This window comes from Hyperoodon ampullatus (genome assembly GCF_949752795.1).
Source record: "Hyperoodon ampullatus genome assembly, chromosome: 16".
In the NCBI taxonomy this organism is placed as follows: domain Eukaryota; kingdom Metazoa; phylum Chordata; class Mammalia; order Artiodactyla; family Ziphiidae; genus Hyperoodon; species Hyperoodon ampullatus.
The window spans coordinates 9,019,263-9,091,351 of record NC_136929.1 but is presented as its reverse complement, the minus strand read 5'-3'; the positions used below and the strand labels follow the sequence as shown (position 1 = coordinate 9,091,351).

General features: G+C 40.4%; 3 protein-coding genes across 4 annotated transcripts in view; all 3 read left to right on the top strand.

The window, feature by feature from the left end:
- The window catches only part of BIVM (basic, immunoglobulin-like variable motif containing), a gene marked incomplete at both ends in the record, with an annotated part of 22,037 nt that extends 12,202 nt beyond the window's left edge, over nt 1–9,835 (top strand). Inside the window, 4 exons of one of the 2 annotated variants that reach the window (XM_079722092.1) lie at nt 5,705–5,837; nt 7,538–7,624; nt 8,595–8,691; nt 9,542–9,835. In XM_079722092.1, the coding sequence (XP_079578218.1) occupies nt 5,705–5,837; nt 7,538–7,624; nt 8,595–8,691; nt 9,542–9,835 (611 nt within the window). Of the gene's footprint in view, nt 1–5,704; nt 5,838–7,537; nt 7,625–8,594; nt 8,692–9,520 lie in introns of both variants that reach the window. The other variant, XM_079722093.1, reaches the window with a different exon arrangement.
- A 4,779-nt stretch (nt 9,836–14,614) lies between these two features.
- On the top strand, nt 14,615–42,826 carry LOC307065261 (DNA excision repair protein ERCC-5-like; the record flags this gene model as incomplete). Its single annotated transcript, XM_079722091.1, has 15 exons — nt 14,615–14,702; nt 21,311–21,486; nt 22,401–22,516; nt 23,255–23,341; nt 24,412–24,472; nt 26,576–26,719; nt 28,678–28,885; nt 29,225–30,343; nt 31,931–32,178; nt 32,535–32,654; nt 32,825–33,038; nt 34,775–34,919; nt 38,789–38,991; nt 40,132–40,232; nt 42,144–42,826. 15 exons carry the CDS (start codon nt 14,615–14,617, stop codon nt 42,732–42,734), a joined length of 3,621 nt encoding a protein of 1,206 aa, XP_079578217.1. The 3' UTR covers nt 42,735–42,826.
- Nucleotides 42,827–47,409: 4,583 nt separating this feature from the next.
- LOC307065187 (protein-lysine methyltransferase METTL21E-like) lies at nt 47,410–62,742 on the top strand (the record flags this gene model as incomplete). Its single annotated transcript, XM_079722010.1, has 5 exons — nt 47,410–47,479; nt 48,326–48,349; nt 58,225–58,391; nt 59,465–59,582; nt 62,339–62,742. The coding sequence occupies 5 exons, from the start codon at nt 47,410–47,412 to the stop codon at nt 62,740–62,742; spliced, it is 783 nt and encodes a 260-aa protein (XP_079578136.1).
- Between the last annotated feature and the right edge of the window lie 9,347 nt (nt 62,743–72,089).

Sequence of the window (72,089 nt, the reverse complement as noted above, 5' to 3'; positions counted from 1 at the left end):
ACAGGATTCTTGTAACAGGCAGGCCAAGGGTGAAGGGTGAGGACCTTGATCCGGTATTCAGGGTAGGGGGATTCTCTCTAAACTGATTTCAGCAGGAATTTTGCTAAAACTGGATTCAGCAAGGATGGACACAGAAGCCCAAGATCCAAGCCTAGTGAGGAGAGGGCTCAGAGATGCCTAACTGCAGTGTGGTCAAGCAGGGAGTCTGTCAGCAGAGAGGGTACATGGTTTATCAAAACCAAGGAGTGAACAAAGAATAGGGTATATTTCTGTTGACCTTTAGCGGGTCTGTCAAGTTGGTTGTGAGTCAGGCAAACTTGGAGTTCATATGTTGGTTTCTGCACATACTCGTTTTGTGACCTTGAACAAGGCACTTAAACACTCATTTACTGAGCCACCCCATGGGGTCACTGTGAAGATAAAAGGAGACATATTTGTAATACACTTGACACCTTGCTTGACACAGAGTAAGGACTCAATAAATGTTAGCTTTTATTCTTCCTAACTGAACTCTGTGCATTTGCAGGGGGGCCTGTCCTCGTGGGAAGGGCGGCTTTATATGGTATGTAATTTTTTTGGTTTGTTTCCAGTGAGGCTGTCAACACAATCTCTCTCAGTAATTGCTCAGGCAATTAGAAACTAAGAAACAATATACTTTCCAACATACCTCAGGGTTTTTCCTTCGAGTGATAGGATAAACAAGCTCTTCTCTCCCTCCCCCCTCTTTTTTGGGAGGGGAAAGGAATGGTTGCTGTAATTTCTTTAAATAAATTTCAATACTACATTTTCCCAGTTTGATTCCTGTGTTCACTGTCCCCATTACAACCCTTCACTCCTCGCTGTCTCTTTGTCTATGTGTGTTTCCTGAAGGATATTTGATCTGCTTCCCCCTTGGAATATTCTTGTCTTCCGCTTCAAGAATCAGTGGTCCCTTGCACTGCCTTATCTCTGATGCTCGGATTTCTCTTAACTCCTGTAGTTCTGATTGTTTGCATCTGTTGTTTAGCATTTGGAGTGTGCAACCATATATTACATTGCATCTTTTTAACGTGTCTGCCCATCTCCTTGACCATAGGGAGTGCCCTCAATAGCCCTTTGATGCCCCCTGACCTTGCATGCGTGACCCTGGGACTCCTGATTGTGTTCAGAGTTGGGAGAGTATTACCTGTGTCAAGCAGAAATCTTTTCTGTTCCCTCTCATTGAAGAAGAAAGAGTTGCAGAGATAGGCTTTTCTCATTTGTCTCTGGGATATTCAGTAGAGAAAACCATTGCTAGTTCTTAGTGTGCATTTAAAAAAATACTTTGTATCTTTTGTTGTTGTTGTTTAGATTATTTTTAAGGAATATCAAGCCTGTTTCCCACAACAGGCTTTAGGTTTTCCTGGGGACTACGCTTCTTTCGTAACTCCCTATTTGCTGATTGACATGCTTATTTCCAGTGGGCCTTCAGGAAATGTAAACTGAGCTCACTCATGGAATAAAGACAAAATTAACAGATTTGACTATGAATATGAGTTGAAGTATTTTTTTTAGAGATATAATTACTCGTAATAAAAATTTGTGCCAGAAGTTGCCAATGTTAGCTTCAAACTATTGGTTCACTTATTATTCACTTCCTATTATTGTATTATTATTATTTTATTAATATTATTATTTGAGTAACTTCAAACTGTTGGTACACTTAGCTACCAAGGATGTCTAGATTCATTTGTTTTTAATACCTAGCTTGAAAATTACACTAATATCCATGTATTTCATTTTTATTCTTCCGGTAGATATTGTAAATTCTTATATTTGCTTAGCCAGGAATATCTACCTCTTCCCTATCCTGACATAACTCACGTATACCCTCACCCTGGCCATTGCTACCAGTTAACTACAGTGTCTTAATGCATCTTGGATGGACTGTGCATTCATATTCTGTTTTCCTCGTCCTCTGGTTTTCTCCAGTTCATATTAGACACAAGGCTGGATAAAGTTTTTCGATGTGTGGTGCTAATATATCCCTTTTCACTTTGGGAGCTCTCTAGTGCTTGCTTAAAGCATAAACTCCTTAGCATCATTCCAGGCAAGAAAAGATTGGTCTTTCCCTGCTGTCCTCCACGTATCAGTTGGATTTAAAAGATGTCAAGGGAGTAGGAGCCTTGCAGGATGATACTATGTTGCTGGGTTACAGAATCTGGTCCTTGTCTTTGAGGGTATAAAAATACATCCTAATAAGTTCTTTTAGAGTTCTCTGGAGTTCTTCTATAGATGATAAGGCTTTACAAAACTGACTTGTACTAAACAAGCTCAAAAAATGTTAGAATGTTAATATATTAACTGAGAGCGAGAAATACACTATAAAAAGCACCAGGATTCTCTCGGCCGCTCAGGACATATACTGTTCTTCACAGTACAGCAGGCTGGCTAATTCTAGTTTGTTCTGCTTTCTCTACACCATGCACATCATGGCTCTGTGTTTGGTAGTGGTTGCTTTGTCTCTGAAGTTTCAGATTTTTTGATATACTCTGGTCTAGACTCAACGTCGTTCTGAATTTAGTTTCCATCTGTAACACATTTATATGTCTTCTCCTAAATAGAATCACTTTCTTGGATGACTAGCTTAATGTATTTAATATTGTCTTTACTGTCTTTTATTTCAGAGGGTGATCTTCTTCTGACCTTATCCTGAAATTCTGGGGGTGCCCTACCATAGGCCTCTCCACACTAACTATCGTGCCCTACATTCTGAACTGGGCTACACGCTGTTCCCTGATTCCATCCCTCCCCTGCAGTGGTTTTGTTTTCTCCTCATGCTCTTTCCTCTGTCTGGATTGTTGAAATGCTGCCACTTGATTATGTTCTGTCTTGGATGCCACCCCCTTCTTGGTTTCTCAAACCTGGTGTGCTCTTTCTCCTTTGAATTCCTTTGAATTACACCCTTTTTTCGTGGCACTGTCCTTTTCCACCCTATATCAAAGTTACTTGTTTTATGAGGGCAGCTTGAGGTACTGTGCATTCCTTATCTTTTGTTTCCCTGTGGTTGCTTTTGTAGTTAGTAGATGCTCATAATTTACTTCCTGAGTTGAGTTAAACAAAAATTTCCTCTTAATCTTAGACCAGTGACTCTCAAAATGTGGCCCCTGGATGAATATCAGCATCACCTGGTAACTTGTTAGACACGCAAATTCTTGGTCCCCACCCCAGACCTACTGTGTCAGTTACCGAGGGGGTAGGTACCAGCAGTCTGTTATTTAACAAGCCCTTTGTGCTCTAGTTTGAGAACTACTGCTGTAGTCTTTCTAAAGAGATGCTATTCAGCTTCTTTATAAAGAGTGTGGTCTTCCATTGATAGGAAATTCAGATAGGAATTTCCTTCCATTGATAAGAAATTCAGTGCGCAAATTTCAATCTCTGCTCAGTTGAGTTTGCCTCGGGCTGGTGGGGGGCAAGGGGTGGGCACCTAGATTCCCTATACCTCCTCTTTGGCCACAGCAACTCTGCTTTGATCCCTGTTATGGACTGGGCTGGCATGTAAACTGCCCTTGCAGAAGGGATTCCATGTCAAAATATGTTTGAAAATTATTGATCTAAATTAGAGGTCTGCAAACAACAGCCCATGAGCCAGCAGCCCATTTTGTGAATAAAGTTTTATTGGCACAAAGACATATCCATTTGCTTACACATGGCCTTTGGCTGCTTGTGTCTGTGGCTGCTTTCAGCTACAGTGGCAGAGTTGAGTAGTATGCATAGTACCCATGATCCACAAACCTCCAACATTTGCTAACTGGCCCTTTAGGAAAAAGTTCGCTGATTCCTAATCTAAATCCATCAGCATGTTGGCATGTACCTTGAAGTAAGAAGAAGAAACATTCTTGAGGAGCATGATAATTACTCCAAAGAAGAAAAACCACTTCTGTCCTCTAGAAAACTAGGACTTGGTCATAGAGTATTTGTAGCAGATGAAATACTGTGAATATTAATGAGAGCAAATGTTCATACCTATTTCATTTGCCCCTGAATATATTCTAGTATATTTATGTGACTACTATTCATAATCACAGTAATCAGCTGTTTTGTGTTACATTTGACTTAAGGAGGAAAGTGTGAAATACTTAAACATTTCCATTGGGAGGTTACAGTAAAGTTCTTTCATTAAAACATTTTAGTTGTTTCGGATAACTTTTTACTTGGCATTTTCACAATTTTAAAAAGATTTCAAGAGTTCTTTCTAAACCACTTATGTGTATAAACATCTTTAGTATTTACTGAATTTATGAGGAGTCTAAATCTGTCTATTTACATTCACGTACTATCCTGAAACATCTCTACAATCAAGTTCAACTATGGAAATGAAATATTGACCATCTTCTGAATTTTAGGTCTTATCATTCTTCATTTAGAGCTGCCCTTGGATGTCAGTTTTTAACTCGTCTGGGGAAATCAACCCAAAGCAGGAGAAAGACTTATTTATCCTTATGAAATAGAGATTTTAGTAAAACAGATTGCCTTGTGTGCAGGTATGCTTTGGCGGTACGCCATGAAGTAAAAATCTGTGGGGAGGGCCGAGCTGAAACCTTGGAGAAAGAGTTTAAGACAGAAATATTACTGTCTCCTTGGAACTCACAAATTGTGTGTATCTGCAGAAGTCGGGGCGGGGTCCCGCCTCCTTGGCTCTTCTACAGCCGTTGACCTGCCATTTTTGGTCTTCAGCTATTTCAGTGGCCAGAAAGTCAATCAGAAAAACCATAACTTGCAAGCTTTCATCGACTTCAACCATTTTTAGGATTTCCAGTTTTAATGGGCTATTTGTTCATGAATAATTTAGTGTCTTCCAGGAGATGCAAGTTAATGAAACCTCAGTTAATGGCTTTAAGTATTTAGTGCTGGTGAAAACTCGTTTCTTATGGTAATACTTTTGAAATTACTTCATAAGTAATATATGCAGCCATGGGAAATATACAAGGAGAAGCAGTTATTAAGAGGATGCTGTGGTTCTACCAGCCTGTCTCTTAAGATGTTCTTAACACTTGGCTTGTGAAAGTCTTTCCTCTGGTTTGTGTGACTTTTGTAGAAAGGATTGACGTGTGTGTTAGTGGGGAAAAGTTTTCATTTTTGGAACTTGTTTGGAGTTTATATTTATCCATATACCTCAGTGGTCTTCGAATTGGGATGTCCGCATTATGGCAGCTGCAAGGTGATCATTGTGGTATGGGAAGAATGTATTAGAATGTTTATATTTTAATCTAATTAAAAATTTCTACTTTTTGTGTATCTTTTATACAGACATATTAGCACAGTAGTATATGTACAAAGCTTATAAACAAACATGCTTATAATGGGCATGCTTACTCAGAAATTTCACGTGACAGATGTGTACAACCAGAGGAGTTGAGACCATTGCTATATACACTAGGTATTATGTTTTACATGGTAATAAAATTTTGTAGACAAGCATGTATGCTATTTGAAGGTTTGGGTAAGCAAGGACTTTCAGTTTTTTAGTTTGCTATTCAGTTTGCCTGAATTTCAGTCTAAAGGGTAAAACTGAAATCCATTAATTATTTTTTAACCTTTCGATAGCTTTTCATTGTTTTTCCCCAGCAACGTCCATGTGTTCCAAGTAATGTCTTTTCTGTCTTTGAGTCCTTAACTAGTTGTTTGTATAAAGGATAGGTAGTGCCTTATGGTCCCTCAGTTGGTTTGTTTTTGTTTTTTGTAGCTTCCGGGGCCTTGTCGAAATTAACTCACGGATTGAAAGATGAATCGTTAGCTTATATCTACCATTGCCAAAATCATTATTTTTGTCCAATTGGCTTTGAAGCAACCCCCGTTAAAGCTAATAAAGCATTCAGGTAAGCATTTCTGTATTTTATGTGGATACTCCACCAGGAAAATATGTTGCAGAAAGCATTTAAGAAATATTTGGTTGATTAGACATTGGAAGACTTGGTGATTTGCTTTCCTTACATCAACTGAGACTAGTCTTTTAAACATAGTAGCTTAATCTTCTGCAGAATTGTGTTTGGTTAGTTGTGCTTTTACATTATCCACTTAGATACTATTGTTAGAGTCATGATAAGAGAAAGTCATTTGAAAAATCACTTTTATGTTTAAAAAGGCCACAAAGGACTTTACATATTATGTCTCAGTGATCTCATCCAGGATCCCACAGGGAAAATGTACTGTGGAATCTAGTGTCAAGAAGACTGCCGCAACTGAGTACATTAAAAAGCATTTCCTTTCTTATGGTGAATAACATGAAATTTATCAGGGCTCCCCTTTTGTCCTGGCTACCAGGAAGCCTGCAGCCAATTTTTATTTCTAATATCAGGAACCATATTACCCTAATGGTTATATTTGTTCCTTTGTTGATCCAAAGTTTCTATTTTATTAACTATGTATGTCTACTTCCAGGTAAAGTTGTATTGTTTTAGAAGAGACAGCCTGTAAATAAGAGAGGGTGACTGAATGTTAATACTTTTTTTCCTCCTTAGCAAGTTTTCTTATTGATGGGTTGAGATAATGCCAGGGTAGTTGAAAGCAGAGGAAGAAGTGTCCTATTTGAGAATGTTGAAAACAGAAGCCATGAGTACTCTGAGTAGAAGCGTTGATTGATAGGCACAGTTATCCTCACCCAGCTGAGTTCTGGTTTGTTCTATCTGGGTGGGTGGCATTGGTGAATGAGAAGGAGGAACAGGCAGCACTGCTTTCTCAGCAAGGGCTGAAGGTCAGGCTGGGAGGACGTGGCTTGGTCATCTGGGGTAGGATGGGTTCTTTGAGGCTGGAGGCCATGCGGCCTTTGGGTGGTGAAGCTGGACGTTGTATCTTTGTGAACGGGGAGCAAGAGGAAAACCACGGTGTCTCTCCAGACGCTGAAGTGTTCTATTCATCTCTCTGGCTGTGGGGTGTATTGTGGTTTTTTTCTATAGTTTGATCCTGCAACTTCACCTTACTCCAGACACCTGTCGAATGTAAAACGTGAAGAAGTAGGTACTCCTACTTGGCCCCCCTTAGAGGAGAGCTCTTCACCTCTGCCTGAACCTAAGAACCACCTGAGATGCTTTTACAGCTGCGTAAATACTTCCCTGTGCTCCACCCTACACCTACTTGAATTAGAGTTTCCAGGGGTGGGGTTAGGGCGTCAGTATGTTTAAAAGTTCTACAGGTGTATTGCTGCTTTAGGGTTTTATTTTTAGGATGCCTTTTGAAAGTTTTTGAATGCAAAGTGAAAGAAGAAGTGTAGCTTAAGGGCACTGGTGGGTAGCATGCTAGGATTTTTTTTTTTCCTCCTAAATGCTGAGAGGTGGTATATTTCAACATTTTTAGCCCTATATTTTGTAAGAGGGGATCTAAACCTAAATTTAATTTATGCTTTCTCTTTAATGGCCTTCAGATATTTGTTCAAGCCTAAACTCCAATATCTATTCTAGTGTTGGTGACTGCTATCTATGCATAAACTTCAGTGTATCTTTTATCGGTGTATAATTGAAGCAATATTTTCAAGGGGGTGAATGACTTTATGAAGGTTACTGTGAATGTATTTTATATTTAGCAGGGGCCCCCTCTCACCACAAGAAGTAGAATATTGGATCTTAATTGGAGAATCAAGTAGAAAACATCCTGCTATTCACTGCAAAAAGTATGTTAACTCCTACCCTCTCCCCCTTTTTTCAATTTCTGCTAAAAAGCCTGTTGGAATTTTGATTAGAGTAGAATCCATAGAATCCATAGTTTAGTTTGGGGAGAATTACATCTGAACACTATGGAGTCTTCCCATTATGAACATAGACTATATCTGCACTTAATTAGAGCTTTAATTTCTTTCAGCAATGTTTTGTATTTTTAGCATAGAGTTTTATATGTATTTTGTTAAAATTTTCCCTAAGTGTGTATATTTTTGATGCTATTGTAAATTTATTTAATTGAAGTATAGTTGATTTACAATGTTGTGTTAGTTTCGGGTGTACTGCAAAATGATCCAGTTATATATATATATATATTTTTTTTTTTCAGATTATTTTCCATTATAGGTTATTACAAGATGTTGAATATTGTTCTTGCAAATTGATTTTTAAAACATTTCATTTCCCAGTTATTTTCTGTTAGTGTACAATGGATTTTGTACAAAAATCCATACAATGGATTTTTCTATATAGGCCTTAAATCTTGCATCTTTACCAAATTCACTTATTGGTTTTAGTAATAGTTTTGCAATCCAAAGCAGTTACAAATTGCTTTGGATTTTCTATACAATCAATCATGTTGTTTGTGAGTAAAGACATATTAACTTATAAATCTTTTGAAAATGTACTTGACTCCAATTAAAAAGGAAATATGGAATGTTTCTATGTTACCCTGCAGGATGTCATCTAACAGGCTGATATGTAGTTATTTCATATGCAGGGTAACCATTTGTAACCTTGGCAATAGTTGGATAAACAGAATTGTCATAAAAACAAGGATTTAGGAAAGCTTATTGGATGCAACAATCCTGTGATAAGAGAATTATTGCCATGGTGCTTTTGTAGCAAACTGCTCATGTGAAAAGTTCCATTACAATAGTATTTTGAACTTAAAGAAAACTGTGCTTTATCCTTCCTTAACAATAGGTGGGCGGATATTGTTACTGATCTAAACACCCAAAATCCAGAATATCTAGATATCCGCCACTTAGAGAGGGGGCTGCAGTATCGAAAAACAAAGAAGGTAAGAACACCATTGTATTTCAAAGTATTTCTCAGCTGGCCAAAAGGCAGTTATTTTACCCAGCACTCTAAGTTGTAAATAACAGAAACCCAGTTCAGACCATTTTAGACAGAAAAGTGAAAATTACTTTAAGGACACAGGGGTATCTTTAAAAGGAAAGGGCAAGAAGTCTAGCCTGGATTCAGTGGGGACTGGTACCACGCAAGAGAATGTTAGCAGGGGCCAGGGAGCTAGTCTGTCTTATTCTCTTGGGAGTTGTGTTGTTCTTAGCTGTCTATTTGTCTATTTACTTCCCAAAGATCGTCTTTCAACTTAGATCTCCCTTTCAGATGAACGGTCGAGACTAAGACTGGCATGCCTTCAGTTCAGTTCTGTAGTCTTGGCCCAGCTTGGGTCAGGTGTTCACTCCCAGGGTGATTAACTGTGGCCATGGGGCAGAACCATGTGTACCAACAGGGCTGCTGGGGGCGGTTCTCAGGGAATGGTATGTTCTGTGGATTGAGTAGACGTCCCATCCACATTATCCTACTATCATATGAAGAATGCGTAGGAGGGAGAGGAAGAGGAATGATCTTGGTGTTTGGATTAGTCAGCTTGGGTGGGTACAGCATGTGTGAGTGGTAGACAGGTATATGGGGGGAAGGGGTTTTGCCTCCTGTGGGCATTGTTATATTTTTGTAAAGGCAGCTGGTCAGGTAAGATGCAGGATAAAGTGATCTGATTATGTCTCAAAGGGTCAGCACTGTTTTGATGCAGGTGAAGGGGGAAAATAAGGGAATTCATGGGAACCCACATATTAGTATAATTAATTTCCTATCATTTTCTGAACCCAACATTTTTTTTTTCTCAGGTTGGAGGAAATTTGCATTGCATCATAGCATTCCAGAGACTTAGCTGGCAAAGATTTGGCCTTTGGAACTTTCCATTTGGAACCATTAGGCAAGAATCACAACCTTCAACCCATGCCCAGGGAATTGCCAAATCTGAGAGTGAGGACAATATCTCCAAGAAGCAGCATGGGCGTCTGGGCCGGTCTTTTAGTGCTAGTTTCCATCAGGACTTGACATGGAAAAAGATGTCAAGTATCCATGAGAGAAGGAACAGTGGTTACCAGGGTTACAGTGATTACGATGGGAATGACTGACCATGCTGCGTACTGACGACTTGTGTTATTCACGCAGCTGGTCTATACAGGACTGCATTAAGGCAGTACAAGATTTTAAGTCTGTATTAAATAGGAACATATCTTGTGGTACAACACATAACCTTGTAGTTTCTGCAGTAAACAAGCTTGTATATGATTATGATGGGTGATTTCCGATATATAAACAGATAAGCACAGATTTTTTTTTGTCCTTTTAAAAGTTAAGAGTATGTAAACATTCTGGACAGTTTCACAAAGTCCAATAAAATTACACATAAACAAATCAAACATAATTTCACTCAATAGCATCACAATTTGAAATACTTAAGCATGAAGTGATTTCTTATGACTTGACCCCCAGATATTTGTTGCAGTTTTGTTCCCAAGCTCAAAATGTAAGGTACTAAGTATCTGCCCCCCAAAATTGGGGCTGTTGATTTCTAGTTTTTCTCTAGTGGTTAAAGCTCATTTAAAATGACTTAGTGAGTCTAGAAATTCTTTTACTTGTAGTGGTATCTTGCCTGCCTCATTTTTTTCCTGATCAACTTTCTCAGGATTCTCAATAAAGAGGCAAAAGAGAAAAGGCTCAAGATACTGATCTTTTCTATTGGTGCAGATGGGTGACTTAGTGCATTGATTCAGGTACTCTTGACTTTCTTGGTATGTTACTGTCAAATACAAGAACTTTAGGTCTTGAAAGACTCATAAGTCTACAATAAACCTTGCTTTAGGGATAGAGTAAAAGAAAAAGTGGCATCTGAAGTTTCTATACCCAAGGTAACCTGTGAGATGAGATCTGATATTTGACTGGTCCCCCAGTATGGAGTCATATGTTGATAACAGAGTTAAGGATGTGTTAGGAATGCCCCATCACTCGGAGGGCAGCTATCCGTATTCCAGACTCTGAGCTCTTTACTTTTTAAAAACATGTAGACAATTAGCTGCTTGAAGTGAGTGTGAAATAGTTCAGAAAGTGTGGATTTCATGTATTTAAGCTCCTCTCCAGTTGCTGTCAGTTTTTCTGCTGCTGCCAACCTGTGACTCACAAACAACTAGGGTCTCTTGTTCTTTCATTTCAGGGGCTGTTCTGGGACTCAAATCAGTAACTTGATTATTACAAGGTGCTGAATATGTTGGTAGCCACATCGTAATACACCTCAAGGAAAAGGTCCAGATTTTTATTTTTAAAATATTTTCATTTTCTTCTCTTTTGAATTTTATATCCATCTATCCACTCAGACATGCCTAGCCTACAGAAGGGGATATATATTATGAAATGGGCATTTTTCTGAAGAGAATATTTTGCTTGAAATGCAAAGGACTGAAAGATTTGTAGGTTGTTGATTTTGTTACTTCATACTGGAACTTTTAAGAAGTTTTCATCAATAAAGTTTTGTTTTCTACTTTTAATCATGAGAACGTTTTGAATCTTTGTTTTAAGAAAGGGGTACCCTTATAATCTTGTTTGAAGTACATGACAATTTGTCAATTCTGTGTAAGTAGTATAAGAAACATCTTCTGACTTTTATAATCAGTGAGACAATATGCATATGTCTATAATTTTAGATTTTTGTTAAGACTTTATAAGAGGAAATAGAAAACTTAATTCTTTAGCTTGAACCAAATTAAACTGTAATTTTTGTAGGTCAAATATGGCTGAATATCAGCAATTGCATATAGTTCAGCCAAATATTTCAGAGAAGAGATTGGTAAAGAAAGGAGATGAATGCAACATAAAATAGAGAATATAGTGACATCTAGGAAAAGAGGATGAGTTTATACGTATTGCTTATTGGCATAATCAACTTTTATAAATGTCTTAATATATCCAATCACTTAATAACTTGGCTTACAAGTTTGGCAGTTATCAAGAGCACACCAAGACTTACAGGGACTGCTTTTCTAGAATGTGTAAGCAAGTGACTGCACCTTTCTCTTTCAAGATTAGTTAACAGTCCTGTCATATTTAATTTCTTGGTCAATTTTTCTTAGAAGTCTCCATAGAAGCAATGAAAGTTCATATTACTGGCTCTCTACTAACTAGCTGTATCACCTTGGGCGAGTTAAGATTATTTTTCCTGTGCATATTTCCTCATTGGTAAAAGGGGGATAATAGTATCTATTTTATGAATTGTTTTGAAGAATAAATAAGTTAATACATGTAAAGTGTTTAGAACAGTGCTTTGTAGATAGGAATTTCTCTTTAAGTGCTTGCTATTATTATTGGCCTAAACGATGTGTATTTTCCTGTCAGAATCTTGAGAGCCCTTTAAACAGCATCTAAAGGAATCAATTTCTTACAAGTCAAATGTACACTCCTTAGTGGCTGTTCCTTAAAAAATATTTTGTATTCAAGAAATGTTGCTCTGGTTTTACAAGCACTTGTAGTACTGAAATGTTCACATTGGCTATTTGTTTTTACCCAGCTCTCATGTAGTAAAAAATGATCAAATCCTGAAACTGTTACCTTTCCCTCTACTAAGCCCCATCATCAGGCCAAGCTGGTGCAGCAGCTATAATACTTCCCAACTTGCCTTCTCCCAGACACTGGAGGGGCTCAGGCAAGGTGACCTGCAATCCAGTCACACTCTGTATTTCAGTTTTACCCACAGAGTTCTCCCTCTCATTCACTCAACAAACTAATTTGAGCACCATTACCCACTAGGTGTTTCATGTTAAGTCACTGATCTCAGAGCAACCACAAAAGAAGTGGCATCTCCATTTTATTCAGATTTTCAATGGTGAAGAAACTTGCCTAGGATCCTAGGATGTCTCAGTTTGCTAGGGCTGCCATAACAAAATACCAGACTGGTGGTTTAAACAACACATTTTTCTCATAGCTCCAGAGGATAGAAGTCCAAGATCAAGGTTTTGACAGGTTTGGTTTCTCTTGAATTCTCCTTGGCTTGCAGGTGGCCCCCTTCTCTCTGTGTCCTCACATGGTTTTTCCTCTGTGCAATTATCCTTAGTGTCTGGGTATCCAAATTCCCTCTTATAAGGACATCAGTCAGACTGATTAACTCACCCTAATGGCCTCCTTTTAACTTAACTTTGAAATGGCCCTATCTCCAAACAGTTACATTCTGAGGTACTGGGGATTAGGACTTCAACATATGAATTTTGAAAGGGGACAAAATTCAGCCCATAACTCAGGGTTATGACATGGCTCAGATGGGATCTGAACTAACATCTGCCTGGCTTGAGGAAATTCTCTTTCAACAGGGTGCAAGATGCCCTGCAGAGATTTAGACTTGACGCTGGGAAAGTGGTCATTTAGGCAATATTTATAGGATTCCTGCTAAATATCAGGAATGGGGTATGTAAGTCAACAAAATAGTTCTTGATTTCAGTAAGTTTACAGTCTACTGTAAACTACTGGGGGGGGGGGAGACAAAAATTGAACAGGCGATTATATTAATTCTGGCAAAATACATTTTAGAACAACAGTTCTGGGGATTACTTTACACACTGAGGAAATGAAAATAAGTACTTTGTCAGGATTATCCCTGACAGAAAATTAGTTGTGACTAGGTCAAGTAAACTTGGCTACTGGGAACCCATCTGTTTGGGCAAGAATATAGCTTTGCTAAAAACTGATTTCTAATCAATCTTTTCACTGATTTTGAATCTACTTTCAACAGTCCAAATTTGAACCAATATGTACTATAAGGCTATCATTTATTAACTCCTAGTGGTAAGTACTTTGCAAACATTACCTCTGATCCTTGCTTAAAACCGTCTGCAAGATTGGCTTTATGCCCGCTGAGTTTACAGATGAAGAGACGAACTCTGAACAAGTGCGACTTGAACAACGGTAAACATCATAACGTAGCTCGGTCGGGGTGTGAATCTCAGCCCGAGGTCCCAAGCCACCGTCTACCCAGGTGCTAATCTGGCAATTAGTTTCTCGTTATTTCTGACCTACATGCCGTGGATTCCTAAATCGTACATGCCGGAGAAGACTATATTTCAAGGGTTAAGATTTTAAATCGTGTTACCACCTAGTTACCACAAGTTACCGGACAAATAAATACTTATTAATTACAAACACCAACCAAAATGTAAACATGTAAAACAATATTTAGTATTAAGAGTTTTCACAAGTGGCGGCTCAGTGGGAAGAAACTGATACCGGTAAAGCACCTAGAAAACCGTAACCTCTGAAGGCAGACGCTTTGAGGATGGTTTCAACATTTAACCGCAACAAGATGCCAGTGTGGAGGAAGCAGGGCACCGACACGATACAAACAAGAGGACCGAACCACCCCCTCACTTCCGGACTGTAACGGTGCAGCGGATATACATCAGCGTGGGGAGGCGGGACTTCCGCCCCGCGCGACGCATTAAACGGAAGCCGGGAGGCTTCATTTCGCGTGGGTTTACGGCCCCTCTAGAGGAGACAGGGGTTGCCTGAGGGACGTGTTTTGGCTGTTTATCTCGCCTGAGCTGTCCCCTCACCCTGGTCGTCTGTTAGGAGTGCAGAAGTTTGGGCCAAAGCGCTGGGCGAGACGAGGACCTGCTCCTCTGTGCCTCCGACTTTATCTGGACCCGTCTTTCTAACGCGAGGCCTTGTCAGGTTCTGGGAAGTGCGGTTTTCGCCGGGGCCGGTTTTCCCTGGAAAGCTGCTCGCTCCTGGTTGTTTTCCGTCTTCTCCGGGTGGGAGCTGGGGGAGCTGTTCTCGGGGTCCGGGGCGGTGGTTCAGCCACTTGCGGAAGACTTGGAGTGAAAGGTCTCCCGCGAGCCCGCCCGTGAGACGCGCTCCGAGGGCACACCTCGTTCATGGGAGTCCAGGGGCTCTGGAAGCTGCTGGAGTGCTCCGGGCGGCAGGTCAACCCGGAGACGCTGGAGGGGAAGGTCCTTGCCGTGGGTATCCTTTTCCGGGCATCGGTGCCAGGGATGCACGATGGGCGCCAGGATTTTGCTCTTAGTTCTCCAGGGGGCGCAGAGGGGCGTTGTTAGGCCGAAGGTCTCACCCAGGCGGGTAGCTATAGGGTCTTCTTTGGGATGTTTCCTTTCTTTTCTTTTCTTTTTTAAATTAATTTTTATTGGAGTAGAGTTGATTTACAATGTTGTGTTAGTTTCTGCTGTACAGTAAAGTGAATCAGTTATATATATACATATATCTACTCTGTTTTAGATTCTTTTCCCGTCTAGGTCATTACAGTGTATTGAGTAGCGTTCCCTGTGCTATACAGTAGGTCCTTATTAGTTATCTATTTTATATATAGTAGTGTGTATATGTCAATCCCAATCTCCCAGTTGTGGCTTGGCAGTCACACAGTTTTGGATTGGAGTCTTGTTTTAATCACTTAGGGGCGGTGCCTTGCGCCTGTGTATGCGTCAGTTCTCTCATCCGGGAATTGGAGGTGATAATAGTCTCTGCACACAGGGTTGGTGTGAGGAATGAGGGGTTATTTAAATGAAAGAAGCTTAGAATAGTGTCTGTCGCTGCTAGTATGGTAAATTCTAAATCTGTTATCCCGACAGGGAGGTCAGCATGGAGAAAACGAAGTGGACTTCCGACCAGTAGTTTTGCCTGCTGTCCTGAGCCTTGCTTTATTTATGTTTGTTAGAGGAAGAAAAGTGTGGGCAAGTGTTTGAACTTTTTATTTTTTAAAGTAACTTTTATTATCTTTTGTTATGTGTTTTGGAATAGGAAATTCATATAGTACAACACTGAAAAGATTTCAGAAAGTCTACAGTGAATTATTTTCTTCCCAGTCTCTATGATGGACATTTTAAGGACTGTTGATTGTGTGCATGTTTGGCTGGTTTTGTTTGTGCCTTTGGAGTTTAATGTTTTTCTTCATTACCAAAACATGTGAAGGCTGTTTCTGACATTTTGATCTTTTTATTCATTAAGCAGTCTTCATTTTCTTTTTCTTTTCTTTCTTTTTTTGAGTGTCTGTTGTGTTCCAGAAGCTGGTGGTACCTTACACCAGTTCCCTAAGTGGGAACCTATGAGCCTAGGATCTCCACTCGCAGTGGAGGAGACAGTCATGTAATCATTGCTGTCCCGTGGTAAATGCACTGTCAGAGGATGTGGGGATTCAGTGAGAGGAGCCGTTGACTTTCGTACGGAGACAACTTATACATAATGGAGCATTGATAATTTTTTAAATAAAGTAACATGATGATGATGATTGTGTTTTTTGCAATGTGAGGCATCTTGAAGTACATCCGTAATGAATTGTGGCTTAAAAGTTTTATGCCAGGGAGCTTGTGGGAAAGTTTTTTTAAAGCACACGTGCTATTGCTGCCCTCTAGTGGTTTCTCAAATTACTGCTTTCTGAAGATTTTCTTCATAGAACTATCAATATATATTGTACATGGGAAAGCATTTTTCAGTGTCAGGAACCCTTAAAACTTCAGCAAAGATTTAAATCAGTTTACGTTGCAGGCCGTATGAAGAATTAATAATTTGTAAAACAATTGAGATGTGATGTGAAGTTCAGCATTCTGATTTTTTAGAAAGTTGTCCAAAATAAATGTAAAGAATTTAATTTAGATCATCTATTTTCAAATGACTCAGAAACTTTTTTGGGACATGAAGTCATATTCATGGGGTTACTAGGCTTTTCTGAAAGAATGAATTATTAAAAGAAGACTGTCAAAGGTACTGTAGTTATAATGGTAACTTCATATATATGTATATATATATATGCATATATACATATATGTAAAAGGAGACTAGTTGGTTGCTGTTCTGTAATTGATTTTGCTTTGTTTCATTTTCATGGGAATTCCAAGTCAAATATCTGAAATATATTCAGGTTTTTTGGTTTTATTTGTTAATAAAATTACTCATGACATACGAGGTTCATAATTTATTCTTGGATCCCTAAAATAACTTGGTCTTTTTACCATTTCTAGATGAGTGTCTTGTTTACTTATGCAATCTAAGTGTTTGTGTCAAATAATAAAGAATTAATAATTAAACTTTTGTCTCTTATGGATCTTAACATTTGTAAAATACATTTAACTCTATTAACAAAATCTTACAGTCTCTTTAGGCTTTGCATACTAATAGGGTTAATGAAATTTTACATCGCCTAACAATAGAACTAAAGTAATTTATTTTTTGTTTCAAAATGTTACTGGTCTTTTGGGTCTCATCTGTAAAATGGTTTTTGACTTGGCTGCAAATTTAACTTTTCCAGTCCTGGGATAAATTTAACGTTGCCTTTTATAAACTTATTGAAATTAGACAGATTAAATTATGGAAATATTTTCAGCTTGCCTAATTCTGCATATTTCTTTTTTTAAGAATTTCAAGCTGCGGGAATTCCCTGGCAGACTAGTGGTTAGAACTCTGCGCTTTCACTGCAGAGGGCGAGGGTTCACTCCCTGGTCGGGGTACTAAGATTCCACATGCTGGACTGCACATCCAAAAATAAATAAAATTAAAAAAAATTTTTTTAATAGTATATCTTTATTGGAGTATAATTGCTTCACAATACCGTGTTAGTTTCTCTTGCACAACAAAGCGAATCAGCCATTTGCATACACATGTCCCCGTATCCCCTCCCTCTTGAGCCTCCCTCCCACCCTCCCTATCCCACCCCTCACAAAGCACTGAGCCGATCTCCCTGTGCTATGCAGCTGCTTCCCACCAGCCAACTGTTTTGCATTTGGTAGTGTATATATGTCGATGCTATTCTCATTTTGCCCCAAATTCGCCCTCCCACCCCATGTCTTCAAGTCCATTTTCTATGTCTACCTCTTTATTCCTGCCCTGCAACTGGATTCATCGATACAATTTTTTTTTAAGATTCCGTGTCAGCATACGGTATTTGTTTTGATCTTTCTGACTTACTTCACTCTGTATGACAGAGTCTGAGTCCATCCACCTCACTACAAATAACTCAATTTCATTTCTCTCTATGGCTGAGTAATATTCCATTGTATATATGTGCCACATCTTCTTTATCCATTCATCTGTCGATGGACACTTAGGTTGCTTCCATGTCCTGGCTGTTGTAAATAGAGCTGCAATGAACATTATGGTGCATGACTCTTTTTGAATTATGGTTTTCTCAGGGTATATGCCCAGTCGTGGGATTACAGGGTCATACGGTAGTTCTATTTTTAGTTTTTGAAGGAACCTCCATACTGTTTTCCATAGTGGTTGTATCATTGTACATTCCTACCAACAGTACAGGAGGGTTCCCTTTTCACCACACCCTCTCCAGCATTTATTGTTTGTAGATTTTTTGATAATGGCCATTCTGACTGGTGTGAGGTGATACCTCATTGTAGTTTTGATTTTCATTTCTCTAATAATTAGTGTTGTTGAGCATCTTTTCATGTGCCTCCTGGCCATCTGTCGTCCTTGATGAAATGTCTATTTAGGTCTTCTGCCCAGTTTTTAACTGGATTGTTTGTTTCTTTGATATTGAGCTCCATGAGCTGTTTGTATATTTTGGAGATTAATCCTTTGTTGTTCCATTTGCAAATACTTTCTCCTATTCTGAGGGTTTTCTTTTTGTCTTGTTTATGGTTTCCTTTGCTGTGCAAATCTTTTAAGTCCCATTTGTTTATATTTGTTTTTATTTCCATTACTCTAGGAGGTGGGTCAAAAAAGTTCTTGCTGTGGTTTATGTCAAAGAGTGTAAAAAAAAAAAGAATTTTAAGCTGGAACGCTCAACCTGGCTGAGAATTGGCACTACCTGTTATTAATTAAAAAAAAAGGTCCGATCTCAATCTCTATGATTTGGAATTTTAGGTGTACCTATGTTTAGCAATCTGTGTTTCAAAAGCTTCATATCTGGTTCCAAAGGACAGCAGAGTTGAGAGCTACTGATCTGAAATTATATTTTTCTCATTGATTATAACATTTAAAGGAATGCGCTAAGTAGAAACTTATTCCATCCGATACGGTGTAACAACCAGAAACAAGCCAATTAGAAATATTTACCCAATAACAACACCATTGACCCAATACAGAGCTAAGCCAATGCCAGATCCTACTTCCAGGATGGATCCTTTTCCGACCACTTCTGGTCATCCTCACCACTGCGTTCTGCTTTCCCTCGGGCTGTTGTAACTAGTTTCAAGCTGGCTTCCTTATAGTTTATTCCTCACATGTCCACTAGGGTGGTCTTTCAGTCACATTCTAGAAACCTTCCAGTGACTGTATACACCCATCACTTCCTCTTATTACTGCTCCTCTGGCCGTGCACCTGCCATGTTGTCCTTAAAGGGAAGCCTGCGTCTCTCCCAGGGCGTTTGCATTTGCTGTACCTCCTGCCCCCCTGTTTTCTCCCTCGTTCCTCTTCGTCCGTTACTTCTTCCGATAGGACTTCCCTAACTAAAGAGCTGTTGACCACCAGTCACACTTTTGTCCTTTTACTCTGCTCTATGTCTTTCTTGGCACTTACCAGCAACCTAATGTATTAGACGTCTGTACTTGATTTTCATTGTCTTCCCCATTAGAATGCAAGTTTCTCAGGAGCAGGGGCCCTCTCTGTTTTGTTCATAGCTGTATTGTTCACTGTTCTATCCCTAGGATCTTGGATATACCTGGCACCTAGTAGCCCTCAAATATAGGAATGAATCTAGTAATAGCTTGCTCTCCACTAGTTATTTTTTATGTAATGTTTATTAGGTTAATTGTTGATGGGCCTAATTTTTTATGGTAGTAAGTAGGTAATGTACATTCATTTAAATGTTTAACCATTCATCTCATTTGAAAGCGGGTCTTTGTTGCCTCCTGTGTGCTCTGAGAGGGAGAGCAGCGCCCAGCAGTGTGGTTTACGCATGTCATGGAGCTCACAGTCTGGATTCCCCCCCCGCACGGGTTGTAAACTCCATTAGGGCAAGCGCTTTGTTTTGTCCAGTACTGTAGCCCCAGTGCATAGAAACATTTCTGCTATGAGATAAGCAAGGTGTTTTTGAATAGGAGTGTGTAACTGAGGGTCTTAATCTCTGCTGAGGGCGTGACCCCTAGACTGAGACCTAAGGGTAGGGGATCTCTAGGCTCAGAGAGGGAGGGGCTCTTTCAGGCTGGGGAAGGAGCAAGGAGGAGACCCTGGAGGCAGGAAGGAGCTTAGCGACTTCCAGGGTTTGAGAGAAGCCCAGTGGCTCCACATGAGCCAGGAGAGGTGAACAGAGGACGGATCGTTCAGGGTTCGCAGGCCGTGGGAAGGACTTTTGGATATTATTCTAAAGGCAGTGGGAGCTTTCCAAGGGTTTTCACTACAGGTCTGTCGGTGAAATCTAACATAACAGTTTCAAGATAGATAAAAAGGTAGAACTGATAGGACCTGGCAATGGGTGGAGGCGTACGTGGGATGGCGCTCAGGGTTCTGGCTTGGGTGGATGGGAGTGACATCCACTGAAATGGGGGCGTGAGCAGCCTGCTGAGAAGACACGGAGTGCAGTTTTGATCGTGGTAAGTCTGAAGCGGCTGAGGCATCAGGTAGAGAGGTCAACGAGGCCGTCCGACCTGGGGTCGGGAGAGGCTCTGGGGCAGACGTGTGTGTGTGGAGCTCGGTGCTCTATGGGCTGTGGCATGGGGGGCGGACGTCACCTGGGTAGCCAGTGCAGACAGGAGGAAAGCGGAGGGCCTGCGGGCCATCACTGCCGAAGTCAGCACTTTAATGGTGGGTCGGGGGAGCGGGCAGAGGGCTGTGTCCCTCTCTTATGAACAAATAGAAAATAATCTGTTAAAAAGCATTCTTTAGTAAAGTTTAAAAATAGAAGAAGACTCCAAGAAGGAAGAATCAGGTAATCACAGCAGAAGACAACTACTCTTAATATTGTGATGTCTGAACTTCGAGTCTTCTTTTTTATATTTAGCATATTGCATATGTTACAAAATGGAATTATATTTTCCGTACTTTTGTAAACTGTTTTACTTCCTTTAATAATATTTTGTGACTCTCTGCCTCATGTGCTTCTGCGACTTCCATTTTTAAGAGACCCTTGGATTCCAGCAAATCACTATATCATAATCTAATTAAAAAAAAGACCTGTTGGAAAACTTTTATTCTTAGTGTTTTCATTATTATAAACAAGCCGTCTTTTAAGTAACTCTTATTGTAAGTCTCTGATGATTTCTTGATAAATGTCTGGAAGTGGAATTCTTACATAAAATAGAATGCAAGCTTTAAAGTTTTTTGCTATGAATTGCCAAATTATTCTCCAAAAAAGTTGTGTTAATTTACTAAAATTCCATACAGATCATTAGTTGTTGTTTTTTTTAAAGAAGCACTTCTTTGTGATTAGACTTTTTAAAGGAGACATATGTCTATGTAAGATTTTAAAATTCAGAATGTAAATAGTGATAACAGGGCCCAAATAAAGTTAACTGATTTTAGGTAGATTCCATCAGGGCTAACCATTTTTTCAGTTTCAAGTAAGTTGTGATGGGTGCTCAGTTTTAATGTTTGGATGATATCAGACATTAGGAATTTGAAATTGTGAGGGTGAGGGAAGAAATTGCAAAGTGTTTTCCATTAACAATCCTTCTAGATATTAGCATTTGGTTAAACCAAGCACTTAAAGGAGTTCGGGATCGCCATGGGAACTCAATAGAAAATGCTCATCTTCTTACTTTGTTCCATCGGCTCTGCAAACTCTTATTTTTTCGAATTCGTCCTATTTTTGTGTTTGATGGGGATGCTCCACTATTGAAGAAACAGACTCTGGTAAGAGTCATCTATTTTTTTCTTTATGCATTCTTAGAAAGAAGAAAAAGTTCACATAAAATTTAAATTTTCTCCTTAGAATTTTGGAGATCAAGACTTAACTTCGACATATATCCAGTTTAATTCAACTTTTAAAAATTTATCTTGAACAAACACTTCTTCTTTTAAAAGAGGTTTGTTTCTGAAAGTGTATCACAGGTGCAACAATACTTAACTTTTAATAAAACTACTAAAGTTACAATAGAGAGTTTTCCCCTTAGAGTGTCTTCTTAGGTGTTCTACAGTTAAACTTGCACAACGTTATATGGCACTTTATCTCAGTTAAAAAAGAAGAAATGAAAATGTTTTGATATTTCTGCCTTGTATTAAACTGTAAGCACTGAGACTATTCCATTTTTGCCTGTTTTGGACATTTCTTACAAGATATTTCTATACATTTTAGGATTTCTTATGACATAATCTTGGATATGGAAGGACAGAGTTACATACCAGTAATGTATTTTTATAAAAACTAATATCAGGAATTGGTTTTGGCTTAACAGTGGCATTTTAAAGAAATTAGTTAATATAATAATCCCTTTAGGGAAGCATTTACTTACTTGTATATCATTAAGTTTTAGGCTTCTTAAGGACATTAAAGGATGTTTAAAAGAAATTGAAAGTAAATTAATAGCTTCCCAAATATATTGTATGATAGCCAGCCCATTAAGTACTCATTAGTTGGAAACTCTGGGTGTCCTTTCCACAGCAAAAACCTGAATTCATATTCACTCATACGGTAATTAGGAGAAGATACCAAAACAACCATAGTCCGAAAACTCAGACAAACCAAATTTTCTAGGGAAAAAAACCACTGAAGTGTTTTTGATATACTAATACCTTGAAATAAAATCCTGTATCCTTTCTTTTCACAGGCTAAAAGAAGGCAGAGAAAGGACTTGGCAACCAATGACTCCAGAAAAACTACCGAAAAGCTTTTGAAAACATTTTTGAAAAGACAAGTTGTCAAAACTGCCTTAAAAAGCAAAAGGCAAGAGGGGAATTACATTAATTTTAAAGATTAATTTAAAATTTTTGCATCGGATTCTTGTGGCTGCCTTTCCCTAATGAGAGGAGTCAATGGGGTGTCCATTTGATCTAGTTGACTGAGGTTGTGAAAACTCTCTGTTCTGTGAGAATCAGCTCTGCTCACGAGAAAGGAAAGCTGCTGCGTTGCTTTTGCACGTTTTACTCTCAGAACACTTTCCTTCACGCCGAGACCAGGTCCCCTCTTTCTGGAGGCTGCTCTCTCGTCCAGCGGCCCGGCAGCCAGGCCAGCAGGGGCCGAACCCATCACCCCTGGGTTTCCCCTTTTCAGCCACTTGTCAGCGTTTGTTTGATCACTGGGGAGTATTATTGTTATATTTTTTTTTAGATGATTTAAAAAATTTTATTGAAGTATAGTTGATTTACAATGTTTCAGGTGTAAAACAAAGAAGTATCCTTATATATAAACCTTTGTGTATATCTTTGATCATTTCTTTTTTTTTTTTAAATTAGTTTCTGCTTTATAACAAAGTGAATCAGTCATACATATACATCTGTTCCCACATCCCTTCCCTCATGCATCTCCCTCCCTCCCACCCTCCCCATCCCACCCCGCCAGGCGGTCACAAAGCACCGAAGGTAGATAGATAGTGGGAAGCAGCCGCAGAGCACTGGGGAGTATTATTGACTCTCAGAATACTGTTTCCTGTGATCTCTGTTGAAGTCTCTGTGTACTTTTCAGGGAGGAAGCACTTCCCAGTCTTACTCAAGTTCAAAGAGAAGATGACATCTATGCTTTGCCACCTTTACAAGAGGCAGAGAAAAATAGGTAAATGTTTTAACTACTTAAAAATGTTATTGCTGTATTCAGACAGATTTAAACCTTTCTGTTTTATCTACATAATAAGGCACGTGGGAATTAATGCATCTGAAATATGCATTCTCGACACCTTTTAGAATATTTTTTAAAACCAAACTTTTTACTTACTACCTTTGTGTTTTGGTGGTTTGTGGCGGTTTTTGTTTTTCAGTCTCTGGAGCCTGTGCTAGCACTGTTCATTTAGAATTCGTGGAGATGTGGATTCTGGTTTTTCTTACACTTCACTGACACCAGCTGTCTCTACCTGCTTCTCAGCCCGGTGTTTTCTCTCTCATGCCATCACTGAAGTCCGCATACGACGTCCTCCCTGCTAAATCTAGTGGCTGCTTTGTATTTCTCAGCCTGATGTCTGGGACCCTCTCTGGCCACTCTTCCTCGGGCACCCCTGTGCACTCTTCCCTCTGGCTGGCTGTTAGTCCTCAGCGGCTTCTTTGGTTGACGTGCAGGTGGAGGGCCAGCTTGTCCTTCCCCCACTCCTTTCCCGGGGCTCCTGTGAGGCCACACAGCTTGTGAGTTACTGCCGCGGCCATCATCGTGTCTTGAGGTTACCGTCCTGGCTTCCACACTTCTGTGTCTCCATCTCTGATCGTACCCTTCTGCGGGAACCCCTCCCTGCCAAGCCCAGTGTCTGGCTGGTAGTGTAGAACCGCTAAACCCAAATCTGATGCTGTCATTTCCTCGCTTAAAGCACTTCCTAGATTCTTCCTTCTCTAGGATAAAACTTCAACCCCTTAATCAGGCAGTGTAACTGCAGGAGATTTCACAAAGCTCCTGGGGTGAGGTGAGCCCTAACTGCAGCTTCGGCAACCTGCTCTACCCTGATGATGGGAGATATTAGGTCATGTTACGATCGCTCACTTACAGGTGTCCCCACCAGACTGTGACACCGAGGACGGCACACTTCTTGCCGTCTTACTCATTGTTGTAGCTCCCGTAACTAGCAGCGCCTTGCACTCAAGAAATATTTTTGTAAGTAGTCATTAAATCATAGATATTATAAACATGTGTTTGACTTTCAGTTCAGAAGAGGAGGATGAAAAAGAATGGCAAGAGAGAATGAATCAAAAACAAGCACTACAGGTATTGAAATAATTTTTGAATTCAGGATTTATTCTATTTGAAATGAATAACATGCAAATGAATAATTTTAATGAGGTAGTATGGATTTATGAATGTTCTTGGTAAAAAATAAAGACAGACACCTTCTTTACTGTGTGTATATATGTGTGCATGTGAATGTACGTACATATAAAATATACACAGACCCATAAACATATGTATGGAATTATGCCTATCTAGATATCCAAAATAAGCCATCTTTCTTTTACAACCAACCAGTAAATAAATAGAAATAATAATAAATGCTTGTATAAAAATACAGAAAGCCTATCACCCATGAATAACTTCTAGTAACATTTTGCTGTATATTAGTACCCCTCCCGCCCCCGTATAGTTGAATACCTGTGTGTGTGTGTGTGTGTGTGTGTGTGTGTGTGTGTGTGTGTGTGTTTGGGTATATGTGTATCAAGGGTATGTGTGTATGTATATGTTTATGAAGATGTATGTTCGTGCACAGGCCATGGTTACCTATTGCTGCGTAACTTGGTGCTGTGAAAACAGTCTTTTATCATCATCATCTTCTCTCTTCTGGGGCTTGATGAGCTCAGCGAGGCAGTTCCCTCTCAGCATCTCCCGTGTAGGTGCAGTCAGACGGTAGCTGGGGCTGGAGCCCCTCAAAGACCTCCTTCCCCACGTGCCCGGCAACTGACGCTACCTGTCAGCCAGAACCCCCGCCTGTGGCCTCTCTGTGTGGCCTGAGCTCTGGCACAGCTTGCCTCTGTGTTCCGGGGCAGGAGCCCAAGAGGCAGTGCCAGCAGGGCCTGCGCTGCCCTTTCTGGCCAGCTGTGGGAGGTGCACAGCCTTCCTTCCACAGCGCTCTGTTCACTGGCAGCTGGTTAGGGCCAGCCCCCACTTAATGGGAGGGGAGCTAGGCAAGAAGAGGGTCAGAGAACCGCGCACAGGTTGCAGAGCCACCACCACGCATATTTCAATGCACAACTTGCTTACAAGTTGAGGTTGTGCTGCATATACAAGTTTTTGAAATTTTTTCCACGTTTCTCAGAAGAGCGGGTAACATTCTTTGATTCCCAAGCTCACCGTTTCTTGTATGTTCATGTTATTCTGGTATGTCTGGTAGAAGACTTTTGAGCTGAAACTGCAAGATTCTTCAGCTTGTGAAGGTCCTGCATTATTAATGCAGCAAGTGAGCACAGTCTTGATGAAGACCGTGGACCCTGTGGGCAGAAAGACTTGCAGTTAAGTCCAGGCTCTACAGCTCACTAGCTGTGAGATCTTAGACAAATCAACTTCTCCAAGGCTTTATTTCCATTTTTTTTTAAACAATAATATTGGTGCTTTCCTCATAGGGACAATGGGAGCATTCCTGAGGGAAAACATGGGAAGCTCTGAGCGAAATGACTTGCCTGTCCTAAGTGCTTGCTGGTTTGCACACATACAACATGCATACATACAAGAGAGCAAATTGTATTATTTTATCTTTACTAATGACTACTTTTGATTTTAGGTTAAGAGCAAGACAGAACTTATCTAACTAAGGGGACTGTAAATATTGTTCAAATTCATAAGGCTTATCTCTGCCTCAGGGTCTTTGCACTTGCTGTTCCCTCAGCCTGAGATGCTCTGTCCCAGAGCAGGTTTTTGGGTGTCTTTCGTGTCCCTGCTTGCAGGTCATTATTTCTAGTGGGGTCTTCTCTATCAGATAATGTTTTTTCTCTTTCTGTTCTTCTAATTAACTCTCTTATCAGATTAACCTGCATTGTTTTCTCACTGTTATCTTGTTCATTTATTTTTTTATCATGTGTCTTCTTCTGCTCCTAAGAGTAGGGACCTTAGCTGGCATGATCTCTATAGTTCCTTAGCACCTAGAACAGTGCCTGGCAAGTTTTTTTTTTCTTTTGAATGAATGAATGAGTGAATGGATACATTCCCTAATCTGCCTCTTCACTTTGATGCCTCTTACAGATAATGTACAACTGTGTTTAGCCTATTGTAGATTATGCAGAACTCTGTTTATGATACAAGCACCGAAAAAAATCTGTCATGGTGAATAGAATTAAGTGTATAAAGTGTAAATTTCATGGTGTTACGTTTTATTCTTTACAGGAGGAGTTCTTTCAGAATCCTCATGCAGTAGATATTGAGTCTGAAGACTTTAGCAGCCTGCCCCCTGAAATAAAGCATGAAATCTTGACTGATATGAAAGAATTTACCAAGCGAAGAAGAACATTATTTGAAGCAATGCCAGAGGTAAACTATACAACAGCACATTAATGCTTAGAATTAAGAATATCAGCAATATTTTTCATTAGAAAAAGAAAATTGATAAGCATTACTTATACAATATACGTTTACAGTAAATGGCATTTGTATATCTCTGAGATACTATGAAACATGCATTTATAAGTTTGAACTTATAAATACTTACTCAGAGAAGCTTTTCTTGACTTTCCACCAAGACCAGGTCTTCTTGTCTCCTGCTCTGTGTTCTCACAGCACCCTGTAGTGTCTCTTTAGATTTTTAGCACCCAATTGTGCCTACCTTGCTCACCTCTGTGTTTTTAGCACTCAGCTCAGTATCTTTCACATAGTAAGTGCCTAGTGTATGCTTAGTGGTTCAGTTCTTAGGTTAGTTCATAAAAGTTATTTTAACCCATAATGTACATTGTAGAATATTAACATATTTTGATACCAAAAATATGAAAAAAGCAGGAGCTGTTTCTTTTCCCATCACTCCTATCTGCTTTTCCACGAAGAACGTGAACATAGGAAAATGCTAAGGTGTACAGAATGATATTCAAATGACAGAAGTAAATTTATTTTTGTTTCAGCGGAAACATCCAGGTTCAGTCTATCCATCCAGCATTTTGTTTCTTGAGTGTAAATGGATCTCTGGCTGGTCTTTGAGGAAATAGTATTTGGATTATGTAAACAACAGTGGGAAGGATGGGAGAAAGAGAGGCAGTCCTGATGGTTTGCTCCATTTTTTCTCTTTCTGCCACCACAGAGCCTCTGGGATAGGTAGGCCAGGGTAGGATGGTGCACAGCTCATTGAATCCGTCCTTCTGGTAGCTAAGGGAAGTTCTAAGTCATATAGGCTGGACCTTTGCATTGTCTGAACATTGGGCAAATGCAAAATTGATAATAGTAGTATTGGTGAGTAATAAGAGTAATAATCGTAATAGTAATAGGAGCAATTTAGTATAAGGCTTGGCAACCTGCTTTTTTTTTTTAAATAAATTTCTTTATTTTATTTATTTGTTTTCAGCTGTGCTGGGTCTTCATTGCCGCGTGCGGGTTTTCTCTAGTTGCGGCAAGCAGGGGCTACTCTTCGTTGCAGTGCGCACGCTTCTCATTGCGGTGGCATCTCTTGTTGTGGAACATGGGCTGTAGGCACGCGGGCTTCAGTAGTTGTGGCACGTGGGCTCAGTAGTTGTGGCTCGTGGGCTCTAGAGCGCAGGCTCAGTAGTTGTGGCGCACAGGCTTAGTTGCTCCGCGGCATGTAGGATCTTCCCGGACCAGGGCTCAAACCTGTGTCCCCTGCACTGGCAGGCGGATTCTTAACCACTGTGCCACCAGGGAAGCCCTGGTAACTTGCTTTTGACCCCAGATCTACCACTTAACTAGCCATGCTGCTCTAGAGAGGTTACTCAAGCTGTTTAAGTCTCAGTTTCTTCATTTGTGGAATGGAGATAATGATGTCTGTCTCATCGGTGGTTGAGAATAAAATGGGATAATATATTTAAAAACACTTAGAAGAATGTCTTACTCAGGAAATGCTTTATAAATGTTAAGTATTACTAATAACTGTGATTGCAATGATTTATTGTGTGTCTTTTATGGACCAGGAACTGTGCTGGGCACTTCGCTTGCATTCTAAAAGATTGTCCGTTAAGCCAGAGTCAACATGTCACAGTGCCTGGCATGCGTCACATGCTCAATAAATGTTTTTTGAGTAAATGATGGAATCATAAACAGTATCCATGATTTCCTTTCTTTTGCCCAATTCTTTTTGTTTGAAGGATTATCCTTTAACAAAGCAATTATAGCTTTTTCCTACTATTCAAATTTTACTTTTCTAGCATGAAAGTACCACCAATGGAAAAAATCAATTGTTCTTTAACCCCTTTGGGGGAAAAGGATGGAAATATGGGAATACTATCTGTATTTAATATAAGAAATCATTTTATTTATTTATTTTGCCTTAGGAGTCCAATGACTTTTCACAGTACCAGCTCAAAGGCTTGCTTAAAAAAAACTATCTAAACCAACACATAGAAAATGTCCAAAAGGAAATGAATCAACAACATTCAGGACAAATCCAAAGGGAATATGAAGATGAAGGAGGCTTTTTGAAGGAGGTAGAGTCAAGGAGGGTGGTCTCTGAAGATACTTCACATTACATCTTGATTAAAGGTATCAGGTACCATCACTTATTTGACGGTTAAAAACCAAAAATATGTCATGTCTCTGAATTCTATAAGCTACCACCCCCAGATAATATGAATGAAGTCCTACTTAATTTATTGACTATAATTATTATTAATGCAGTAATAAATGTATATAGCTGTTAATGTATTAAGTAGTATCATACCAACCCACTTTAAAATTAACTAATGAATTAACTCTTAGTTGCTGATTAAATGAGAATTTATAAATTCATTTATGAGAACCGGTATGCTCTTATTCATCTAACTAGAAGCATGTTGTCACACTGTAAAGCTACATAGTGAGACTATTTTAATTTTTCTCAAGGTATTCAAGCTAAGAAAGTTGCACAAGTGGATTCAGAGTCTCTTCCTTCATGCAGTGAAATGCACAGCAGGTCTTCTGACATGAAGTCATCTCCGTGTGAAAAGCTGGAGCCAAAGGAAGAGCCTGACGCCTTCCCTCCTTCCCCGAGAACCTTACTGGCTGTGCAGGCGGCCCTGCTGGGCAGCAGCTCGGAAGATGAGCTGGAGAGTGAGACCTGCAGGCTGCGCCATGTGAGTCGCGTGCCCGCCACCTCACGTGCGGGTTCTGTGTCGCCGCTGACTCTCTTGGCCATACAGAGAGCTCTCGATGACGATGATGAAGACGTGAAAGTGCGTGCCAGGAGCGACGTGCAGACAGGAGGGGCAGGCGCGAGAAAACCGAAACCGCTCCAGAGCAGTTCTGATGAGGAGACGGAGGAAGGACCTGAAACGAGAGATGGGGAAGGAGTGCCGTTGGCAGCGGCGTCTCACGCAGCCAGTGTGAACCTCGCAGAGGAGCCTGTAACCAGCGCTGATGCCGAAAAAGAGCGGACAGAATCGGCTCACTTACCGAGGCCTGTCTTTTGTCAAGGCAGCGACTCTAGCGTTCCAAAAGAGCAGATGTCGTTTATTCCCCCGAAGGAAGTCTTTCAGACAAGCGCTGAGACTGCAGTTAAGGACGGAAAAGATCCAGTTCCTCTGGAAAACACTGTGGTGCTCCCCAGGGATGCACCTGGGCTCCAGAGCAGACCCGAGCGAACACCGACACCTCCGACAAGTCCGAGTTCCGTATCAAGGAGTGGAACGTATACCAAAGTACTTGAGCTACAGCAAGGTCTTCTTCCACCTGAGAGTAAATATGACACGTCTGTTCTTTCAAGTGATGATGAAACAGAATCTGAAAAAAACCCTGCTCCCGAAGGCACCGTCAGTTTGCAAGAACCGAGTGATATGCTAAGTGTCCCTTTAGAGACAGTAAGTGACTTAGGAAATGTGGCATCTGTTAATGCCAAAGAGCATGGGAATTTCTTGAAAACCATCCAAGAACATGAGACCATTGAATCTGCAGGCCAGGGTTTAATTTCAGTTCCAGCGTCCATGGAACCAAAGGAAATAGACTCTGAAGAAAGTGAATCTGACGGTAAGTGTTTGTGCTCTTTTAGAGATAAAGAAAAGTAGGATTTCGCATTTGCAGGAACCAAGAGATGCTTTAGTGTAGTCCAGATCCACATTGTTCAGGTGGTGAACTAGCGGCCCAGAAAGGTCAAGTGACTTTGCCAAGGACACACAGCTAGTAATGGAATCTTGACCTTTGCTGTTTGGCTACTCTTTTCATTTTTGTTTTTAAAGGGAGGGCGTGCCCTAGTTGGAGAAGGTAAATGTGAGTTTCCCTTTAATTTTTTAACTTTTTATTTTGAAATAATTACACATTTTAAAAAATTGAAAAAGTATCTCAAAACATTCTATTTCCCTCACCTAGGACCTCAGTGGCTGGCATTTTACCACACTGGCTTTATCATATCTCTCTCTCTCTGTCTCTCTCGCTCTCTATATGTACACATGTATATTATATGTCTATATCTGTGTATGCTTATGTATAGTCAATCCTTATTTTTCACAGATTTCAAATCTGCAAAATTGCCTACTCACTAAAATTTATATCTAACCCCAGAATCAGTCCTCACAGTAGTGTCTTTGTGGTCGTTTGTGGACATGTGTAGAACAGCCAGAAACTTGAGTTGCCACGCTGTTCCCAGGTGAGGTTGTGCCAGGGGGACAATTGGCCTTCTTGGTTCAGCTCCCCTGCAGAGGTGACCAGAGGGTGGAGACGGGAGAGAGCAGTGCAGTGTAGACCAAGAAGCTCTGGCTCTGGGGCCATTGGATGGGGTTTGAATCCCTACCCTGGCACCTGTTCGTGGGGCTGTGTATACACCCATGAGCTCACGCTCGTATCTGCAGTTCTTCTCTAGCATCCCAGATCTCATTTTACACTCTGCCTTCTTTATAATTTCCCTGTCTAACAGTGAGCGACCTTCTGTTATCTTCAGTGTATTTACTTACTTGCTCATTCTCTGTTTGTAACCAGCTCCCTATATCACTGGCCTCCTCCTTGGTCCTGGCTGTCCCCTTGGTCCCAGCCCCTCCGTCCTGAGTGTGTCCTCAGATTCAGACTCCTCCCCCTGAAGTGAAGGAAGGGAATCAATAATGCTTTTCAAAGAGAAGAAAGGACATCAAGAGAGGAAGGAAGGAAGTGGAAGAGGAAGAGCTGTTTCTTCTGTGTCCTTATCCAGGGTTCTTTCTTCTGTGTCACAGTGTTATTCTTTGCTGTGTTCATAGTGAAATAGCATAAAAACATTTAAAAAAAACTCCATGATTGTGTACATACCCTGATAGTTCTTTTTGAATTTCAAAACAATATTAGTTAACTTAGAGGACTTTTGCCCTAGAGGACATTTTTGTATAAAGCAAATATGCAAATGTTTGAGAGCGTGGTCCCTAATTTCAAAGACAGTGCCAGTGTATCTAATTGAAAAGGCTTATTTTGAAGTTACAGGCACTTATTAATAAATTTATTTAATAACAATGTACTACTGTTACATGTTTTCTATGACGTTTAAATCTCTTTAAGGTAAAACATTTTTCAGGATACTTTGGAAAGCTCTTGATGATTTCAAGGTAATTTATATGTTTTAGTTACAGACAAAATGATCTTATTATTTTGGTACAGGAAGTTTCATTGAAGTGCAGAGTATAAATAGCAGTGATGAACTTCAAGCTGAGTTACACGAAGCTTCCAGACCTCCCTCTGGACAAGTTGAAGAGGAACCAGTAGGAACTGAGACGCAAGAAGCCACAGGTGACTCCCAGGGCCTCCCGAGAGACAACTCTGAGAGGGAGGCCGTGGACACTGAGCCACCTGAAGAAACTGAAAAAGATGCAGACGATTTGCTCAACGAATGGCAAGATGTTGACCTGGTAATAACGTGACATCGTGTTTTTACTCATTGCTGAGGAAGCCAAGTTAAGTAGCTTCTGAGTTTTTAAGGAGCTGATGGATGAAGACATAATAGCTCTTTGCACCCATTTTCTTACTCCTGCTGACATGGCTCGTTTCTTGTGGAGGTTCCTGGCCGGGATAGTGTCCACTTCCCATGTGGGTTAGTGAGGGAACTCTAAAGCTATTACAAACTCGCTCAGAAATCCAAGTGGAAACCTGCATAAGGAGAAAAAGCTTATTGGTAACTTCAGTCAGACTAAACACAGGCTTTTTATAACCAATGAACTTAATTGGGTTATTAATATAATTACCTACAAGTGAAATTATCTTATAGGAGGAGCTGGAGACGCTGGAGAGTGACCTTTTAACACAGCAGAATTCACTGAAAGCTCAAAAACAGCAGCAAGAACGGGTCGCCGCTACTGTGACAGGACAGATGTTCCAGGAAAGCCAGGTAGGTGGACAGCTTGGGTGTCCTCGAACAATACCTACCGATGTCTTTCCTTAATCAGACTCCCCGAGGGCACGTGCATTAAGTTACCTGTTGAAGCACTGCTCCCACTTCCGGGTGGAGGCCAGGTCCTGCATTTTAGCAGGGGTCATCGTGTGTCTGTACCCCTTCAGGAACTTCTTCGCCTGTTCGGCATCCCTTACATCGAGGCTCCCATGGAAGCAGAAGCACAGTGCGCCATCCTGGATCTGACTGATCAAACTTCCGGAACGATCACTGATGACAGTGACATTTGGCTGTTTGGAGCACGGCATGTCTATAAAAACTTTTTTAATAAAAACAAGTTTGTAGAATATTACCAGTATGTGGACTTTCACAACCAATTAGGTAAGACTTCAGAGTACGATCACTTTCTGAAATTTACCTTCAGAATTTGTAGTATGAATTCTTTCTTTCCAAGGAGCTAATTTGTTGCATTAATGGAAATGGTAGATCTGTACAAGTTTTCATATAAACGATCTTTTGCTTCTGTAGCAGAATACGATTTTTACTTTGGAACTAAGAAATTAAAACCCTAGTAATGTTCAGACATTTTCTGCAGTTTTAATCATCAGGCCTGGTTACGCTCTGACTGGTTACCTGAGCTCTCCAGAGTAAACCAAAGGTGGTAGAGTGGGGAGACAGGTGGGGGTAACTCCTGCTGGAATCATGAGCCTCATGGTCCTTGTTGTCTCTGGCAGTGATGCTTCATCCTCCCGTTGATTCAGCAAATACACACTGAGTGATTCCTATATGCCAGTTGTTGTTCTTGGCAATGGGAAGTGGGGAAACGGCAGAGAATAAAACAGTCTAGCAGGAGAAACAGATGGTAAAAAAAATACATATATCATAATTTGACAGTGGTATGAGCCATATAGAAAAACAAAGCAGTAAAAGAGAGGCGAGAGTGACCTGCAGTCGCAGGAAGTACATGTCCTTTGTGGTCAGAAAAGGCTTTACTAATAGGCACCTTTTGGGCTGGAGCCTAAAGTAGAGAGGAAGCACGTGCTATGGATACCGTGGGGATGAGCATGTCAGACAAAGGGACTGGCATGTGCAAAGGCCCTGAGACAGAAGCCTGCTTGGTGTGTTCTAGGGAAGCATGGAGATAGTTACCGGCTGAATTGTGTCTCCCCCAAATTCATGTGTTGTAGTCCTAACCTCTGGTACCGCAGAGTATGACTGTGTTTGAAGATAGGTTCTTTAAAGAGGTGACTAAGGTCAAATGAGGTTGTTAGGGTGGACCCTGATCCAGTCCGACTGGTGTCCTTGTAAGAAGGAGAGATTAGGACACAGAGGGAAGACCACGTGCAGACACGTGGAGAGCCAGCCGTCTGTCTGCCAGCCATGGAGAGAGGCTCAGAAGGGACCAACCATGCCGACACCATGAGGTCAGGCTTCTAGTCCCCAAAACTGTGAGGAAATGAATCCTTTGCTTAAGGCCCTCAGTCTGAGCACTTATTTACGGCAGGCCCAGGAAACGACTTCAGGGGCCAGTGTGAGTGAATGAGGAGGAGGATGGCAAGAGGTGAGGTCAGAGAGGAAGGAGGAGAGTCCTGAGTGTGGTGGAGAGGCTCTGCGGGTAAACTGGGTTGGGTTGTGAGAGAAGGAGAAGTCAGGGCTGACAGCCCCTCCTCCCCCGCAGCAGCGCACGGAGTGGACTGGCCTTGGTGAGGTGGCGGAACGGGGAAGGAGCGGGTGCGGGTGTTGCGGGAGTGAAGACCCGGGTCTGGACGTGTTGCCTCTGAGGTGCCCGTTAGACATCCCGACGGAGATGTTAAGGTGCCAGTTGAGTGTGTGTGACTGTCGTTCAGAGGAGAGGTCCCGGTGAGAGCGCCGAATTTGGGGGTCAGAGGTTGTATGGCATTTAAAACTGCAAGGATGCGTGAAACTTGAAAAATCCAAGCACAATGCCATTTAAAAAAAAGGAATCTATTTCAAATAGCAAAAGAGAGATACCTTTGGATATTGGATAAGGATATATACATGTATATTATCTATATAATGAAGTGTTTATAAATGTTATGTAATAAATGTTCATGAAATAAAGAGTTGAAAAATATATAATAACTTTACTCTTACAGGATTGGACCGGAACAAATTAATAAATTTGGCCTATTTGCTTGGAAGTGATTATACGGAAGGAATACCAACTGTAGGTTGTGTTACAGCCATGGAAATTCTCAATGAATTCCCTGGACATGGCCTGGAACCTCTCCTAAGATTCTCGTAAGTCCTTTCTTAATTTCTTTAATTCAGGTGTTTATATATAAATACCCAAATTAAACAGAACTATTACTTACATCGTGAACTGTCACAAACCATTGTTCCCTGAGAAAACAGGAGGAGGTAATGGTTGGGGTTACTAAAGTTTGTTTTCCCTTTTCTAGAATTTGATGAAATCATAGGCAACTATTTTTAGAGGTGCCAGGCTTATCCAAGTTTGAGGACACATAGCCAGTCCAGTGGGAATTCCTGGGAGTGTAGAGGTTACCGTTTCATTCGTTCAAATATTTCCTGAGCAGCTACTATGTGCTAGACAGTGTGCTAGGCTGGAATAGGGGAGGCGACTGAGCCCCAGGCTGTGTCCTCAAGGAGCTGCCACACCCTGGGGGCGAGGGAGAAGCATCCAGTGCTTGTACTTCTGTGTGCCGAGTGTTCTGAGGGAGGTCGGCCAGCCAGGGGCATGGGGCTATATGCCAGGAATGTTTTCACTCTGCGTGTAGACTGTGATGTATTCAGTGGTGGCGTCTCCTTCTGTCCGGAACCCAGAGTTGTCCTGTACTTGGGGTATACTCTTCGTTTTTGGAGATTCTGAGATGGCGCTAGTTACGAGGTTGTCTGTGAAAGTAGTTCTTTCTTAAGGTTGCTCCTTGGTGGCATTTTTCAAGAAAAAATATATAATTCGCACAGCATAAATTTTACTCTTTTAAAGTACAATTCCGTGGTTTTTCGTCTAGTCACAGGTTGTGATGGCATCTTTTAAAATCATCAGTTTGACATGGGATACTACTTGGCAGTAGCTGATCGAATGATTCTTTAGTGTTCTCTCCAGTCGTAGTTCCTGGTTTGAAAAATTTTGGGATGTTCTGGTCTGAAGATTCGGTGATTAGAATTAAATACAAAGTTGTTTGAATGATTGCTGTCCTCCAGCCTTAGCACACATAGCGTCGTATTTTATTTTTTGCTTTCGTCATCTTTCTTTTCATAATTTTCTTATTGTTGAGGAAATGTATATACTGGAGGTACGTTGTTAGGTTGCTTGTAAGTCATGGTATGTAAATAACTTGGAAAAGTACAAGTAACTTTTATACAAATAATAAACACACATTAGAAAAATGACAAAATATGAATTACAAAGATTACAGATAACATTTTGGTTTATACAGTGTTAGTCTTTTCTATGCCCAATATACACATGCATTTTATATATAATCACACACACGCACAAGTATACTCATATAAGTCTGTTATTATTATTATTATTGTTTTTACAAGCATGGGACGATGCTGTATACTTTTTATGTTACCTGCAACTCATTTGGTGATAGAACAGGGCATATCATCAACGACGTATAGATTTACATTGCTGTTTTTAATGACTCCATAGGAGTCTTTTGATGTATCAGGAATAACTAATTTAATCAAATGCCTATTGTTATTTCTGTTTTTTTTTAAAGTCTAAACAAATACTGCCTTGAGTGACTTTATGTACATGTCTTTGAGTTCTCATCTGATTATTATTTTAGGATAAGTGAAAATGGTATCTAACTTTTCGATTTGGTGTCCTGGTTATTGGTGAGAGTAATTTTTTTTTCATGTTTGTAGACAGTTTGCCGTGCTGATCTAGTGAATGCCTGTTTATGCCATTTTTCTTCTCTCAACAGTTTTTGCTCGTTTGTTGCTGTTTGAATGGTTACGTTTTTAGTCAGCTCTAGCAATTTCTGCCTTGGTCTTTTAGCTCACTGATGGCAGATAGGAGCTGCCCCTGCCTGCCTGGCTCTGCAGGGCTAGGACAGGTGCAGTTACAGGGCGCGGAGACAGTGGAAGAGCAGTAAGACTGGGAGTGTCTGTCGCCTTGCTTTCTTCTCTGCTTTCCCTTTTCCTAACCAGACCCTGGCCGGCCGGCCCCCCTTTAAAGCAGAGCAGCTCTGAGTCTGCAGGCTGAGTTCAGCCCAGCTGTGTTCGCTTTGGCCTACACAGTATGTTCTTTAATTTTGAGTGGGCTACCAACATTTAAATTGGGGGAGATTTCACAGAGAATTTTGGATTTTCCTGGGGGGAAATGACATCTGAAAATACTGAGCCCCAATTCCCAAATAGCCCAGAAACAGAGGACAGCAATTCCACCCCACTGGCTTGGTCAGGGCACAAACCCTTCCACTTTATCACAGTCGCTACTGTTCCGTCTTGTGTCCCCCGAGCTCAGCTGATTGGCAGATGCCGTCTTCCACCTTCAAGTGCCTGGCCCTCTTGCTTGAAGGAGGGGTGATCCTTTTGGTTTGATGAGCTTACAGTGTGTTGTGCTGCTCTTGCTAGCTGGCAATCATGAGTATATTTCAAAGATGAAAATTCACAAGAGAGGAGGGGAGAATTATAGGTATTCTCCCAGCGCTCTCTTGAACAATATTTTAAAACTGATGAAGATAGATCTTTTTTTCCTTTTTGCACTTTGATCCTGCACGAAGACTGAAGTTAGAACACCAGATGGCACTGCTGCCTCGGTGAGGTGGGGTACTGGTGGAGACCAAGCCTGTGAGTCAGGTCCTGAGACCAGTGAGTACATGAAGCAGCGGATGTAGGGTTTTGTAGGTTCCGTTAGTGCGTAGATAGGAGAGGGTTATATTTATGTTTTTAACTTTTATGCCATTTATTTATCCTAATTGTGTAAATTTTTCTGGTTGTCCGTCGCCACATTACAAGCTACCATAAACCTCAGTGACTTCAAACAGCAACAGTCAGAGATTTTGCTCGTGAATCCGCAGTTCGATCAGGCTGCGCGGGGTGGGGGTGCCCCGCCTGGTGCCAGGTGTGTCGGGGGCGTCTCAGCTGGGCTAGAGGGGCCCCGTGAGGTGTCTTGCTCATGACTGGCGAGCGGTGCTGTCGGCCGGCACGTGACCCGGTGCACCTGGACCCTCTCCATCTGGGCTTCCTCACGAGCTGGAGCTTCCTCACAGCATGTTGTCTGCTTGCAAGGCAAATATTCTAAGAGACAGGAAGTGGAAGCTGCAGTCTTTAAAGGCCTGGCACAATGTCCCTCCCTCAGCCACGGAGCCTGCCCGACTCAAGGGTAAGGGACATGGACCCCACTTCTTGTTGGGAGGAGGGTCCAAGAATGGGCTTTAACCCACCGTAGTGATTTATACTCACAAAGGAAAAATTGAAAAAGGAATAAAACATAAAGAAAATTAATAGCTGTATCCTCGCTTAGAACATTGCCTAGCACACGGTAAAATAACAGTTGTTAGTGTTTTTTATTATTTTAAATATCCCTGTTTACTTTTTCTTTCTTTCTCCACATATATACATTTTTTTTCCAGTATTGGGATCACACTTGATGTAGAGTTATATTCTGCATTTTAAAAATTTAACATCTTCTTGACATTTTTACATTTTATTAAATATTCTTGGTTCCTGACTGTAGTTGACTGGAGGTAAATAATACGGATACATTGATATCACTTCATTTTACCACTGGGAGAGAGAGGAACTGTGACTTTTCTATGAGTGTGGGCTCTGAAGGGAGATTGCACCAGTCCCAGCTGTGAAATCTTGAGCAAGTGGCTTCTGTTTGAGTCAGTTCCTTGTCTGTGAGGTGAGGACGGTGGTAGGACTGTGCTCGTGTGATGATGGGGCCTGTAGAGCAGCTAACACAGTGCCAAGCCCAGAGGAAGGGGTCAGTCAGTGATTGCCTCATTGTATACTGTGTTAATAACATGAGAAATACACCATTGTCATTCTGTAAGTCATAGGCTTTGTTCTGGAGTTGGGTGGGACTTGAGTTTACGTCTCTGAACTTTACGTTTAGCTCTTTGTCTGCGGTGCACCTGCCATAAGGTCTTACTGCTTCACGAAGGTTCGTTTCCTTTGCCTTGTAGCGAGTGGTGGCATGAAGCTCAAAAGAATAAGAAGATAAGACCTAATCCTTATGACACCAAAGTGAAAAAAAAGTTACGCAAGTTGCAGCTCACGCCTGGCTTCCCTAACCTGGCCGTGGCAGACGCTTACCTCAAGCCTGTGGTGGATGAGTCCAAGGGGTCGTTTCTGTGGGGCAAACCCGATCTCGACAAGATTAGAGAATATCCTTTCCCTTCCTCAAACCTCAGGAATATCGAGTCAAATATGTGTTTTGGTTTAAAACTTATGGGACATGAACTTGGATCAGTTTTTTTTTTTTTAATATTCCATCAGCTAAGATGCTCCTTTCTGTTCCTTTCTCTTTCTCCTTAATTTTTTTTTTTTTGTGGTAAAATACACATAACATACAGTTTACCATCTGAACCATTTTAAACATACCATTCAGTGGTTATTAAATACATTCACATTGTTGTGTCACCGTCACCACCATTCATCCCCATATTCTTTCCATCTTGTGAAACTGAAACTCTATCCCTGTTAAACACTAACTCCCCCATTCCCCTCCCCCAGCCCCTGGCCACCACCATTCTTCTTTCTGTCCCTGTGATGTTGACTACTCTTGAGTATGTTCCTCATATAAGTGGAACCATACAGTATAGGTCTTTTTGTGACTGGCTTACTTCACTTAGCATAATGTCTTCAAGTTTCATCCAAGTTGTAACATGTGTCAGAATTTCCTTCCTTTTTAAGGCTGAATACTGTTCCATTGTATGTAATGTCGTATTTTGCTTATCCATTCATCTGTTGATGGACACTTGAGTTGCTTCCATGTTTTAGTTACTGCGAAACATCTTTTTAGTTTTAAAGAGAATCTTTATTTCAAGTAAGTAGTGATAAGCATTCATAGATACACTACATACTTAAGTATTCATTCTGAAAGAATAGAAAATATTATTAGTTTTATTCTTTCTATTACTGTTCCTTTCTGCATATTTAAATAATCATTTGGATAGATGTTTAAAAGTTTGCCATAGTATTAATCTAACTACATCTTTTCTCAAAGAAAAAAGAAATATATGTGATATCAGAAATTTGTTTTTATTCTAGATTAACCTTTTTTCATAGTCATGAGTCTTTGATGTCCTCAAATGAGAGTTGAATATCTTTTATCTTAGAGGATATTTATAAGAACATCATGCCAGATGATTATGTTGGAATAATTTGTTTTGTTATTCTTTCCTTTTATCATTTTAATCTTTATAAATAAGAAAATCTTTGGAGACATGGGGAATGGAATCAAGGGTGGCTTCATTGGACCTTTTTATTTATCATTTGTTTAAATGTCTTTCAAAACATGTATGAGTCTTAACTGCCTGCATATTTTGTCAGCGGTATTTTGGCTGGAACAGGACGAAGACAGATGAATCTCTGTTTCCTGTATTAAAGCAACTGAATGTCCAGCAGGTAATCATGGCAGCTCTTTTCCTAACTTCAGGATAGAGAGTAAAGTTAGGAAGACTGTGAGGGCCAGCTGTTAAAGACTAGTTACTTTTATTTTAGGGCACGTAACATACATTTAAAAATTATTATACTTTAGTAAGAGAACAGAGGAAAACAGAAAACGGGGAAGCTGGACTTTGTCTTCATTTTCCAATTTCACTCTTAGGGCTGGACTTTGATATCCTTTTGTATTCACTCTGACTTTGAGAAAAACAATCTGATAATGGATTGCATACTGAGGTGTTTATGGTTAAATATTTTACCCTTTTAGAGCTATTTTCATTTTTAAAAAGTTTAAGAAGTGCCCAGTCCAGAGCAGTTCTGATTATTAAGTGTCTTCAAGTACTAATATTCTTTAATTCTGTAAATGAATCATCAAAGATACTAATTCAGTCATAGTATACTGACAGGAGAGATGACCCTCAGTTCTCTTAGGTAGGTAACAGCATCTCCCTTTATCCCTGAGTGTGTTCCTGCCCACACAGAGACCTCCTCCCACCCCAGAGGCAGCCCACAAAACCATACATACAGAGAAACCATTCAGCGGAATTCAGACCATATCCTGCAAGATACATGTTCAAGTTAAATCCTTTTCCATTAGATTGGGTTAATTTTGGAAAAACAAACAAACAAACAAAAAACTGAGGTAGACCACCTTTCCAGAAACTTTCGTGTTGTTTGACGACTTTCCGTACTGGAAACATTGTATGCCCACCAACAAGGAAAGCTAGTTGGCTTAGTGACTGATTACTCCTTAATTTCAGATAAATTTTGTTGTAATGCTATTCTCCCTTTTCATTGTAGACATTAATATAAGTTTATTTCCCCAAAATTAGAAAGTGAAAAAAATGGATTAAAATTGCTCATTGTGTTTGCTTCCTCTAATACAGATGTTAACATTTACATCCATTTTCTCTTATTTTTCCCCTCCTTCCCACATACATTTATTATCAGACATAAGTGCAATTTGTTATAAATAAAGCCCCCATTCACTGGTTAAGGTAAGTTTTTTTTCCTGTGTATTGCATGGCCTTCATTGTTTCAGGTGGCCAGATTACATTTTGTCAGAGCTTCACTTAGTAGACCTTGAATTTTCAGGTTTTTGTACGTAATGCTGTGATGAACATCAGGCATGTAACTTTTCTCAAATGTAACTATTTTTAAAGAATGTCTTCCTGAAAGTGGATTTGCTGAACAAAAGTCAAGAATATTTCTTACGACTCCTAATATATAATACTGTGAAGTTTCTTCCTGAAGGTATCATATGATGACAGTGTTTTTAAAAGAAGGGAAGAGTAGAATTTAGAAACAGACCCCATGAAGTTGTGTTGCTCTAAAAGAAGATGATATATTTGGCCCCTGAAAAATATTTAACTCTCTTTCAATGCTGAGGAAGGGATTTCCTACTTGATATGTGGGCGGAGGGCTTAGTTGACGGAGGTGGTACATGTACTGCTTTAAGTACGATCTTGAAAGTAAAATTTGCTGCCAGTCATCCATTTGGGAGATGGGCTTTTGAGAGAGAATGAATTAGTATTTTCTTTTCTTTTCTTCTTTTCTTTTTTTTTGCGGTACGCGGGCCTCTCACTGTTGCGGCCTCTCCTGTTGCGGAGCACAGGCTCCGGACGCGCAGGCTCAGCGGCCATGGCTCACGGGCCCAGCTGCTCCGCGGCATGTGGGATCCTCCCGGACCGGGGCACGAACCCGTGTCCCCTGCATCGGCAGGCGGACTCTCAACCACTGCGCCACCAGGGGGGCCCTGAATTAGTATTTTCTGAAAGAGTCATCCAATGCCAGTAATCAGGGTGGAATTCTTTGATTTGCTTTAGAAAGTTTACTTGTCTGATTTATTATTATTTTATTCCATTTTTTTAGACGCAGCTCCGAATTGATTCTTTCTTTAGATTAGCTCAACAGGAGAAACAGGAGGCTAAGGGTATTAAGAGCCAGAGACTTAACAGAGCTGTGACATGTATGCTGAGAAAAGAAAGGGAAGAAGCAGCCAGTGAAATAGAAGCAGTTTCTGTTGCCATGGAGAAAGACTCTGAGTTCCTCGATAAGGCAAAAGGAAAAACCCAGAAGAGAGGCACAGCAAATAGATGGAAAGAGTCATCCAGCCCGAAAAGAAAGAGGCTTTCGGATTCTAAACGGGGGCATGAATGTGGTGGGTTTTTGGGGGAGGCCTACCTCTCGCAGTCGTCTGATGCCCCTTCAAGTGAGGATGAGGAATATTTCCCTGGAGCGAACATTCAAAGGGGAAAAGCAGCTGTAGAGTCAAAAGTCAGCTCTTCAGATGCACAGAGCACAGCGCAGCCTGCTCCCAGGAGAGACGGAGGTGCCACCACGAGCAGCTCCAGCGATGATGATGGAGAGAAGGCAGAGCCTGTCCTGGTCACCGCCAGGTCTGTGTTTGGGAAGAAGGAGGGGAAACGGAGAAGTATGAGAGGAAGGAAGAGGAAAATCTAAAGACACCTAAATACACATGTATTCTCTCTAACTGGGTACAGCTTAACATTTCGTCATGAATTTGTTGTGAGGAAATAATAAAATTCAGAGTATTTGCACAGTCTGTGTTGTGTGGTTTTTAAAAATATGGACGTTAAACTCGACGTTTATTTTTAAATATATTACCTTTTTCTTGTGTTTTCCACTTCATTGAATATTTCCTTGTATTTACAGGCTTTGTTCATGTTTCTATTATTATACGACATCTGACGCTTTCTGACAACATTAAAAAGGGAAAAAGGATTTCTGTTGATCAGTACTCACTCTCAATGTGCGTTTCCTCTGACTTTCCGACCTAGACGAGAAGAAAATATATTTATATTCATCTTATTTATATAAATATATTTATATTCATTTATATCTACATTTCAGTCCAACTTCTCAAATACTTGGACTACAGCTGCTGCTTTTCTTTGCTCATTATTTATTCCTTGCTAATTTGAAATACGTCTTCTGCCTCAGTCTTCTCTAACAGCTTTCTACTAAAATCAACACTGACTTCCACATAAACTCAAATCTTTTCTTAATGCTTATTTTCTCTGGATGTATTTAAAGCAGAACACTTTTGGGGAAGGGTTGGGGAAGAGAGACTAACTTTTTCTTGTTATTCTCATTTCTCAAAGCTACTTATAATTGGGAGTTTTCTGCATATGTGTTTGTAGGTAGAAAAGCAGTAGTTTTTCTAAAATTTAATTTTGTTGCCTTTCATAGGTAATTGACATTTGTCCTGCACTGCAGTAGCTGGGGTGAAGGCTAAGCTGCTGTAGCAAAGAGATGTTCACATGCAGTGGCCTAAACGCTGGAACATTACCTCTCAGTCAACAGTCTGGCCAGTCTGAGCTGGTAAGGCAGTTGTGCACCTTGATGTCATTCAGGGTCCCAGGTTCAGCCATCCCCTAGGCTGCTGTACTGCTTCAGTGGTCTATACTGGGTCACGGCTACATCTGCATTTCAACCTGCTGGAAGAGGAAAGAACCAGAGTCCTTGGGTGAGCCGAATGTCTTATGTTAAAGGTGACTAGAAAAATCACTTCTGCTCCCATCCTGTTGAACTGAACTGACCATATACTAGGAGTACTCAGAAAAGTAATCTCTACATGGGCTATGTATCCAGAAAGAGAGGAAGAATAGATATTCGGATCCATTAATAGAAGACCTAGATATGTTTGCAAAAAAGCCTGTTTACTCGTCTGTATGCTAATATAGAAGTCTGGAAAAAAATCATTAGTAGCTTATGCCATAAATACAGTATTTACAGAACAGTTTGATATTATACCTTTTTTTCTCTTAATCCTGCAACCAAGGTATATCCTTTTACAAGGGAGGAAACAAGTTTACAGATGTTAACTGACTTTACCAAATTCACCCAACTAGAAGGAAACCATTGTGACCTGAACTCAAATCTTCTAGTTCAAAATTCAGGGTGCTTATATTACCTAGAAAATAGGTTGCCTGTTAAAGACAAACAGCAGCAAAGCAAATTTATCATTATTCAAAGTAAGTGGGACACCTATAACTTATTTAGGATGGTGACCATCGTATACTTTTTCTATAAAATTATCTTTCAGCTTATTAGTCTTTTCTTTTGCTTTCTTTATATTTGCTGTTAAACTCATCTATGGAGCTCTTTATTTCATTTATTTTATTTTCAGTTCTATTTGACTTATAGATTCCAGTTCTCTGGTGTAATTCTTGTCATCTATTTTTTATAATATCTTAATCACAATTACTTTAAAGTCTGTGTCAAAAAGCTCCAATATCTGGGTTACCTGTGGGTTTGTTTCTATTGTCTGTTTCTTGGTATGACTAGTAAACTTTAAATGAATGCTGGACATTACGTATAAAAGATTGTGGATCTTGTGCATCTTCCTCTGGAGAGGATTCCAGAAGGTATTCTGGCAGGCAGCAGGGGGGAATTTTATTTTACTTTAATCAGGACCGAGTGGATGTCTTTGTAAGTCTTTGTAAGACTCCATCTCCTAGTTTCCTCCCATTCCTAAAAAGTAGTTTTCCAGGGATACTAACTGTCTGCTGGCGTGTTTCTCTCATCTTTTGAGCTTTGCTCTGTTTTTAGCCACATTATGCTTGGAAAATTAGCATCTTGCCCTAAACATCTTACTGTGCAAATACCTTGAATGAAAAGTCAGTGCTGAGTGTCAGGCTTACTTCTCTGTCCCTTCTTTCTGTGATCTTGGGCTCCCAATTCCTGGCAGCCTCACAGGCTCCAAACACTATTCCCTTGTCTCCCTAGCTAAAGCTCTCATGGTGTCCTTTCTTGTGTTCCTCTCTTGGGCTTCTCACCCCTTTACACCAATAATCAGCAAAAGCATGGAATTCTTGGCTGCCTTGGAAGCTGTCTGTTGCCTTGTAACAGGTGTGTGTGTGTGTGTGTGTGTGTGTGTGTGTGTGTAAAATATGCTTTTCTAGTTATACTGGGAGGCAGAAGTCTCTGTGTACTTCTTTTTAACCGTTCAATGAAACTGAAATAATCATTGTCATTATGTCAGTTTAGATGATTGATTTAGATATTCTGCCTCTTAGGAGATCCAGCACTGAGGTTTCTTGATCTTTTAAATAACTTGTGGGAGAAGACAGGTGGTTTTTATGTTCCAAATAATTCTTAATTCTTGTTTTAAAAAGACCCAAATAAGGGAGTGTGTCCTCTGCCCAGAATTAGCTGCCTATGAATAATTGTTTTCATCATTTAGGATTTTGCAGTTTCCAGGATGTTTTTTACCTAACATATTCATCTCACAAATAGATATTATGTACCTTTTATGTCTCTGCTTTATAGATGAGGAAGCCAAGAAACACACTAAGTCAATGCCTAAAAATCACAGGCTGATTATTGACAGGAATGACTAAAATCAGGCTCCCAGACCACTAGTCCTGTCCGATACATTAACGTGACCTCCGTCCATCATGGTATGTGAAGTATTTCTTAGAAGCTGTACCCACACTCCTAAGTTTAACTTTACAATATTGCTCGATTTCATTACCTGTAATAACTTCTTATTCAGGCTATTTTCAGTGATCGGGGGAATTAATTCGTACTCTGAGATGCAGCCCTAAATGCACATGAGCAGGTACACAGGCGACATACACCCTCAGCCTTCCTATTCACTCTGAGTAGGAAGGAACTGTGGAAATATAATTCCTGCGTCCAGATCACTGCTGCACACACACTCTCAAACATTCTGGTGTGGTCATCTGATTCTAAAAATAGTGTTTGCACCCAGACAGGTGACCTGAAAAACACATGGCCTCCGTTTCACTGGACGTCATAGCTGTGGACTCACATAACTCCTGGCATCAAAGTTAAAAATAATCGCTTTGCCCCGATAACCTTCACTCACTTGCAGGAATAGTTTTTACTTTACCTGTTGGCCCTTGCTCTGTTCACGAGACGCTCACATGGAATGTGCCTACTTACTTTCTTCAACCCCCTTATTTATGGGCGTTCCAACCGCACTGCTATATGATCAGAGGCTGTGAAGCTGCAGCTGTCAGGATTAGTCCTCTGTGAGGACTCGCTGCCAGTGTGTACAGTAGTAACCTGCGTGCTTTGGTGCTCGCCTTTCAGGCACCGTCAGAGGTCTCGTCAGCAAAGCAAAAGTTGTGGATGATACTTTTGAACCTTCTAGAAACTCAGCTAACTCCTATATATAGGTATGTCCAGACTTAACATTTAATAAATGTTGACCTTCAGGCAGGCACGTGTCATAAAGACTGCTTTCTTTAATGGAAGAGAAACTAAATTGGGAACAAAATGGCTGACCACTTGGGCTACTGTTTAGCCATGGAACCTTTGATTTTCCTTGTTTGTAAACTGTAGGGAAAATAATTTGTCTCCTGATTTACTGAGCATATTGTAAAGAAAAACGTGTTGATTATGAAATGTGTTTTGGGAGCCTTGGAAGAAAGGAATGAATATAAATTCATGATAGTACAGTGATTATTAAATGATTCAAAAACTGATACCTAGAACATCAAATTGTTGTTTTCCAAAGTTGGAATTACAGCTTGTTTAAGCTTATTCACATGATATGTTCTGCTTGAGAGGCATAAAATACTTGAATTTCTTTAATTTTAAATGCGTTTGCTGAGATGGTATGGATTTTTTTTTAAAGAAGAAGCTACTTAAAAAAACCATTTGGTGGTTGGGCTATTTGCCCCTGGGTACATGCTGATGACCACGGATGAGAGCAACTCTGCATCTATTACTATGTAGGAAGCTTTGTTTTAGATTAATGCTATGGTTTTCACTACACTGAATGAAACCCATTCTCTCCCAATGTTTTAATCACCTCTTAAGTTTTAGGATCGCTCTCTGACTAGTCAGCATAAAGATGATGCCTTGCTTCATGATAGCTGAGGTGGTCTCTGGTGAAGAACATGTTTTCTTTTTCCAGGAGCTTCTAAAATTTCTGACCCTGAATTTTGGTTGTACTAGATAGATTGCGTTTCAGTGCACTCTTTTTAAAATCATGATTTATTAATAAGATATTTTAATATAATTTTCTCTGCTGTATTTGATGTTAAACTTTATTAGGTAAATATGAAAGCACTTAACACACATTTTGAATTAATTATTACCATTTGATATTTTAATGTATTATTTGCCTAGTTTTCAAGAAATGATCAAGAAAGCATCAATATATAGCCATCCCTTAGTTCATCACTTAATGGATCTCAAAGCTCCAAAAGGTAAATTATTTTATGTTTCTTTATGTAATTTGGCCAATTCTAAGAAGACAAACAACAGAATGTAAATGTTTACCTTTGCAGTGTTCGCTGATGTCATAAAGAGAGCTAGGACTTTTATCAATTGCATATTATATCTTGGCTTGTGTTTGCTAGCCTGTAACTATCTCTAATAATGTTTAATGTCCCCTGCTATACCTGTGGGCCTGATGATATGTTAGAGCTAATTTTGACAGATAATAAATCAAATATATAGACTTGCTAGGTATTTAGCGTTTTGTTTTTTTTTTAATCTGGAAAAGTGGAATAAATTTTTCCCCAAGTGCTATACACTAAGTATATGATTGTGATTTCATGGTTATTTCTTTTCAGATAGGAAGATTGCAAGAGAGATAAAATAGTTTTATGTAAAACTAAAGGTTTTTACAAATGCTTCCATGAAAAAGCCATGAAAAATGATTTTAAACTATAAAATATTTCTAGACTGTGCTTATGGTCCCTCTGATGTATTCATTAGAGGCAAATAATAATGTATTTTGACCTCTTGTGGTAAGGAGAATTTAAGGTTGAATTCTACTTCCAGTGGAATTATTTGGAATTGACCCACTGTTTTTTACATCATCCTAAATATCAAGTATGACTTTGCATAGATTACATAATATAACTATCCCCACTGTCTTGAGATAAAAAGTGCAGACATATGCTCTTGACATAGACTAGAAGAATTATTGCCATGGTTTTATAGAACAGTTGTAGTACAAATTTAATTATCCTGGCTTCTTTCTCTTTCTCCTTTACGCTGTGGATATTTTCTAAGGACTAGAGTCCTGTTTTCTTCGCCTTTTTTAGGCATACCAGGTGGCCTCTACCTAGGTGAGCATGTCTTCAGGCCAAGAGAGCTGGGTGTATGCCCAGTGTTGGCAGCCTATGTGGCTTAAACATGTACGGTTTTGCTGTAGTAATTTTTGCAAATCTAAACATTTAAAGTCATAATCACTTAGAGAATCCAGCCATTTAGATGATTTGAATGAAGATGCAGTTTCTCTGCAGTTTATGAATAAAATGTCCTCACTATCATTACCATAATGCTTGGTTTCAACTTTGCATATGATAATTCGGCAAATTACAAAGGCTATGGAAGAAGTTCAAGGTAAGGTGGAGACAGAACTAACAAGAAAATAGTTTACAACACGAACAGACGCAGCCCCTAATCATCTACATTGTCAGCTGAAGCTTTAAAAATACATTCATAGGCACAGTGCTAAGGGGATTAAGTGTGTGCCACTGGGGCAGAGTCAGATTGCATTTTGTTGGAAAGGCTCCCACTAACCAGTAGAACACTCAGTTCTCAAGTACTGTAGGGTCGTGACTTTTCCTGTCCTGTTTATACTTAGTCATCTTGTGCTTGGAATGGAGCAAACCCACAGCCCAGTTCTTGTATTTCAACCCTGGCCTGAAGATCCAAAGAATTATAGGATGTCACTTAGTTATGCACAGATTAAATTTAGGACTGTAGTGGATGCTAAAAATTCCTCTGTCTATGGTTTCTAATGTTGCATTCTAATCTAAACCGTCTAAAACCTCATCCACGTTAACTATTCCGAATCTCTTAGGTTGCCTACTCTTGACAACGGCGGCTCTCTGGCTGTTAGCACAAGTAGCAGTGTGTTATAAAGGGCACTCCTCAGGGTCTGCAGCCTTGGAACAGGTTCGTACTAACCCGAGGCGCAGTGATTCCCATGCACAGTGACTCCCAGATCTGTCCTTCCAACTGCTCACTTGACGTCCTCCATCCTGCCTTGTGTTAGTTTGGTTCCTTCAGGAAGCAGATGCCAGAATGGGATTTAACGTGCACGAGATTTATTGGAGGAAATGTCCGTGGAGGGTAAAGGGGGAAGGAGCAGAAGAAGGCCGGGTGGGCAGAGGCCGCATCACAGCTCTGAGAGAGTCTCGGGCAGGCCCACGGGGAGTCAGCCCACAGAAGCTGCCCCCTGGATGAGCGTCCTCAGCAGCGGGAGAGGGGCCGGCTTAGAGGCAGCCCAGGGGAAGCCTGGCCTCCGAGGAGCCAGGGGAACCTGCTGCAGCACGTTCTCTTAATCCAAGCAGCACACCTCCGTAGCCAGCGTGCCAGATGGCAGATCCAGATGCATTAAAAAATAATTTTCCTTTTGCAGATTTGCCCCTCCGCCTGTATTTTCTGTCTCGGTTTATGGGAACCTCATTTCTCCGGCTACCCAGAAACCTGGACTCATGCCAGCCTTTCTCCTTTCCCCACACCCATCACCATCACATCCCGTTGATCTTTACCTCCTAATACGTTCCTCTACCCCTCACCCCCTGTTTGCAGCATCGTCTTGATTATTTCTTCTCTTGACAGTTGTAACTGCCTTCTAACTGGCCTCCCCAACCCTGGGCTCGCTCCCTTTCTTTATCCTCTCTAGTTCTTTCTCCACAGATACATGAACTTTTTAAAAATTAACATCTTGTCACATTCTCCTCCTCCCTAAAATTCTTCAGTGCCTCAGTGTTTCCTATAGGATAAAATCGAGACTTCTTAGCATGACACACAGTGTTTTATCTCATGCTATGACCCCCACTTATCCTATATTCGAGTTCTCAGTTTCCCAAACTGGAAAATTGGTCAAGAGTCATTCGCCAGTGGGCTTCTGCACATGTAGATACCTACGTACAGTGTATCTTGCCTTCTCTTATCTGACTTACAGACCCATAGTCACCAAGGCTCAGGTCATTCTTGGCTGAGCTCTCTGAGGCATGGAGCTTTCTCTTTCTGTTTTTGAGTTAACTAGTTAACTCTCTATTCGACCACTTATATGTTGCTCTGTCTTTGTATTCACAGTGCCCATGTACTCAGTAAATGAGGGAACGAATGAATTAGGTATAACTGAGGCCTAATGGCTGGACTTAAAATCTGCTCATTAGGGATGATCTTGTATTTCCAGCCACTAGTCAGTTGACTCTTTTCAGGACCAGGTACAATGTATTACTTAGGGATAGCACGAAGTCTTTCACAAGGATCTTCATAAACCTTTACAGGGTTGGATTAATGGAAAATATGGCTTTTATAAGCAACACTGCCTCAATATAGGAAGAAGGAAGTTTGAGTAATTCTATTGCTGCTTGAGAAACATACCAAACTAGAGTCTGGGTTAATATATTAATATACTAGTTGGAGTACTATAGCCGCATAATTACTAATGTGAAAATCATCCATCGACACGTTTTACATGTTTAAAAAGTAACCTGAATAAGTATCTGCTAGATAAGACTAATAAATGTTCCATGTATTGAATAAAAATAACTCAAACATGATTATCTGCCTCAGATATCTTCAAAACTCAGGGCTGAATGTCAAGTTTGAATGTCACTTATTGCGTCTTTTAAGGCACTGTTTGATTTCACGTGTGTTTGTATTACTTTGTTGAGGGAATCACTTTTCCAAAAAAATGCTGTAACGCATGTGCTTCTATGGGGCTTTACCGTTACAGATTTATAAAGTATTAATTCCCAGTATAATCCTGGGAAGGAGGCCGTGAGGTATCTAGTCATCCTCATTTTGCAGATGAGAAAACTGAGATTTACTGTTGAAATAACGGTCACATAGCTAGAAATTTGGACCTTCGGGGACTGGACTCATCTTAAGACTCTCATTTTGGTGCTTTTTCTGTCTTATAAATTTTCATGTGGTTTTACTTTGAGCTTTAAAAAGTAAGGATTTTTAAATGGAGTTTTCATTTTGAAAAAAAAAACAAAAACAAAAATGACTGGGGCGTCTACCACTGCCTCAAGAGCTCACAAATTCACGCTTGGCTCCCAGACCCAGGGCTGCTGCCTCACTTCAGACTCTTGCATCTTTTGTCTAGATTATTATGTCTTTCCATTAGCTTCTACGTAGCCTCAGCTGCTGCTGCCAGAAGTCAGTTCTCAAATACCAATTTTGATTGTGTCAGTTCTTGTCCTAATGATTTTTATTGGCTCCTGTCCACCTTGTAGAAGAAAGGTAAACATTGCCCACAGGTCTGATCCCAGCCTGCTTTCTTCAGGTTTATTTTCTGCACCAGCTTGTACACCAGCTCCCCGGTCCTTCCAGGCTCTCAAGCTGGCTTCCATACCCTGGCAGTGTTGCATCTCCCTTGACTTTGCTTCCTTCCTTCTCTGCCTGGCAGCCTTCCCCTTCCCTCCACCTCAACTCAAATGTCTCCTCCTTGAGGATGCTTCTCCTGATTTGACCAAGCAGTGGTGCTTGCCATAGCACCTCAGAAATATTTCTTTTATTCCACTTATCACACTTCATTGGCATCTGTTTAGTTGTCTCTCCCCGGTACGATCCCAGCAGCAGGCTCCGAGTACAACTAGATTTGGTTCTGTTTTTTTCCCACTTGCATCCTGAGCAGTGTCAGTAAAAAAAATGAATTTTCTTTCTTTGGTAATTGTAGCTATCATTTGAGCCACGTGATGAAAGTTACAGCTTCTTTTTATTCTTGAAAGTACGTGGACATCCAGACAAAAAACATTCGTGAAAATGTCTCAAGAATTAGTTTCAACATGAGGGCTCGAGACCTTGACATTGCTGAGGCATTCAGAATTGTAGCTTTCAGGTTTACCTGTGACCATTCACTAATCTGAAAATATCTTTAACATCTTTAAAAAAAATTCTCTAGGTATTTCTAAGAAGCACATGACATTCACCTTTGAATAGAAGATTCGATTGAATGACAGTGTCTTTCATTTCGTTGAGGGGTTTTTACTTTAAATTTCACAGACAGGTTTCTGTGACAGCCCTCAAATGGAAGCTTGAATTCACTTGTCATAGCTATTAAAGGATTTTTTTCTTTTCATGTATTTCTGTGATTTGACCCTTCCATCTATTATTGCTGTTATTGACCTTAAAAGTATAAAAGAGAAGAATACAGACAGAGCCTCTACTTTTGAGGGCTTCTTACAATCCAGACTTGGAAATCAATTCACTGTCGAATTTTCCTCTTAAGAAAAACATCATCGTGATGTGGCAGAATCTTGCTAATTTTTACTTCATACTTGAAACCCCTTTAATTCTCTGGAGAACAAGAGCACCTGGTAGATTTTATTCACTATCAGCAAAGATTTAATAGCAGGAAAATGGTGTTAAGCCTTTTTATGTATAAAAAAGCATTAAAATAGATAAGCCTAAGAGAGCAACATAATTATAATACTTTCTTGATTATGTTTTATTTATAATCTGTTTTAATATTTGTGTTCGATACTAAATTTATTAATAAAATAATATTCTAAGATTCTAGTGGATAGCTCTTATCTAATGGTATAGATATCAGAAGTTTTCTGATTTTCATGCCGGGAAACCAAATCCAACATTTTGTGTAACATTTCCTCATTTTAGTTATTTGTCCTGAGGCCTAAGTACTAGATAACAAGCAGAGAATATGTATGGAAAAATTATTCTTCAGAAGTGTACCTCAGAATTCCGTTGTGTGATAATGCTGTTAATTTTGGGGGAAAGTTGCTGTTCAAATCTTACCTAAAAACCAAAGAATATCCACTCATTCATTAACCTTCTCAAGATTCAATCCCATAATCAACAAATAACTAAGCATGCACTTTGAGGGGCCCACTCTTTGTGTATTATGTTTGGAGCATAGATGTCCCCTTGTTATTACAACAAGGTGACATTAGGGACGCCTTTGTAATAGTGCAGCTCTTTCCGTTAGATTCCTGTCCAACGGTTCTTGTCATCAACCTTGAAATGGGTGGTGATATTGCTGAAACACTAAACTTGTCTTTTGATTTAAATAAATAACTACGGTTAAGATTGTTACCTCAGGGAGTTCCCTAATGGTCCGGTGGTTAGGAGTCGGTGCTTTCACTGCGGTGGGCCCGGGTTCAATCCCTTGTCGGGGAATTAAGACCCTGCAAGCTGTGAGGCACAGCCAAAAAAAAATTCTTACCTCAAAATCTTTAAATAGAAGTTAATGCTGAAAAACAGCAAAGTTTTAAGATGGACATAATTGTTTGTGTACATTTGCTTTTAAAATCCAATGTATTACATCTAGACAAATTATTTCAAGTAACCAAGTTCAGTATTGGTTTCCTGCTGTAAATTATGCTGTTTTTTATGAGTGTCTCTTCTTACGGAATGAGTGGAGTTACATAGTCTTTAAATTCAAAAGAGAATACTAAAACACTGTCAGTTAAATTTTTTTCAGCCTGATAATGTTTTCTAAAAGATATGTGGTCATCCTAGGTGTGTGACTAATTTCAAATGACCATGTATGATGGATAGAATTTTGTTCTTTTAGAGTGTATGTGCAATTAATAGTGGTTACTGTTGTTTCTTGAAATCTCTTGGAAGATTATTTTGGAGGGGTGTAAGTCATTTTTGATTATGTAATATATTCACGTATATTTTTAATCTCATTTCTATATAGAAGTAAAGATGTCATTCTTTAAAAAAAAGACTAGCTCTGTTTATTTAGAAAGATAGTGAAAAAATAGGAATCATTTGTTATTACACTGTAGTTGTTGGGACAGCAGCACTGATCTGGTCAACTAACCTCTAAAAGAAAGTGCAAAGTCGGAGATGTCAGTGTGGTAGCTGTAGATATTCACTGGCAAAGTTTTTATAACAATGATTGGAACTTTAGAAGATGCTCCTGGGATTTAGTGTACTCTAACATCTATTAATCCCCGATACCTTAGGTGACTTGTCAGAGAAGTGCTGCATTTACAAGGGGTTTGCAAGGAGGCCCCAGAGGGCACATTCAGCTAAAGGTCAAGGAAGCAATTAATGTTCTCTGCTTTTCCCTAAAGAACTTCCAGAGCAAAAGCTGCCCCTCCACCCCCCATCTTAGCAAGGCAAGTGAATCTAGTGAAATGAAAGTTAAAGTTCAAATACAACATATTACCAATATTATTTGGTTCTTAGAGCTCTTCCTGTGAATGTGAATACGTGCCGTGGTTTAAGGAGAAATACAGTGAAATATATTAGGAGAGGTGACTCTTGCTGAAGACTATCCGTTTTTCATCTCTTTGTTTTCTCTGCATCTCTGCCAAAGGTCAGTGTTTGTGGTGGTGATAGAGTGGGTGGTAGAGGGGGCCCCTCTGTGGCATGCACTGAGATTAGAGTCCTTTGGAGAATGCTTGGTTCTGTCTGGATCCTATCAGGGCTCTGTGCAGGGATCACAGAATTTAGGACCAGAAATCATCTTGGCTGAATGTCCCTGCTGGATTGTGGCCACTGAAGGAATTTTCCAACAAGGGCCAACTTAATTTACCTCCATCTTTCCACTGTATTCCTCAAATGCTAGGAAATGATGTTATTGGAGCTCATAGGACAGTTTGACAACTACATCTTCCCTTAGGACTCAGAGACTCAAGACCCCTCGCTCCTGTTCTTGCTTCAGTGCCGTGGAGAAATTGGAAAGTCTCTTGAGGCCTTCACTGACTTACGTGGTGCATGTTCATCATCTCAGAAAGGCCCCACTGTTGTATGTATATCTGTCTGTATCTTGTCTCATTCATTCATTCATTCATCCATTCATCTATTCTTCTTTTACCCATTTCCTACTTCCTTTCCTTTTCCACCTCCCTCCTGGCAACCATTCTAGTGTGTTTGATGTGTATCTTTGATAAATATTTTCACGCATATCCGCTTAAGGACTTGTGTAAAAATTTGGGGGTGGGGGCAGGATTGCTGGGTTGTAGGACATTTGTATATTTAGTTTAACAAAATGCCTTAGATTGCTCTCCAGAATGACTGCAACATTCTGTATTCTCACCAGTGGTACCTGAGCTTCTGCCATCCCCACAAGCCCCCTATCACTCAGCACTGTCCAGCTTCTAATTTTTGTTAGTTTAATGAGTATAAGAGATAACCTTGTTTTAATTTGTCCGTATCTGAGTTGGAACATTTCCATGTTGCTTTGTGGCTTTTTTGGTTTCGTCTTCTGTAATCTGCCAGTTTATCTCCTTTGCTTATTTTTCATTGTGGTTACTATCTTTCTCCTTGCCAATTTGGAGGTTATACAGATTTCTTGTATATTCGAGATATTATCTCTTTTCAGTCTTAGACATTGTAGAAGATGTTCTCTCATCTGTCATCTTTTAATCTCATCCACACTTTTAATTTTCATTCACAGAATAGAAATCTTCACTTTTGATATAAGAATATTCATCACTTTTGGGTACTGTAGATTTTAAGAAGTTTCTCTCCTCCCTACTTTCACAAAGATATCATCTTATACTATTAAATTTTTTTCCCTCTTACATTTGGTCTTTAATCCCTCTGGAAACTGCCTTTATAAAAGATTTTACGTAGAGATCCAGTTTTATTTTTCTCCATATTATGTGGCAGCTAACCCACCCCCTCTATCTACATGGGTTTGTCTCTGAGATACCTATTTTGCCCACTGGTCCATTTATCTCTTGCACCAATACCATACTGTTTTTGTTACTTGGCTTTGTGGTATACCTAAATATCTAATAAAGCAAATATTCTTCTACCTCTTATTCTTCTTTTGCAAAGTTAACTCTTTATGGATGTTTATTCTTCCATTTAAGTTTTGGAGTGAGTATATCAAGTTTCTTAAAAAAGCTAACTGGAATTATGATTGATATTGTATTGAATATATATGACATTTTTATAGTATTAAGTCACCCCATTTGTGCATAGAGCCTCTCTCCATTTATTCATATCATCTTTTATATCTTGCGCTAAAAAATATTTCAAAACAGCAAGTATGAATTTGGGATTGCTGAATGTAATTTCAGCCTTGAGGTGTGTACAAGAATTTTGAAAGACGTGTTTAGAATGGCAGACATTTAACATATCATCTAGATGTAAGCAATGATTCTGTTCTACTTGAAAATAAAGGACTGCAGCCCTAGATACTCTTATTGGTTAAGTTCTCTCTCAGGCAGGACTTTGCCCAGCTCAGCCTACCTCATGAGGGAGGTGGGAAGGGGGTATCAGCACATGAGGGCTGACATTTTAAGGCACAGCTACCCCTCACACTAGGAAAAACCATGGTCCAATCCACATTTTAAGCTGCTAATCAGATGAATGGCTTTTCCTCTCTTGCAAGGAGGAGCTAGTAAGGGACTAGAAAAGGAGGAAGACATGGGAAAATGTGCCAGAGTGTTCTAATGTATAACCTCATCTGTTTCCTGGATTATTCCCCAACTAGGGCTGTTCAAAGATGCCTCTTCATCTTTAAGCTCCCAGTCCCTTATTTGGAGTAACAGTCTTACTTTCTCAGTTCACAGTGATATCACCATTCTGCGGTAAATACCTCTAATCTATAATTTATCCTCCATGTATAGATACATAGACTCCACATCACATTGTTACCATTTTCTTTAATTTTTTTTTGTGTGTGTGAGAGAACATTTAAGATCTACTCTTTTAGCAAATTTCAAGTATACAACACATTATTATTAACTGTAGTCATGGTGCTGTACATTAGATCTCCAGCACTTATTCATCTTACAAACTTCGTACCCTTTGACCTACATCTCTGCATTTCCCCCACCCCCTGCCCCTGGTAACCACCATTCTACTCACTGCTTCTACAAGTAACTATAGAATTTTCAGTCAAATACCCCACAATCCAATATTTTTGTTTATGTGGTGATCTTGTTTTATCATTTAGTTTCATGACCAAAATATAATAACAGTTGCAATGACAATAATTATAATAATTTATTGAACTCTGTGTAACAAAGTGCTAAGCACTTTATATACATCATCTCATTTAAATCTTCCAACACTATTTGATGTAGGTTCTTTTATCTTTCACATTTTACAAACAGGGAAATGGAGGCTTAGAGAGAGGTGTGTATCTTGCTCCCTAACTAGTTTCTGAATTCTTAGAGGCAACTGGATTTTTAAAAATTATATCATAGCTTTTTAATAGTGCAGATAGGGGCTTTGGAACAACCAAAAAGGAGCTCAAATTGTGGCTCCTTCATTTACAATTTGCATGAGCTTGGTCAAGCTGACAAAGCCCTCTGAGTCTTAGTTTCATTATCTGTAAAAGTGCAAATAGTAATGCCTACCTCACAATGTTGTTGCAAAAATTTCGAGAAATATTATATACGTATCTACCATGGTCTGGCCTGTGAAGTGTGTGCTCAGTAATTGGTGGTTGATGTTGCTTATGAAACCTATGCAATATTGTGGATGTTAAGATGCCATGAGTTGTCACCAAATAATAATATAAAATAAGTAATAATAAAATAACACAAGGGTATATTGTTGGGTGGTATCAAATGTCTTTTGTCTGGATAAAGGCAGGTCATAAAAGATCTGCTACTATTCCATTATTCAAATAACTGGAATCGCACCGTGTAGCCAATACGAATAGTTGAGATCTTAGATTCCATCACCAATCTTTCTTTTGCTCTGTGAGTAGATTGGTAGCCTTTAAAATACATTGCTTTTTAAAAAAGTATATCAGTTATTGTTTATTTCACATAGCATTGCAGAAATGTCTAATGGTGATTTCAACCTCAGTGAAAATCAGAAGGATGTTGCTATCCTGATGTATGAAATATTAGCTTCTGTTAAGAGTTATTTTCAAATAGCTTACCTTACTATTATTATGTTGCACCTAAAATCAGTGCCTATTCAAAAGCAACTTAGCATAAGTAGAGATGCTGCACCTCCATCAGGTTCTCCTTTGCTATGGTTTAGTACCACAACCACTGCCTTTTTTTTTTTTTCCCCCTCCTTTCAGAGAACAGAGAAGCTGATGATGACAGGAAAGTGGTTGCAGAGATCATGCAGAGGTGTTTTGTTCCAGCTTTTGTAACAGCCATCTCCTGGGAGGGATTTCATTTCGTTGGTCATGAGATTCGGATTACTGAAGCCATGGATTGTTACGGTGCTATTGTTTGGCCATCGGTATGAATTCATACAAAGTTTGCTGCATTTCAATGAGTTCTCATCCAGTGTTGTTCGTTATTATATACTGTTTGGAAGGAGAAAGGAGGCTCCATGGTTCTCTTTTGTGACCTCAAACAACACTAAAATTTAGAAATCACGAAATTGGGAAGATGCTTTTACCAATGAATTCTATTTCTGATTTGTAGCATTAATAAAGAGTGTTGTTTACACCTTCAGTTTTTTGTGACGATAAGTCACAGAAGTTTAGAATAGTAAACATTTTAATTTCCCATTTAACTCGTTCCATTTGAGTTAAACAATTATAATGAAATCTGTTTCAGTCTCAACACGCAGAATATTCTAAAAGGCCACCACTTATTTATCAATTGTCCTATGAAGGGTGCAGAACCCCTCCCCCCACTGTCTGCCTCAATCCCAAACACACACTTCTTTTTTTTTCTTTTATAAATTTATTTATTTTTGGCTACGTTGGGTCTTTGTTGCCGTGCGCAGGCTTTCTCTAGTTGTGGCGAGCGGGGGCTACTCTTCGTTGCCGTGCATGGGCTTCTCATTGCGGTGGCTTCTCTTGTTGCGGAGCATGGGCTCTAGGCATGCGGGCTTCAGTAGTTGCGGCACGCGGGCTCAGTGGTTGTGTCGCATGGGCTTAGTTGTTCCGCAGCATGTGGGATCTTCCCGGACCAGGGCTCAAACCTGTGTTCCCTGCATTGGCAGATGGATTCTTAACCACTGCGCCACCAGGGAAGCCCCACACACTTCTTTAAAATGACTGTTATTATTAGAAATTGCTTCCTTTAAGGATAATCAAGCCTAAGTAACTGAACTCTATATTCTTAGTTCTCTTTTCTCCCCAACAATCCCCAAGGACTTTTCCTATCCTAAGTGTTGAACCTATTGAAGGATGTACTTCTGTGGATAATTTTCTGTAGTGATGTGTATGGATGCACACATGCACTCACATGGGCTCATATACATATCATAGCGTTCGTGGGGTATTTATCTAATAGAGTTTAATTTTACTTTCTGTGACTACTTGCCAAACACTACTTTTTTCTTTCTTTGAATTTTCTTAGGCCCTTGTTCTATGCTATTTTCTGGAAACAAACGTAAAGCAGTATAACATGGTTGACAAAAATGTGATTGAAATTGGAGCTGGAACAGGGTTAGTCTCCATCGTGGCGAGTTTACTTGGTAAGCAGGTGTTTTTGATTGAGTGGGATCAGAGAATTCCATGATCCTGTATCATTAGTTGCATTTACTATCCAGTTTACTATGACCTGGGCCTATTTTTAACCCCTTAATTTGTTGAATGAGCTTTATCAGGAGACTGATGTTAAAGCCACCCATTTGGTTTTCTGGGAAGCTGGATTTTTATCCTGGCTAACTGGGACATGCACCCCAGCATCCTGACTGCTGGAGGACGTGTGAAATACTAGGCATAGGCAGAGCTTACTATGCGGACTCAGACGATCTTTATTTAAATTTTAGCCCCATTTCAACATTTCCAAGTACTTGTATATTCCTTTTGGGTTTTGAAGTCCTATGCTTTTATGAAAAAACATCTGTTAGAATAGAGAAAGAGTGTGAGAAATCACGTCTGCTTCTAAGTTTAGGCGTTTGTCCATCAATTAATTTTCTCAGTTATTTCCATTTTTCTTTTGCAATCCCTTGTTCTTTCACCAGCATCTTCTTTTCCAACTAAATGTGTGATTGTCTATATGTATGCCTGACCCTGCTTCAGTTCAATCTTTTTTGTTGTTGTTATCTATTTCATGGCCTTAATTTAGCTGCCTTCTCTGATGTGTGCTACCCAAATCTGTCTTGATTTCCTTGATCTTCGGAAGTGCACACCTGCCACCCTAAAATTTTGAGAGGAATTCAAGATTTAGCAATTTACAACTTTCTAAACACTGGGGAAATATAAGACCCTTGAAGTCCTCTCCAAATATATTTTTTAGATTGCTCTGTCCTGATATTGCTTTCTAAAGTCACCATTCCATTTAGTATGGACAGTGTCAGAGGCACATTGGATTTATACCTGAAGGCTTCCTCATTTAAGAGCAGAATTTGTGTTTCGGGAAGTCGTTCATTCATTAAAAAATTAAAAAATATTTTTTATTGGAGTATAATTGCTTTACAATGTGTTAGTTTCTGCTGTACAACAAAGTGAATCAGCTATACGTATACATATATCTTCTCCCTCTTGGACCTCCCTGCCCCCCATCCCACCCATCTAGGTCATCACAGAGCACTGAGCTGAGCTCCCTGTGCTATAGTGCAGGTTCCTACTATTTATTTTACACATGGTAGTGTATTTATGTCAAACCTAATCCCCCAATTCATCCCACCCTCCCCTTCCCCACTGTGTCCACATGTCTGTTCTCTACGCCTGTGTCTCTATTCCTGCCCTGGAACTAGGTTCACCTGGACCGTTTTTCTAGATTCCACATATATGTGTTAATATACAATATTTGTTTTTCCCTTTCTCGCTTACTTCACTCTGTATGACAGACTCTAGGTCCATTCACATCTCTACAAATGACCCGATTTCATTCCTTTTTATGGCTGAGTAATATTACACTGTACATATGTGCCACATCTTCTTTATCCATTCATCTGTCAGTGGACATCTAGGTTGCTATCAAGACCTGTCTATTGTAAATAGTGCTGCAATGAACATTGGGGTGCATGTGTCTTTTTGAATTATGGTTTGATCCTTTTGGTCTGCTCCTGTAACTTAAAACAAATATCAAAAGGTGGAAACTTTGTTTAGTCAGTGATGATATTTACCTCTCTAGACACAAAGATCTTAATAGTCAGATAGTTTCTATTCCTATGGGCAGGGTCGGGGGACAGAGGGGGTCATTCCTTATCTTGGGATTTTAAAAAGATTTGTGAAAAATGATAGACCCACCCACCCCACTAGAATGTAGAGATTCATATCTCTATGATTCTACCAATGAAATGCTTATTTTCCTCCCATTTTAATATTTTCCAGAAAATACAGTCAGTGGCCAGAGAAACTTGCCATCTTGGGTGAAGAGTGGGCTCTAAACTGGTCTGGGCTGAACTAGACTTTCCTTCCAGTTCTGCTTTCATGTCTGATGATGTAGAATCAGCCAATCCTAGGCTTATTTACACATTGTTTTCAGCCTCTGCTACTGCTCAAAGTTCACTTTAAGGGCCAAATTTTGTTGGTTTTTGCTTTCTGATTTCTTCCTGACAATGACCACCAGTATTCACTTTTACCTCAGGAATTGTTTATATCTTCTTCATCTGAGCATTCTGTCCTGTGTCTATGATGTTTGGTTATATGCACACTATATGTGGGTTGTAGCTAGGTTTTAACATCTCTTAATGGGAAGAGACAGACTTATAATGGGGTCAAGCTGAAAACATGGGCATGAACATGGGTGTCCTGATACTTTCCATGTAATGACATTGAAAAGTCTTCTCTCCTCCCTCCATTTCTCACACTTGAGCACTTCCTGGTCAACGATAGGATGCCCAGTGTTATATACACCCGTTTGGTCTCACATGACTGGGGCTCGGACTTCTTTTAGTGAAGAACCGTTTCATCTTTCAATTGTGACATCTGATTGTTCCAATGAGGGTACCAAATACTTTGAATTTCCCTTTCTCTTGATTTTTTAAGTAGATAAATAGAAAATAACAGCAACAATAACAAAACAAGACAGACAAAAAACCAGGAGAACAGAAAAGTGCAACAGAGTGCAGAAGTTCCTGGGGAATCTAGTTGTTTTTAAGGGGAGGCATAAAGGTGCCTTAGCATCCATTTTGAAGGGATTTCCCTCCTGTGTGTACTGACCAGTCCTTGACATGAGGTTAGCATTTGTGCAGAATTGCAAAGTGCATGGTGGCTTGAAACATAATTGCTTTACCTTATCCCATGAAGGTTACTTTTCCTACTGTCCTTTGTTTCCCAGGTGCACACGTGACTGCCACAGATTTACCTGAGTTACTTGGAAACCTGCAATATAATATTTCCCAAAACACCAAAATGAAATGTAAGCATTTGCCTCAGGTTAAAGAGCTCTCCTGGGGTGTAGCTTTAGACAAGAACTTTCCCAAGGCTTCCAGCAACTTTGACTACATCCTGGCGGCCGATGTTGTCTATGCTCATCCATTTCTGGAAGAACTCCTCATTACCTTTGACCATCTGTGCAAAGAAACCACCGTCATCCTCTGGGTCATGAAATTCAGGTTGGAGAAGGAAAATAAATTTGTAGATAGATTTAAGGAGTTGTTTAACCTGGAGGAGATTTCCAGTTTCCCTAGCCTGAATATTAAGTTGTATAAAGCTATGAAGAAAAATTGGAGGAGTGCCTGATATCCTCAGAGGAGGACTTGGGAAGGGAAGGCAATTTCTAGTGATTATTATTGCTTTAACAAAGAACCTGGATGATCTGATATAGCTGACTTTCCCAAGGGGACACACACACACACACACACACACACACACACATGTGCACACGCGCCTTGCCCCAGACAGGGATTTTCCCAGATATAGCACACAGGTGTATAGGATGGCAAAGCCATTCTGTGTGGTAATTGGTTAGGACAATGTCTGCTTTTCTTATCTTTCTATAGTACCATTTAAATTATTATCATCTTAATAAATGGTGCAATTATTGTTAATGTGTAACTGTAGAATGATGGTTTTTAATAATGGTATGTCTAAAATGTTTTAAACATGAGCTTATGTGATCCTTTCTTCAGAAATAATGAAATGGACTATAGTGGGCTCTACAAATAAATCTGAATAGGTAGACATAGAATGTAATGGTCAATGTTAGATTATTGTGGCTTCATTAGTGCCAGCTTATTGGTGGTCTGTCTTCTCTGCTTGGCAGGGTGGGTCTCCAGCACACCCTCTGAAATCAATCAAGCTGGTGGATTCGAGGTTACAGGCAAGGACATTTCACTCCAGTAAATGAAAAATGAATGGAAGAAAACATAAAAGCAGTTGAGATTTTGGAGGAGTCATTGTTTTATTTTTAGGCCAAGTACAGTTATTCTGCATCACAGAAAGAGAAATAAATATAAAAATTTTTCATGTGTATAAAAATACACATGAAAAGATTTCAGTCTCTAATCTCAAATAACCAGACATATGGCTGGTTTTAAAGTTTAAAGCTCTTCTGATAAACATATAGAGACCTAGATATTTGAAATCCTATGTGCTTTTTTTTTTTTTACAAGGACCTTAGAGATTAGAATGAAGTCTGAAGTAATTAAAGTCAGTGCAAGAAGAGCAAAATATTAGGTTTTTGTACCATGTAACAAGACTAGCGGTTGGTAACTCTTCCGGGTTCTTGGTGATGTTGGCTAGGCAGGCTCTGTGCCCTCAGGGTGGTCCTTGCCCAGCCCTTTCTGCTTTGCTGGAAGTTCTCAGTCTACTCAGGGTTGAACAGAGCTGAAAAGTTTATTTCCTAGGACTCTGACCTTAAGCCAGGATGCAAATGTCCTCTCAGTGGTTTTTTTGGCATGCTCGGTTCCTGAGGTCATCTCTCAATAATTACCAGTATTTATACGCCCCTTTATAGTTTTCACAGCCTGTAGTGTACATAAAGTCAGCTAATCCTCACGACCATTCTAAGAGTCTATGTAATATCAGTATCCCCACTGCACAGGTAAAGAGCTGAGGCCACCAGGGGTGGAGCCACACAGCTTCAGAGTGGCAGTGCGAGGCACTCAGGCCCAGGTCTGAGTCCAGAGCCCGCGTTTTTTTTTTGTTTTTGTTTTTTTTTTAAACCATTGCTCTGCCTTTATGTATTTAAAACAGTAATTTTCAAACTCTTTTGTAAGTGAGTGAAGTCATTTCTTTCAAGTGAAATCAGTACCTGGAAAGGTAAGCAAATGCATCAGGAAAAGATTAGAATCTTTTTCTCTGGTGTCAGGGAGGCTCATTTAGAAGGTGACATTTAAGCGAAGCTGGAAGGAGGTGAGGGAAGCAGCAGTGCAGATATCTGGGGAGGTGTGTCCCAGGCAGAAGGAGCATCTCTGCCAGGACCTTAACGCGGGAGCCCACCGGTCCTCAGGAGGAAACATCGGAGGCCAGTGAGCTCGGAGCAGGGCTAGCGGGGAGGCTGGGAAGCTTCAGTATCGGCGGCGGGAGGGGGCCCTCATGGCAGGCTGGGTTCTCGGGAAGCAGGCCAGGAGGCGGCATTTGGTGTGCAGGCCATTTTAGAGAGTGTCCTGGGGATCAAGACCTGTGGAAGGGACAGGGAAGCGGGGCAGAGGTGGAGCTGCCGTGCATGGGCTCAGCCGACCCACCCCCACGGGGCTCTGGGCCTGGGGGCGGGGCCGGGGGGCGCTGAGACTGCTGAGCCTTGATAAGCCGGGGCCGGGGGTGGGGCCAGGCGATGCCCGCGGACGTAGACCGCCCAGGGCCGTCGGCCAGCAGCACTGCCCGCGTGGAGGCGATGAGTCCTCCTGAGGGGTCTGGCAGCACATCAGGGTCGCCCGCGACCTCAAGGCCATCGCGAGGACCTCCGGTGAAGTGGAGGGTCGCGGGATGGTTTGGAGTAGGGAAGTGAAGCAGTCACCCCTCCGTGTAAGGACCACTCTGGCTGATGTTCCCAGGATACTACGCAGGGCGGAGGGGCCCGCGGGGAGGCTGTGGTGAGGATGGCAGCCCGGCCCCCCGCGGGGACTGTGCCCGGAGCTGGCGAGAAGGGGTCGTTTCTAGAGGAGTCTGGAAGCTAAAGCCCCCCGACCTTCTCTCCATGTTGAGTATGAGTGTGAGGCTGACTCGGGAGTGTTGGGTCCGAGCTGCTAGACATCACAGAGCAAAGAACACCAGAGTCATCGGCTGAGAGGTCGTTTGTACAGCTCACGCGGGGAGCAAAAGAGTGAACAGGGGCTGGGAAGAGGACCGAGCCCCGAGGTGGCCGCTCTGAGGTCAGACACAGCTAGACCCGCGGCGCTATGTTTTCCAGGCTCGGCCCTCCTTCCCCCAAATTATATTCGGGTCTGTTGACTCTGAAAGAATTTACTGCCACTGTGGTTTTTGAGCTGGCCAGCAGAGTCTCAGGGTTCCGAGAAGCTGCCTCAGAGGCTTCTAGGAGGGTTTTAGGTGAAACAGCATGAATCTTGGGGTAACAAATGAAAAAAATGGCTCCTCTGCTAAAAAAAAAAAGGTCGTATATCACTACTAAGCTATTTTTAGGTAGACTAAAGTGTCCTTCTTTCAAAGACTGTGTTAGAACCAAGCCAGCCGCGTGGTTCTTAAGAGTTCCTCTTTCTCTAAGTGTCAATCTGTCAGACACAATGCTCAACACCCATTGTTTTATCCTGTTTATAGCATTCCCTTGCACATTGGAACACCCACCCACATACCCTGTGTCTCTCCTCCTTCACTCCATTCTGCGTGTTTGTCTACTTTTATCTTTGTACTATCGTTTCTCCACACTTTTCTAGATTCAATTTTACAATAATTGAATTCCAAAAGATGTAACTTGAGTAGCTTTTTTCTATCTTAGTGTTTTTTTTTTTTTTTAATGGCTAGGAATTGATGTGTTAACTTTAGTCCAAGAGAATTTACTGTGAATTTTGCCTTTGTTCCCCTTCCCTCCCTCCCTCCCTCCCTCCCTCTCTCTCTTTCTCTCTTTCTTTCTCTCTTTCTCTCTTTCTGTCTTTCATTCTGACAGGTTAAACTACGCTACTGAAAACCTTAGTCTATTTCTTGCAGTAACTTTCTGGGTTTCTAATAGAGTAACAATACTGACTGTCAGGGTTTTAATGGGGGTTATCACAGAATCATTATTGCTTCACAGCAGACATACCAACTTGCTGGCAATACTCTGCAGCTTAAAATTTCCGTTATATGCATGTAAACACGAGAGTTTTTGTGCCCCAGGCCATATCAACTGACTTTAGGAAACTAAATACTGTACTCAAATCTTTTGTCTTAGAATTTACTGATCTACCCTATTTCATTTGTAGCAATTTTGTCTGCCAGAATGTTAAAACGTTGGTTTTCATTCCATATTAATATTTGGTTCTCTATTTGGATAAAGAATTGTGGCATTGGGTAACTTCCTAAGAGATTTGGAGCCATAGAATAAAGAAAGAAGTTGAGGAAACATAACAGAATGGAATGTTCCTTTTTTTCCCCTTTAAATCCTCAGATTCCAGCAGCTTGGTGTTCTCTGTGAATGCCTGGTCTTTGTACACAGAGATCACGTCCAGCTTGCTTTAAGCATTGCTGTTGGCATGAGAGCAGATAAGTAATTTCTGAATATCCTTTGGTAGTAAAACATATCCACTGGGTAGGATTTTGATACAAGAAAATATTTACATGTACTGATTTTGAAAACAATCTTGGGACCTTGGGCTCTAGAAATAAAAGAATTAAAGTCAAATTAAGTAGATCAGATAAGTAAGCTTAGCGATAAGTTTAGAAGAAAGTTAATTATACTGTGCCTCTTTTCTCGATTCCATTTTAACTTAATTTCCATGGAAATCTACACGTGAAGGAAGTAAAAAAATTGTCAAATATGTGCATTTTTTCCACCAAATTATAAGGCAGTACTAAATAAAATTGGGAATGCAGCAGGTAAATCCTTTCACAAAACATAGGGGATACAGGCAAAGCAAAATTGAAAAATCATAGATATTTGGTGGTGTGTTTGTGTGTGGACCTAATTCTTCATGTCTGCTTTATGGAGTCCGGAAATAGTTCACACATGATTTCCACATCCAGATTTTGGCATTTCTGAGTTTGTGATGTGAAGTTAAGTCTAGAATATTTACCTGCAAAGCCCAATTTCAGTATGTGCTCTGCTTCCAAGTCTCACACGTAATCAAAGACAGTGTTCTGTACAATTGTGTGGTTGTATTCGTGGGACAGTTGTGTCTTAGGTGGCCTTAGGTAGCATCCGTTAGTCCTGTGGTCATGCTAACTCCTTTTGCTAAGAGTTTCTGGCCTGGACACGAGTATTTCCTCGGATTGCGTATAGCTATGTTGTAGTTAGATTGCTGTGCACACACCATTCATTGACTGGCTGTGCTATTGAACTAACCTTTGGCCTCTATCATCAAGAGTGCTTATACTGGGAAAGCTTGAAGGCAGGAGTTTTTCCTCTCACTTCTCTCAGTTTCTTTGTTTCTGAGGCAATTGTCTTTCCTTGAAATCCAATCCAGTTTTAGAATTGGCACTCAACCATCAAGGAATTTAAAAGCATCACTAAAAATGAAAACAGATGTCCAGGTCAATTTTTCGATAAATGGCATTAAGAGAAAAAAAATAGGAAAATATTGGCTATCTTCTGCTAATCACTATCACTTTAGCATTCCACAATGTATTGTTAGGTTTTCTAACCAAAAGCACAAACTAACTAAAACTAAAATAAGGCATATAAAAATACTTTAATGGCTAGGCATTATTTCATAATGCCACAAGTACAGGACACAAGGCATCTGAAAGTTTTTTATTTGGTAATGCTAGATTTTGTAGCTTAGGCTTTTGAAAATTTCCATATTTTCATTGTCCACAGTCTGTATGTCTATACTCTTCTTTGTTTTGATTTTAAATTATCAGTCACCCCTTACCTTCACTGGATTTTGTGTGTGTGTGTGTATGTGTGTGTGTGTGGTAATTTAATTTGGATTTTCTTATCTGGTGCCATGGTTTAATTTGGGTTTCTTATCTCTTTCTGTGTTTCCTTTGTTGGAAGAGTATAAATCATAATGGTAAAGGTTGTCTCTTTGTCCCAAACCATCATAAATAAGCCCAAAGAACAGGCCATAAAAATGTAAGAAATTCTTAGATTAAAAAACATGAGTAATGTTTTTTGCCCACCTGGTGTTCAGAGGTAAAAGTACAGTTTGCAACTAGTAAATTATTAACACTTTTCTACCAAGGATTTCCTTCTTTCTTAGGATTTCTGTGATTAATATGTCATCAGTTTAAGAATGAGAAGGGTGTCAAACATGATAAACACATTTTATAATCATGCATTCAAAAGAGGAATTGAGGAATAATTCTAATATGATTATAATTAGTTGGAATAGTTCTACAATTATTCTAATAAATATATATAATAAGAATGTACAGCATTCTTGGGGTGGGGGGAGCAAAGTGCTAGAGCTGCTGGGAACAGATTTCATATTTTTCTGAAGGTAATTTAAGGAGGCGTAAAGGCAAAATAACTAATGTAAATACCTTTTACTTTCCTGACATTCTTCTTCTCTCGGTAGCCATCTAATGGCGGTCGTTCATTCATTCATTCATTCAGTATTTACTGAAACCCCAAGCAGGGGCTGTAGACACACAGTGAACAAGGTGGATGGGGCAGTCCTCCTGGAGGCTTCAAGTTCAGTGCAAATGGGCAGATGCAGCGAAGTCAATGCATGGAGGGAGAGACAGACATGCTTTCAGTGCAGTGTCAGGTGTGCTGATAGGAGGGGACCTAATCCACAACCAGGGCGTCAGTGAGGACTTCCTGGAGAAATAACCTGTAGCTGGGAAAGGAGATGGAGACAGGGGCGCTTTCTGGGCAGCCGAGAGTAACCCCCTTGAACCACTCGCTGGAAAAATTGTAGCTTCTAATAATCCTTGCTGAAACAACTCCATTTACGGAATACTCACAGCTTTGGTCTCTATTTTAGGTGTTTTACATAGAGCTCACTGAATACCTCTAATACCCTGGAGGTATTAGCCCATTTTACACATGAAGAAACTGAGGCTCAGTGGGGGTGAGCAGCTTCTCTGATGTGTGTCCGGTTGGGATGGGAACCTCGGTCTCTAATGCACCAAAGCTTGTGCTCTTCTCAAGTACTGCCCTGTGTCCATTTTCCACTCTGAGCCTTGCAAGAAAATCCTGAATTTGAATTTTATTCTAGCTATTTCGGAGCAGTTGCTCTGAATTTAGTGACTACTGTCTTTATTTGTACAAATTAGCGTAAGTGGGATACTATTGCTATGTATCTGCACTGTGAACAGTAAATCACTAAGAGAATGAGTGTATAAACAAAGATTTAAATAAAATTTTCTTTGCAAAAAAAAAGAAATCGGACAAATATTAGATTAATTAATTTAAAGATATGTAGTGATCTTAAAACAGCTCAGGCCGAATGAGGTGAAGGCAGAGGATGCCCTCAGGCGACTCCTCAGCAGGAAAGGCCAAGGGGGCGGGGCTGAACTTTAGAACATCATCCGATCTGTCAGTGACGCGGATGCTTACAGGGCTGTTCCTAGGTGGGAAGGCTCACTCTGCATCAGCACGGAGCTCAGCCGCGGGGTGAGGGCAGCACCCCAGTCCAGGAAACCACCTTTTCAGGCGAGGGCAGAACTGACTCAGGCAGCGTGGCCTTCTGTAGCCCAAGCAGAGGGCACCGGGGATGTGCCGGGGAGACTGGAAGGACACCAGAGTACTTGGCTAAGTGGAAACGGCCAAGGGTGTCCATCAGCCTGAGGTTTATCCGTTGACAGGCCCCGCGGTTCCAGGAGGGCGATACTGATACTGCTGAGTAAGCCTCTCACACCCTGGCGGAAGGCCTGGACCAGTGACGGGATGTTAGGCGATGCGGGCGGGGCCGGGCTGGGCACCTGCTGCCGTGAAGTCAGCACAGGGCAGCTGTCAGGGGCTGTCCCTGAGGGCCCCGCTCAGAGGACCCTGGCCATCGCCGCTGAATGGCGACGCGAGCCAGAGCACAGAATGTTCCAGAAAACAGAGAAGGTTGTATGTAAACTTCCGGCGGGACTTGGCAGTCCCGGGGCAGTGACAGCTTCCAAGGCGGGATGGTAAGGAGGAAACTCTAGAGAGAAAACCTCAAGATTACTGAGGAAAAGGAATCGCAGGATAAGTTTCTCTCTTTATTTATTACGTATATTCCTGGTTGGTGTGTGCACTGACCAGCAGACGTCGAGGCCTGCTGACCGACCTCTCTACTCAGCAAGTGCCTGAAAGTGGAGTCTGATAGGTGCAAGAAGTGGAAGCCAGCATCTGAGGACATGTCAGCTCTAATGCCCGTAAAATCCACTTCAGATAAGAAACGTGCATTGATTCTATCTTTTGCTTCTACCAACTAAGTGAAAGGCTAGGGATTTGGATACCATTCCCTCAAAACTCGGGGAATTAAATCCGAGTCTGAAATTACCAAACATTGCCACTGGGAGGCCCCAGTGATCTGTAAAATGAACTTCCCTATCTGAATAAATAAGTGAAAATAAAAGCAATGATTTAAACAAGTGAATTGAACTATGAAAGATTATATGCAAATGTACCCAAAGCGGTAAGGGGTAAATACAGCACAGTAAAATGTGGTAAATACGTGGTGCCGTCTGCCTTCATTAGGGATTGTTTAAATTCCACCCCTGCCTCAGCGCTGTGCACACGAAATGAAATAAAGTCTCCAAGAAAAGGGAAAACAAGGGCTGGTTTCCAGTTATTTGAACACTTATACACGTGCTCATGCATGTGCGTGTGTTTGTGTACATGTGTGAGGGGGAGGGGAGGAGAGGGAAGAGTGTAAATATCTGGCCATATTTTCATTTCTTGTCATACAGTGGTTCTCAAACCTGAGCGTGGCTCAGAATCACCTGGAGAGCTTGGTAAACACAACTAGATGGGTCCCAACCCCAGAGCTTCTGATTCAGCAGATCTGGAGTGGGGCCTGAGAATGTGCATCTCTAACAGGTTCTCTGGCCTGGGGACCACACTTTGAGAACCGCTGTTGTCATACATGACACTTCAACCTTGAGTGTTAATCATTTGAAACGAGGGCATTTTGGCATATCAGGGAGATGCGCCCTTTCCCCTATTCTGTGTCCGATCATTCACATCTTAAAATGCACCCTCTTCCTCGAATGAACACTTTACCCCATGGGACCTTCCATGAACCCGCTACATACATTCCTGTAGGCCCTATCCTTTCTAAGTTGTTGGGAAGACAGCTTTATCAGCATGGTATGATACAGACTAACCTTTTGCTTGCCCTTAATGTTCTTTTATGTTGATGCACCATTTATGTTCATTTTGAGTCTAGCTCATTAAGTGTGGTTATAAATAGTCTGTGAAGTGAAAAGGAAGTATGAAAAATTATACGGAGATTGTTTCACAGTCAAAGACTAAAGGGACATTTCTTGAAACTAGCTTGGGGACTCTGAATATAAAATGCTTGTAAGCTATTAAAGAACAGACAGTGACAATGTTTAATTTTATTGCTACAGTATGTAATAGCTCCATATTCAAATGGGCTCTTAATTAAAATATGTGTAGATGCTCCTAGCACCAGAGATTTGACTCCCAACTCTTGTATTGTCTTTTTAGAGGGAAAGTTCTGATATACACAAGAATGACAGCATTTGGGGTAGGGTTTCTTGTGGTGCAAAGGAGTTTGTCAGGCCTGGGGTGTGGGAGTTGTTGGTTTCACCGCAGTAGGTAGGTATCTGGGCAAGCACCCCATTTGTCACCTACCTTCCCCACCTGCCCAATAAGCTAGAAGATGTTGGCATTGGTGAGATTTTTTTTTTTTATTGCCACAAGTGAAATATTCTGGCAATGGGGTGTAGCATTCTTTTCTTTTTTCAAATTTGTGATGAATTAGAGCCACATTCTTCCATGAAACTGGCCTAATCATACCTCCAACTAGATGATCTCCATGAAGTAATTTGAAAAACTGGAATTCCTCATCATCACTGTAAAAAATAATTAAAAATAAAAGCAACTG